The following is a 72,089-nucleotide window of genomic DNA, read 5'->3' on the forward strand; positions in this document are numbered from 1 at the left end:
GGACGTTTTCTGTATGACATCATTTGTATTCTGTGTATATGTAATTCTGTGTGATTAGTTTAGGTATTTAGTAAATAAATAATTAAACCCAATTTTGTATTGCTGATTCAACTTGTTAGCCCAGAGTATACTCTCCTTCCTAAGAATTTAACATTGTTCAATGAGCTGAAAAGGGTCTGAACAGACATATTTGGCGCACCCTGTGGACTCTAAAACTAGGCCGCACGTTTGGGTAATTTCGACATATTGGAGCCCCCGTGCGAGGAATCTAAAATAGGATGACGCTTTCATTTTGATTCAGCCAATATAAAATTGAAAAGCAGATTACATAATATACCAAGTTTATTATATACATTATGGGAATTGTAGACCGGAATTATTGGTGCGTGTGTGCTCTGGAGAATCACCTCCGTGTTGTGCTCTGACGTAGTCAGTGGGTAGCATAAGCTTTACAGTTCTGTATGAGGGCTGATAAAGCTATCTGAGAAATAGCGCGTTTGGCCAAACACTGGGCTATTTCTGCCTCGCGCGTTTCAGACGCGTGTTGGCTAGGTCATTATTAATTTCTCGAGCGAGGACAAAGAGCCAGCCGATTGAAATTTAGGAGAGATTAGCTTGACCAGCGATAAGTATCTCTCTGTCTCTCTCGCGTTTCGATGCGAGTAGACCACGGTGCATTTCGTTGTTTGCCGCGAGTTCCGGTTAAAACATCGTCAAATATCGCCGAAAAGGGTTTGAACATAATACGTTATAAGTAAAACCTTTCCCTTGCCAAGGGAATCCTATGTTGTGCATTTTTCAGGCACAAAGTAGCATTAGCTTGCTCGAGATGCTAAGCTAACAAAAGGGAAAACAGCCATTTTGTTTTGTGCCACATTGTAAATCCTCCGCCTTGCTGAACGGAAGGGTACTTCCGCTTGACTTCAGCATGTGCCAGCAGGGACCTCTGAAGAGTAACCAGTACTTTCCTTCAAGAAGAATTAGTCAAGTGACACTCAAGTCGTTACTCATGATATCCAGACTGATATCGATGTCTTATTCAATTGAACTAATAAGTGAAATTGCCAGATTTACATTCTCAAGTGGATCTTTAAATAATATCCAAATTGATGAGTTTTCTAAATGAGACATTGTAATCTTTTTCCCACATTAACCTAGATGAATAAACCTCTCAGGTTAATTAAAGTTTAAATCCCAAATAGCCTATACAGGTTTGATTTATCATTAAAATTGATCAATCAGTAAAAATTTGGTTTTTGCAAAACCCATTCAGTAATCTAGTGCTGACAGAAGTCCCGCCCCAGCGGGAATCCCATGTGGCTTCGGCCCAAGGAAGAAGTGTACCATAGTGGGGAGTGTTCCCAACATTTGATCTACTGTTTACACTTATGATATCCAATCAATGGAGATTGTATAGATTATCATCTCATTCAATTTAATAAGTTAAATTGTTGAACATACCTTAATGTTCTTGCAATCAAATGAGACACTTTTAAACTTCCCATATTAACCTGGATGAAGCAACCTCTCAGGTTAATTCAAGTTTAATACCCAGATAGCCTACCCAGGTAGGATTAATCATTGGCATTGATTAATTAATTCAATTTGCTTTTGCAAATTCATTCACGTCCAACTTCCACATTACTGGTACAGTACTGATGGTTCATCAACATCTATAAATAGATTAAACTTGTCTTTGCAGCTTCCAATGAATTCCAAACCCAAACATTGAAAAAAGTAGGAACATTTTTCCTCTACATTTTTCTAATAATGTGCAAGCTACCAAAGGAGGTAGTCACCACTCCTCCGCTAATTAGTGAACCTCCACCCATAAAAGGATTGATCTCTGACCTCAGCAGCGATACCAACCCTAATTATGCCATTAGCGAAAAAACAGCCGAAATTGCGAACGCTGTCCAAAATCAACCATCAAACACAGGCTTTGTGACGGTTCTCTCCACTTTAGCACTTATGTATCGCCATCAAAGGTTGGCATCAGTCCAATACCACAGTGCACAGCTGAAGCACGTGCAAGACATGGCTAACATGAGGGCACAGGTGGAGAGAACTGAGCAACTATTGACAAAAGCAGGAAATGAAAACATTCTGCTAGTCGAGGAACTGCATTTGAAATCGGAACTGCATTTGAAATCGGAACAATTAAAAGTAATTGCAAATACTTATGACGATGAACGAGCACAAACTCTCCAACAAAATCATCGTCTGCAGGAACAACTCGATTTAGCCAAAACTAAATGCGAAGTAGTCCACGCCAAACTAGATAAATCTGTCGAGTTATCTACAAACAGGAGCGCACAATTTGATAACATGCAGGCAGTTTTGTTGAACGTTACTCAAGGTAACAATGTTCTACTCCAAATTCTGCAGACCAAAGACGATCAGTTGATGAACACAATGACTAAGTTGGATGACAAATCAGCAGAACTTATTGAAGTTGCTGACCAAATAAATGATGAGACAACTCAGGTGATGAGGATGGAAATATTGATTTCTAAGCAAGCAGAGGAAATCTCATCACTGAATCTCTCGCTCCGTACTCAAGACCTCTATCTGCAAACCATAACAGATAAGTTTGAGACCGAAGGGAGCAGAGGTGACACTCACGTGTCCAAAATCGGTACTCTAAGCGCTCAAGTGGACTCTGCAATGCAGCACAATACCACCCTTAGGTACCATCTGGAGGAAGTCCAGAATGGTCACGCTCTACAGCATGACTATCCATCCAAGCAACCGGAGTCCAGTACTCAAAGGAGTGAAGACGATAGGTTTCAGACATTGCCTCCATCACGTGTCCCTCAGTCTTCTCCTCTTGGCCATTCGGCACTGAGTAATATGGAGCCTCTTGGCCAACAAAGCCAAAGCTTGGCTTCTCCTCTTGGCCTGTCGGCCCCAATTTCTCCACAGGATGAAGCCAATCCTCTCCGCCTGCTTGGCGCGGAATACCTTGACAAACTCGTCAAGAATTTCCCCACCTTTGACCCCGTTCCAGGTCAGCCAAACGATACTGAGACGTTCCTAGCTGACATAGAGGACGCGTTGGGTGACTACCCGAACGCTACGGGTTCTGACAGGGTTTACCTGTTGAAGCGAACGTCGAATAGACACGTGACAAGGTTCATTCGTCTACAACAGCAACACGTGCTAAATGACTACGCTAAACTTGCCACAGCTTTGAAATTAGAATTCAGTGGTTCTGCGACTCGCAAACACGATAGCTCACTGGCTAACACGGTCAAACAAGCTCGGAACGAACACCCACAAGCTTTCTATCATAGGCTTCGTTCAGCTTACTTTGGCCTACTCACGGAAACAGGAATGGAAGAGCTGTTACCATTCAAACAAATGTTTCTGTCGAACATGTATCCCACCTTCATTACCTACTTGGGCCCTGCAGCCCACGTTGGCTTGCCTATCTTACAACTCAGAGAGCTTGCGAGCACAGCTTTTGAGGCATCAAAAGCTCGCAACACTAAGAGCCCTGACCACTCGGTTTTGAAGTTTGACCAGGAGCACTCACTCCAGTTAGAGGGTGCATTATCAGGTATTGGAGCGTCGAGAGATGACGCACAACAACAGTTTCTACCACGAAACCATGATTCCAATAACCGCCGCGGTCGAAATAACTGTAAAGTACGTCGCCTTCAAAACGACTACCGCTACAATCGACCTGTTCGCTACGTTCCTGCACCTAACCCACACAAAGTGTCAGAGCACAAGGGTAACAAAGGGTTGAAGGACGATCAAAACGTAGACCAATGTTCTCCAGAAGTCCCACTATGGGAAGAACTAAAGCGAGAACAATTTGAGAAAAGGGTAACATATAAGTCACAAGGACTAGACGGGATATTACCGGACACCAGGTCCGCAGAAATTAACACCCATAGCAAGGACGTTAAAGATCAAATTTCTCCCGCTCTCATTCAAGACCCTATCCAGGGCCCGCTTGATCAAGAAACAAACCCCAGGGCTTTGTCTATAGACTCTGATACAAAAGTTGCGAAGAAAAAGGTCAAACGCTTCGTTAAAGCCAAGCCCACTCAAAATCGGAAAAGTCAATCTGCTTCCACCTTGAACAGAAATGGCACATCACGTCGTTGCGAACGACCACTCCACTTTGTGGGGAATATGTCCACTAACCACGAATCTAAACGACCATACCTGGAAACAGTCCTGGAGGACTGCTTAACTTGTCATGCGCTAATTGATTCGGGTGCGACAATATCACTTATCTCTCAAACATTGTTTGATGATCTCAAAAGGGCTTTGAAACCAACTAAACGTTGGTTAAAAGTGGAACGATGCGGAACTTCACTTCGAGGGGTCACTCAGACTACCTCGCCTCTCACGTTGAGAGTCATGCTGAAACTACACTTCAAGGACGTATCACCCTGTGTATGTTACCAGCCTCGAAACTGTACCCCTGCTACTTGGAGCAGACTTGATGGATCGTTTACTCCCATTGATGGATTGGAAAACCAACCAGGTATGGTCACAGGCCACAGTGCCTTCTCCACTGACCAAACTGTCTTCCCCTAACGCTAGCTGCAACGCAGTCATTCACGAGGGGTATCTGTCGAAAGCACCCCGTGGGAAAAAGACCTTTAGAAACCTCTTGGTACAGAATCCGATCCAAGGAGATATTACGATATCTCGACACATTCCATCAGCCAATCTGATTGACCATTCTTTTCATGATTTCGAGCCAGCTGTCTCTGTGAATGAGCAACTTCCCTCGTCCTTGCAGTCGTGCAATACGGTAGTTGAGATGAACTTTTCTTGCCCTTCGGACACTTCCGCAAGCACTGCGGCCGTCTCAGCAAGAAAAACATCGATGCGCAGAGTATACTCTGCTTCCGATGATACACCTTCCACTTTGTGGGGGACTGTCAACCCTTACAATGACACTAATGGTGTCAGTCCAGCAACTGACCCGATGACTCCCACTCGTGAAACACTTTGCGATATCACAGACCGATATCCTCGTCTCAGTTTGCAGGTACTGAAGAGGTTGCCACACGCGGACGTGGTGGTAAATGACATGCCTCGACAGCCACTGAGTGCTTTGAAGCACAAACACCAGGAGATTTGGTTGAAAGGTTACAGCCATTCTCATAATAACGCGGTCACTGACAACTCGTACATAGGGTCTGAACTTTTCGTTTGCGCCTCGGACACCAACACCACCCGCTGGTGGGGGGGTCCCGAGACACAAAGGGGGGGAATAGTAGCCCAGACCCATGATGAGCCTCATCGAGGCCGGTGGGGGGGTCGAGACTATGGACAACACCGTACGAGGCCGCCAGAGCATAAATCAAATCTAGTTGTAAACTCCCCTATGAGAACAGTGAGGAGCAGACAGGCCCCTAGACGGGGATTATCTTAGAACACACCTAAGATAGTACTGAGGTGTACCACACTGGTCGTAAAGGAAGTCCAATGGACTTGTCCACCTCCAAAACAAATGGCAACAATAATCATTCCTTGCCATGTGTAGGTTCAACTACAATACAACTAGTAATATGCTCCAATCATGTGTTCCGGTAGATAATATTTCAGAATAAATCGGTAGGACAACTGGACCCCTTGAATACCAGGACCAATACCACAGTCAGTCCAGCAACACTCAGTAAGAGGATTAGTAACCTCACAAGCTAAATTGCTATTGATAATAGCGACATAGGAGTCACTCAGAGTGCAACACGGGGAAGGGAATCTCCATTGCACTCTTCCAATGGTTAACCTGTTAGGGCTAGGGGGCAGTATTGACACGGCTGGATAAAAAACATACCCGATTTAATCTGGTTACCACTCCTACCCAGTAACTAGAATATGCATATACTTATTACATATGGATAGAAAACACCCTAAATTTTCTAAAACTGTTTGAATGGTGTCTGTGAGTATAACAGAACTCAAATGGCAGGTCAAAACCTGAGAGATTCCTTTACAGGAAGTGGCCTGTCTGACCATTTCTTGAACTTCTTTTCCATCTCTATCATTTACTAAGGATCTCTGCTCTAACGTGACACTTCCCACGTCGTCCATAGGCGCTCAGAGCCCGGGAAAAAACAGAATGTCGTCATTCCAGCCCCAGGCTGAAACACATTATCGCCTTTCTCAAGTGGCCGATCAAGGGACTCTGGGCTTAGGCGCGTGACCTGACCGCCCCCGTCTTTGTGATTTTTTCCTCTGTTTGCCGAAAAGGAGATTCCCGGTCGGAATATTATCGCTTTTCTACGAGAAAAATGGCATAGAAATTGATTTTAAACAGAGGTTGACATGCTTCGAAGTACGGTAATGGAATATTTAGAATTTTTTTGTCACGAATTGCGCCATGCGCACGACCCATCTTTACCATTTCGGATAGTGTCTGGAACGCACGAACAAAACGCCGCTATTCGGATATAACGATGGATTATTTTGGACCAAATCAACATTTGTTATTGAAGTAGCAGTCCTGGGAGTGCATTCTGACGAAGACAACAAAAGGTAATCAAACTTTTATAATAGTAAATATGATTATGGTGAGTGCTAAACTTGCCGGGTGTCTAAATAGCTAGCCCGTGATGCCTGGGCTATGTACTTAGAATATTGCAAAATGTGCTTTCACCAAAAAGCTATTTTAAAATCGGACATATCGAGTGCATAGAGGAGTTCTGTATCTATAATTCTTAAAATAATTGTTATGCTTTTTGTGAACGTTTATCGTGAGTAATTTAGTAAAATGTTAGCGAATTCCCCGGAAGTTTGCGGGGGGTATGCTAGTTCTGAACGTCACATGCTAATGTAAAAAGCTGGTTTTTGATATAAATATGAACTTGATTGAACAAAACATGCATGTATTGTATAACATAATGTCCTAGGGTTGTCATCTGATGAAGATCATCAAAGGTTAGTGCTGCATTTAGCTGTCTTCTGGGTTTTTGTGACATTATATGCTAGCTTGAAAAATGGGTGTCTGATTATTTCTGGCTTGGTACTCTGCTGACATAATCTAATGTTTTGCTTTCGTTGTAAAGCCTTTTTGAAATCGGACTGTGTGGTTAGATTAACCTTTTAGGGCAAGGGGGCAGTATTTGCATGGCTGGATAAAAAAAATGTACCCGATTTAATCTGGTTACTAATCCTACCCAGTAACTAGAATATGCATATACTTATTATATATGGATAGAAAACACTCTAAAGTTTCTAAAACTGTTTGAATGGTGTCTGTGAGTATAACAGAACTCATTTGGCAGGCAAAACCCTGAGACATTTTCTGACAGGAAGTGGATACCTGATGTGTTGTATTACCTTTAAACCTATGCCATTGAAAAACACAGGGGCTGAGGAATATTTTGGCCCTTCCTATTGCTTCCACTAGATGTCACCAGCCTTTACAAAGTGTTTTGAGTCTTCTGGAGGGAGATCTGACCGAACAAGAGCCATGGAACGATGATGGCCCATTAGACACCTGGCGCGCGAGTTCATGTTGGGTACCCTCGTTCCAATACGTTATAAAAGAGTATGCATTCGTCCACCTTGAATATTATTCATGTTCTGGTTAAAAAAGGCCCTAATGATTTATGCTATACAACGTTTGACATGTTTGAACGAACGTAAATATTTTTTTTCCCCTCGTTCATGAAGTGAAGTCCGGCGGGCTTAGATCATGTGCTAACAAGACAGAGATTTTTGGACATAAATGATGAGCTTTTTTTGAACAAAACTACATTCGTTATGGACCTGTGATACCTGGAAGTGACATCTGATGAAGAGAATCAAAGGTAATGGATTATTTACATAGTATTTTCGATTTTAGATCTCCCCAACATGACGACTAGTCTGTATCGCAACGCGTATTTTTCTGGGCGCAGTGCTCAGATTATTGCAAAGTGTGATTTCCCAGTAAGGTTATTTTTAAATCTGGCAAGTTGATTGCGTTCAAGAGATGTAAATCTATAATTCTTTAAATGACAATATAATATCTAACCAATGTTTTCTAATTTTAATTATTTAATTTGTGATGCTGACTTGACTGCCGGTTATTGGAGGGAAACGATTTCCTCAACATCAATGCCATAGTAAAACGCTGTTTTTGGATATAAATATGAACTTGATAGAACTAAAAATGCATGCATTGTTTAACATAATGTCCTAGGAGTGTCATCTGATGGAGATTGTAAAAGGTTAGTGCATCATTTTAGCTGGTTTTATGGTTTTGGTGACCCTGTCTTTGAATTGACAAAACATTACACACAACTCTTGTAAATGTACTGTCCTAACATACTCTAAATTTATGCTTTTGCCGTAAAACCTTTTTGAAATTGTAAAACGTGGTTAGATTAAGGAGATGTTTATCTTTCAAAGGGTGTAAAATAGTTGTATGTTTGAAAAATTTGAATTTTGACATTTATTTGATTTCAAATTTGCCGCTCTTGAAATGCACCTGCTGTTGATGGAGTGCACCACGGGTGGGACGCCTGCGTCCCACCTAGCCCATAGAGGTTAACGAGAGTCTTGTCTTTAAATAGCTGTAAAATAGTCATATGTTTGAGAAATTGAAGTAATAGGATTTTTAAGGTTTTGAAAATCGCGCCACAGGCTTCAAGTGGCTGTTACGTAGGTGGGACGAATTCGTCCCGCCTAGCCAGAGAGGTTAACACATGCCACTAATAAATAGAACCCTCCGTTCAGGAGAAAAGTTATTAGAAGTCATGAACCATGATCACACCACGTACGACTGGTCTAATACTTAGAGTACTTCCGTCGTGAGGTTAGCTCCTCCGTGGATAACATAGCTATGAAATAGACTTCATACCTACCGCCACTACAATAGTGGAAGACACCGTGACTTGTAGAAAACTACTACAGACTCCCTTGACACCAATTCTGACTGACCTCCAGGCATTGACCTGAAAATTACCTGACTACGTCAGACTCATTCTGAACAAGTTGTAATCTGCCAGGATACTTGGTTTTCTTCCCTTGACATGCGCGATTGTGTAAGCATAAACGGACATGCACAACGGAACATCCAATTAGGATTTATGCTAGGATCACTTAAGGGTCCAAGCAAAATACCAGCCTTAGTAAAGTTGAACATTTACTTCTAGGCCTTTGACTCTACAGCACTCACCAGTTTTCTAACCAGAAGTCCATAGGTCATCCCTGTAGACTGCCCAAAACTAGTGCCTTACAGCTGTAGACTTATCATATAGTTGTCAACTTAGAATAGTACCCTAAGCGCCACCCCGCAAATTAGGAAAGCCCTAAATATGACATTAGACAATGCCATGATAGGGTCATTTTGCCAAGACCATGGACGTAGATAGAATACAGTCCAATTAGATGATTAAGGTGGCATAACTGTATTTTGTTTTGTTTATGCTTTCATTCATTTTGTTTCATTTTCTTCGGCACATAGAAAGTGATAAAGCCATAAACAACTCCCCCATACAACCATCAGTTAGTGCCACAACGCCGCTCATTTGGGAGGAAATGTAATGATATATTTCATGAGTGTGTGTGCGTTGTTAACCTGTTAGGGCTAGGGGGCAGCATTTGCACGTCTGGATAAAAAAAATGTACCCGATTTAATCTGGTTACTAATCCTACCCAGTAACTAGAATATGCATATACTTATTATATATGGATAGAAAACACTCTAAAGTTTCTAAAACTGTTTGAATGGTGTCTGTGAGTATAACAGAACTCATTTGGCAGGCAAAACCCTGAGACATTTTCTGACAGGAAGTGGATACCTGATGTGTTGTATTGACTTTAAACCTATCCCATTGAAAAACACAGGGGCTGAGGAATATTTTGGCCCTTCCTATTGCTTCCACTAGATGTCACCAGCCTTTACAAAGTGTTTTGAGTCTTCTGGAGGGAGATCTGACCGAACAAGAGCCATGGAACGATGATGGCCCATTAGACACCTGGCGCGCGAGTTCATGTTGGGTACCCTCGTTCCAATACGTTATAAAAGAGTATGCATTCGTCCACCTTGAATATTATTCATGTTCTGGTTAAAAAAGGCCCTAATGATTTATGCTATACAACGTTTGACATGTTTGAACGAACGTAAATATTTTTTTTCCCCTCGTTCATGAAGTGAAGTCCGGCGGGCTTAGATCATGTGCTAACAAGACAGAGATTTTTGGACATAAATGATGAGCTTTTTTGAACAAAACTACATTCGTTATGGACCTGTGATACCTGGAAGTGACATCTGATGAAGAGAATCAAAGGTAATGGATTATTTACATAGTATTTTCGATTTTAGATCTCCCCAACATGACGACTAGTCTGTATCGCAACGCGTATTTTTCTGGGCGCAGTGCTCAGATTATTGCAAAGTGTGATTTCCCAGTAAGGTTATTTTTAAATCTGGCAAGTTGATTGCGTTCAAGAGATGTAAATCTATAATTCTTTAAATGACAATATAATATCTAACCAATGTTTTCTAATTTTAATTATTTAATTTGTGATGCTGACTTGACTGCCGGTTATTGGAGGGAAACGATTTCCTCAACATCAATGCCATAGTAAAACGCTGTTTTTGGATATAAATATGAACTTGATAGAACTAAAAATGCATGCATTGTTTAACATAATGTCCTAGGAGTGTCATCTGATGGAGATTGTAAAAGGTTAGTGCATCATTTTAGCTGGTTTTATGGTTTTGGTGACCCTGTCTTTGAATTGACAAAACATTACACACAACTCTTGTAAATGTACTGTCCTAACATACTCTAAATTTATGCTTTTGCCGTAAAACCTTTTTGAAATTGTAAAACGTGGTTAGATTAAGGAGATGTTTATCTTTCAAAGGGTGTAAAATAGTTGTATGTTTGAAAAATTTGAATTTTGACATTTATTTGATTTCAAATTTGCCGCTCTTGAAATGCACCTGCTGTTGATGGAGTGCACCACGGGTGGGACGCTAGCGTCCCACCTAGCCCATAGAGGTTAACATCTGCCTAAGTTACTGCCCAGATATTCCAGTCTGGACGACCAGACGACGGGTCCGGAACGGCGATCCCAATCCGGACATCCGCTGCCGAGCCATGGAACGGACTTCTTCATTTGCAGAGACCCTACCCGGGTCGACCACCAGAGGGGGGACTGCAATAGCAACCACCAACTGGACGTCTGCTGCCCAGCCTTGGAGCGGACTTCTTCATTTGCAGACACCCTACCCGGGTCGACCGCCAGATGGGGACCACAACGATAATCCACAACCAGGACAACCCACGTTCATTTTTATCTTGGTTTACAACATGCAGGTTAATCGCAAGATTGAACCCAACATGGGGGGACTGTCATGACGTTGGCCTGTGGGTAAGGTTTATGACTCCCCCATAAATACCTTTCTCCCTTCCCCTCTCTTTCTGACCCTACTGAAGGACTGCTGTCCTGGAGGACTGCTGTCCTGTTAAATATAGAGAGTCTGGGAACATCAAACAAATGGGGAAAGGAACCATATTTTGGTAATAAAACCATTTGGAAATATGCTTTGGAACGTAATGAGTATGGATGTCAGTTCGGTTGTCATCATTATGACTGATGACAGGACGAGATAAACTGTACCTGGGAAACTATACACCCTCTAGTTATCAGAGTCACATGGAATTGTTATGCAATTTAACCTCTATGGGACCGGCGGGACGAATTCGTCCCACCTACGTAACAGCCACTGCCATCCTGTGGCGCGATTTTCAAAATCTTCAAAATCATATTACTTCAATTTCTCAAACATATGACTATTTTACAGCCATTTAAAGATAAGACTCTCGTTAATCTAACCACACTGTCCGATTTCAAAAAGGCTTTACAACGAAAGCAAAACATTAGATTATGTCAGCAGAGTACCAAGCCAGAAATAATCAGACACCCATTTTTCAAGCCAGCATATAATGTCACCAAAACCCAGAAGACAGCTAAATGCAGCACTCACCTTTGATGATCTTCATCAGATGACAACCCTAGGACATTATGTTATACAATACATGCATGTTTTGTTCAATCAAGTTCATATTTATATCAAAAACCAGCTTTTTACATTAGCATGTGACGTTCAGAACTAGCATACCCCCCGCAAACTTACGGGGAATTCGCTAACATTTTACTAAATTACTCACGATAAACGTTCACAAAAAGCATAACAATTATTTTAAGAATTATAGATACAGACCTCCTCTATGCACTCGATATGTCCGATTTTAAAATAGCTTTTTGGTGAAAGCACATTTTGCAATATTCTAAGTACATACCCCAGGCATCACGGGCTCGCTATTTAGACACCCGGCAAGTTTAGCACTCACCATAATCATATTTACTATTATAAAAATGTCATTACCTTTTGTTGTCTTCGTCAGAATGCACACCCAGGACGTCTACTTCAATAACAAATGTTGGTTTGGTCCAAAATAATCCATCGTTATATCCGAATAGCGGCGTTTTGTTCGATGCGTTCCAGACACTATCCGAAATAGTAAAGAAGTGTCGCGCTTGGCGCAATTCCTGACAATAAAATTCAAAGTATTCAATTGCCGTACGTCGAAGCATGTCAACCGCTGTTTAAAATCAATTTTTACGTCATTTTTCTCGTAGAAAAGCGATAAAATTCCGACAGGGAATCTCCTTTTCGGCAAACAGAGGAAAAAATCCCAAAGGCGGGGGCGGTCGGGGTCACGCGCATAAGCTAGTGTCTCTTGATCGGCCACTTGAGAAAGGCGATAATGTGTTTCAGCCTGGGGCTGGAATGACGACATTCTCTTTTTTCCCGGGCTCTGAGAGCCTATGGACGACGTGGGAAGTGTCACGTTAGAGCAGAGATCCTTAGTAAATGATAGAGATGGCAAAGAAGTTCCAGAAATGGTCAGACAGGCCACTTCCTGTAAAGGAATCTCTCAGGTTTTGACCTGCCATTTGAGTTCTGTTATACTCACAGACACCATTCAAACAGTTTTAGAAAATTTAGGGTGTTTTCTATCCATATGTAATAAGTATATGCATATTCTAGTTACTGAGTAGGAGTGGTAACCAGATTAAATCGGGTATGTTTTTTATCCAGCCGTGTCAATGCTGCCCCCTAGCCCTAACAGGTTAAATGTTTGATATTGAAATTGTTTGTTAGGAGATTAAATGTAATTTTAGCTTCCAAATTAGATAATTGGGTTTTCATAAGGAAAGTGCCCTGCTTGATCAGTGGCCCACCCCTGTGAAGAGACAGGGGTTATAAGCGATGAAACACATCCTTCCCCCTCTCCACTATATAAGCCTTTGACGAAAAGATAACCACATGTTCCAATACGTGAGGTCTGCAGCCTCTACATTAGAAGGACACACGTCAAGTACAGAACTAAGCCAACCTCGGCGTGAGCTTTGGTGGCGAATGGTATGAACTTTGAGCTTATTCACTACAGAAGTGATACTTCCTAGCCGTTGAGTTAGCAGCGGCCGCTGTAGACGTGGGCTAGGAAAGGACGGACGACGGATCCAGTCTAACAAACAGACGAAGATACCACCACGTATCCAATTTACCACCAGAGACATTCTTCCGAGGACAGGAAGATTTGTTGGCCAACCCGGCCAGCCTCTACGACCAACCTACCGAAGCGCAGCTCAGAGTAAATATTTATTGCATTTTCCTTTTCCAAATGGGCGGTAATTTAGTAATGCATAAGATAGTGTATTTACGATAGCATAGCTGCTGTTTCTTCGTTCCTAAGTCTTCACGCTCTTTCATTCAAGCGCAACCCCCTTTCCTTTGTGTAACCAGCCATCATACAGGTTCCGTCCACCAGGACGTTTTCTGTATGACATCATTTGTATTCTGTGTATATGTAATTCTGTGTGATTAGTTTAGGTATTTAGTAAATAAATAATTAAACCCAATTTTGTATTGCTGATTGTAACTTGTTAGCCAGGGTTCGTGAAGATAGCCAAGAATTTACAACTTTCATTATGAGACTGAAAATAAGATAAGGGTTAATATTGACTGCTATCAATGTAAAATATTACTAAGTATTTTAAGAGTTTATTCGGAAGATAACAGCTCTATAAACGTTCTTCCGTGGTGCCCCGACTTTCTAGTTAATTACATTTACATGATTAGCTTAATCAGGTAATATTAATTACAGAGAAAGGATTTTATAGGTTAGCATGTCATATCACTTAATCCGGCATAGCCAAAGACACGACAGCTAGAATGCCCCAATAGGGTCTTGCTAGCTCGTGCTTGCCTTCCCGCTTGCCTTGCTCCCCTCCTTGCTTGTTCTGCCCGCTAAAACACATTTTTTCCTTACAGGCAGTGGTCTATCTTGGGTTAGTTATAGACATCTTTGGTACCACAGCACAGAAGCATGACCTCGAGGACCAAAGTGCTAATCTGAACAGGTCCTTTTATACCATTTTCAATGTGCCCTACTGTTAATGTTGCGACAGTTCGTTTCTGGTAACAGAACAAAATAGTCAGCACATAGTAACTTCTGATTTAGCTGTACTTTAATTAATGCAAACACGTGTGTGGTATATGTGTGGTTCGTATATATACGGTCTCGCTGTTATACCTCGCAGGGCAAACAGAGAAGAGGGCGTCACATTCTATTGTTCTCTCTTTTATACTCTGACAGAGATAGTTCCCACTCAATGCTGGCCTGTCAGAGGGAGGAGGAGCGTGGTTTAAACTTGTTCCTCCTGTCATCGGCGTGCAGGCTGATCCCAGCATCGTGACGCACTTCCTGTTGCCGGTTGTTGTTCTTCTTGTCTTCAACACAGTTAATTTACCCGTAGTTTATATACTTAATATTGTAGCATAGCTTCCCCAGTATATTATATAAGTTATGCATACAAATAGCCAGTTCAACCCTAACACTACTAATTAGGGTTCGACATGAAATATTGACCAAAACTATCTACCATGTCACAACTAAACATTTGACAAATAATGTGTTGATACCTTGAGAGGTAGCTTTTGTAGTTTCATGAAATACATATAACGTCAAATGACTACATGTTCCATCTATGTATGCAAAGGGAAGAGAAAGGCTTCTTCCTCCCAAAGAAGATGGCGGCTCCCTTAACCATGCTATTAGTTGTAGCTGTAACGATTAGAGCAGTATTATTTAGATCAAGTTTAGCTGATATTATATCAGAAAGGGTTGAGGTGGTATCTCCACTAAATGCCTGGATAAGAGGTAGGCGCTTTATTGATTATCTTTGTAGCGAACTGCTGCTGCTCTGTCTCGCGCTTGCTTGCTCAGCGTTGTCAGTGATGACAGTTCAAGTCGCCGGTCAGCCAGCTTTCTATGCTGACCGGTTGGACAGCACCATACGTGTTAGAGAGTTCTAGCTAGTATTGCTAGGTTGTTTCCACAGAGGAATATAGTTAATATAGTTTATATATATATATATATATATATATATATATATATATATATATATATATTTAGTTACACGGGAAGTCAAAGAATATAATCAATGCAAGGATGGGTACTGCAACAGTGATGCATGCACGTTTGCAATATTTTATACAATTAAATCCCGTATCTATTGGCTTTACCGTCAATCTCATTTAAAGGAGAACCTTATTGAAAGGGAGGTACCCATCAAGCCAAGTCACTCAATCAACTCCTCGAATGAATTGAGCACTAACTGTTTTTGAACTGAACCTCCAAACTTAGTGATGGGTCGTTCGCTAACTAACGGATCATTTTGGTAAACGTCGAACCGATTTGCTTTGGTGAAAAAGCAAGTTATTGGGCTCCTTGATTTGCATACTACTACTATAATTCACTAAAGAGGTTGAATTTGACTAGTGCAGTGTTAGTTGAATTTGTCATAGTTTGATAATTGTGTAGTTTGGAGTAATTATCGAGGTTAGCTAGCCAGCTATTTTCGTCCCCCGCGACGAAAATAGGTTACCTAGCCAGCTACACGTTCAAACAAAGTCAACAACGCAGCCACTGCTAGTTAGCCTACTTCACCAGCCAGCAGTACTGTATCATCTTCGTCATTTTTAGTCAATAAAATTTTTGCAACGTAAGCTTAACTTTCTGAACATTCGAGAAGTGTAGACCACTTGTCATTCCAATCTCCTTTGCATTAGCGTAGCCTCTTCTGTAGCCTGTCAACTATGTGTCTGTCTATCCCTGTTCTCTCCCCTCTGCACAGGCCACACAAACGCTTCACACCGCGTGGCCGCTGCCACTCTAACCTGGTGGTCCCAGCGCGCACGACCCACGTGGAGTTCCAGGTCTCCGGCAGCCTCTGGAACTGCCGGTCTGCGGCCAACAAGGTAGAGTTCATCTCAGCCTATGCTACCCTCCAGCACCTCGACTTCTTGGCACTGACAGAAACATGGATTACCACAGATAACACTGCTACTCCTACTGCTCTCTCCTCGTCTGCCCACGTGTTCTCGCATACCCCGAGAGCATCTGGCCAGCGGGGTGGTGGCACTGGAATCCTCATCTCTCCCAAGTGGACATTCTCTCTTTCTCCCCTGACCCATCTGTCTATCTCCTCATTTGAATTCCATGCTGTCACAGTTACCAGCCCTTTCAAGCTTAACATCCTTATCATTTATCGCCCTCCAGGTTCCCTTGGAGAGTTCATCAATGAGCTTGACGTCTTGATAAGTTCCTTTCCTGAGGATGGCTCACTTCTCACAGTTCTGGGTGACTTTAACCTCCCCACGTCTACCTTTGACTCATTCCTCTCTGCCTCCTTCTTTCCACTCCTCTCCTCTTTTGACCTCACCCTCTCACCTTCCCCCCCTACTCACAAGGCAGGCAATACACTTGACCTCATCATTACTAGATGCTGTTCGTCCACTAATCTCATTGCAACTCCCCTCCAAGTCTCCGACCACTACCTTGTATCCTTTTCCCTCTCGCTCTCATCCAACACTTCTCACTCTGCACCTACTCGGATGGTATTGCGCCATCCCAACCTTCGCTCTCTCTCTCTCCCGCTACTCTCTCCTCTTCCATCCTATCATCTCTTCCCTCTGCTCAAACCTTCTCCAACCTATCCCCTGATTCTGCCTCCTCTACCCTCCTCTCCTCCCTTTCTGCATCCTTTGATTCTCTATGCCCCCTATCCTCCAGGCCGGCTCGGTCCTCCCCTCCTGCTCCGTGGCTCGACGACTCATCGCGAGCTCACAGAACAGGGCTCCGGGCAGCCGAGCGGAAATGGAGGAAAACTCGCCTCCCTGCGGACCTGGCGTCCTTTCACTCCCTCCTCTCTACATTTTCCTCTTCTGTCTCTGCTGCTAAAGCCACTTTCTACCACTCTAAATTCCAAGCATCTGCCTCTAACCCTTGGAAGCTCTTTGCCACCTTCTCCTCCCTCCTGAATCCTCCTCCCCCTCCCCCCACCTCCCTCTCTGCGGATGACTTCGTCAACCATTTTGAAAAGAAGGTTGACGACATCCGATCCTCGTTTGTTAAGTCAAACGACACCGCTGGTCCTGCTCACACTGCCCTACCCTATGCTTTGACCTCTTTCTCCCCTCTCTCTCCAGATGAAATCTCGTGTCTTGTGACGGCCGGCCGCCCAACAACCTGCCCGCTTGACCCTATCCCCTCCTCTCTTCTCCAGACCATTTCCGGAGACCTTCTCCCTTACCTCACCTCGCTCATCAACTCATCCTTGACCGCTGGCTACGTCCCTTCCGTCTTCAAGAGAGCGAGAGTTGCACCCCTTCTGAAAAAACCTACACTCGATCCCTCCGAAGTCAACAACTACAGACCAGTATCCCTTCTTTCTTTTCTCTCCAAAACTCTTGAACGTGCCGTCCTTGGCCAGCTCTACTGCTATCTCTCTCAGAATGACCTTCTTGATCCAAATCAGTCAGGTTTCAAGACTGGTCACTCAACTGAGACTGCTCTTCTCTGTGTCACGGAGGCTCTCCGCACTGCTAAATCTAACTCTCTCTCCTCTGCTCTCATCCTCCTAGACCTATCTGCTGCCTTTGATACGGTGAACCATCAGATCCTCCTCTCCACCCTCTCCGAGTTGGGCATCTCCGGCGCGGCCCACGCTTGGATTGCGTCCTACCTGACAGGTCGCTCCTACCAGGTGGCGTGGCGAGAATCTGTCTCCGCACCACGTGCTCTCACCACTGGTGTCCCCCAGGGCTCAGTTCTAGGCCCTCTCCTATTCTCGCTATACACCAAGTCACTTGGCTCTGTCATATCCTCACATGGTCGCTCCTATCATTGCTATGCAGACGACACACAATTCATCTTCTCCTTTCCCCCTTCTGATAACCAGGTGGTGAATCGCATCTCTGCATGTCTGGCAGACATATCAGTGTGGATGACGGATCACCACCTCAAGCTGAACCTCGGCAAGACGGAGCTGCTCTTCCTCCCGGGGAAGGACTGCCCGTTCCATGATCTCGCCATCACGGTTGACAACTCCATTGTGTCCTCCTCCCAGAGTGCTAAGAACCTTGGCGTGACCCTGGACAACACCCTGTCATTCTCTACTAACATCAAGGAGGTGACCCGATCCTGTAGGTTCATGCTCTACAACATTCGCAGAGTACGACCCTGCCTCACACAGGAAGCGGCGCATGTCCTAATCCAGGCACTTGTCATCTCCCGTCTGGATTACGGCAACTCGCTGTTGGCTGGGCTCCCTGCCTGTGCCATTAAACCCCTACAACTCATCCAGAACGCCGCAGCCCGTCTGGTGTTCAACCTTCCCAAGTTCTGTCACGTCACCCCGCTCCTCCGCTCTCTCCACTGGCTTCCTGTTGAAGCTCGCATCCGCCACAAGACCATGGTGCTTGCCTACGGAGCTGTGAGGGGAACGGCACCTCCGTACCTTCAGGCTCTGATCAGGCCCTACACCCAAACAAGGGTACTGCGTTCATCCACCTCTGGCCTGCTCGCCTCCCTACCTCTGAGGAAGCACAGTTCCCGCTCAGCCCAGTCAAAACTGTTCGCTGCTCTGGCACCCCAATGGTGGAACAAGCTCCCTCACGACGCCAGGACAGCGGAGTCAATCACCACCTTCCGGAGACACCTGAAACCCCACCTCTTTAAGGAATACCTAGGATAGGATAAAGTAATCCTTCTACCCCCCCCCCCCTTAAAATATTTAGATGCACTATTGTAAAGTGGTTGTTCCACTGGATATCATAAGGTGAATCACCACTTTGTAAGTCGCTCTGGATAAGAGCGTCTGCTAAATGACTTAAATGTAATGTAATGAATCCTCACAGCAGAAACAATAAATAGTGGGGAGAGCGCGTCAATCTGGTCCACGCTGATTTTTTTTCAGTGCAGGCCATCTAATAATTTGGCCACGGAAGACATGTATTTGACCGCGCATTTCATGATCTGACGTAATGGCATTTTACCTTTTGGGCTTTACGTTGGAGATTATCAATTGTAATGGTTCTAGGTCGATTTTGAATGGGGAGGTGAGGGAAAGATGGCGGAAGTAGATGCTGAGTTCGAATCAAGCGGCGCTTTGAGCAAAGTTGGTGAAAACGAATGTTTTTTTAATGTACAACAGTATCATAAATGGTCTAAAATTGGAGTGGAGGATATGTTTTTACCGAGGTAAATACAGTTTCAAGTTGGATATTCAACGGATATTCACGCTTTCAAACCACTTGAGCCACAGACTCCAAATAAGTGTCATGATGTTGGAAAAATTGAGCACAACATTGCACAGGTCTTATTTTCACGATTTGGACATTAATTTGCTTTCCAAAGCTAATAAACGTGGAAATTTGAGCAGCATTTCTGAATTAGTTAGGGAGCGTAAACAAAGTACACACTTTTTTTACATTAAAATTTCAATAGCTCTTTGGTCATGTGACCTAGTGACTTCAAACAAGGTTCAGAATATCCACTCACAATGTTTACAAGTGCATTTCGTTTTTAATATTGTCCTATGGGCTTTTTTCTTAACATTTCATTTTTAAAATCAAATTGTGCTCCTCAGTGAGGACTTTTTGTTTGTTTTTTGCACACCCTTTAGGTTGTCCATTTTCATCTCACATGGTTTTACATGAATTTTTCTAAATGTACAATTTCAATAGCTCCTTGGTCATGTGACCTACTGACCTCAAACAAGGTGCAGAATGTCCACTGACTATACCTTCATATCGCACACTCTGATGTTTGTCTACTTTCATCTCATGCTATTAGACTTAAATCTGTAAGCTTTGCAGGCCTTCATTTTACATGGGTGTTAAAAAAAAAATGAAGTCAACAAATGTTCCATCCTTGCAATAACTATCTTTCACATGGACACTGAAAAGATCTGCAAATGGTTGTATGTGGGATGGATCAAGGAGAGGAGAGGTGTTCAAACAGATGTGCTTAAAGGAAGGCCTCATGAAAAACAATGTTTCATATGCTCTTTTTAATCACAGTAATAGGCAGTGATTTGTCAGTCACAGTGAGCTTGATAACGTGAAAGAATTCTTTACATAGCATCACTTTCATATACTGTACATTAAGACAAATCCTTCTACGTTGAGAATTAGAATACAGTTTACATAACCTGATAATGACTTGATATTTGAGTGCATTCACAACATTGGGGCTCTTTTCTTGACACATAGTAGCAGTTTACCAGATAAGAAGTAAAGAAGATCAAAAAGTAGATTGTTGTAAGGGTGTATTACATCCTGTGCTGGCCCCATTGTCATATCCATTCTGGATTCTGAGTGGTAAAATCATAGCTGAAAAATTCCTCTATGTATGTGTATACATTTTCTGCCAAGACAGAACTGCCAAAGGGGGTGTAGTTGCAATCTACTGCAGAGACAGCCTGCAGAGTTCTGTCATGCTATCCAGGTCTGTGCCCAAACAGTTCGAGCTTCTACTTTTAAAAATCCACCTTTCCAGAAATAAGTCTCTCACTGTTGCCGCTTGCTACAGACCCCCCTCAGACCCGCAGCTGCGCCCTGGACACAATATGTGAATTAATTGCCCCCCATTTATCTTCAGAGTTTCTACTGTTAGGTGACCTAAACTGGGATATGCCTAACACCCCGGCCGTCCTACAATCTAAACTTGATGCCCTCAATCTCACCCAAATTATCATGGAACCTACCAGGTACAATCTGTAAACTTGGGCATAGATATCATCCTGACCAACGTGTTCTCTAAATATACCTCTGCTGTCTTCAACCAGGATCTCAGTGATCATTGCCTCATTGCCTGTGTCCGTAATGGGCCCGCAGTCAAACGACCACCCCTCATCACAGTCAAACGCTCTCTAAAACACTTCAGCGAGCAGGCCTTTCTAATCGACCTGGCCCGGGTATCCTGGAAAGATATTGACCTCATTCCGTCAGTAGAGGATGCCTGGTTATTCTTTAAAAGTGCTTTCCTCACCATCTTAAATAAGCATGCCCAATGAAAAACATTTTTGAACCAGGAACAGATATAGCCCTTGGTTCACTCCAGACCTGACTGCCCTTGACCAGCACAAAAACATCCTGTGGCGTACTGCATTAGCATCGAATAGCCCCCGCGATATGCAACTTTTCAGGGAAGTTAGGAACCAATATACACAGGCAGTTAGGAAAGCAAAGGGTTGCTTTTTCAAACAGAAATTTGCATCCTGTAGCACAAACTCCAAAAAGTTCTGGGACACTGTGAAGTCCATGGAGAATAAGAGCACCTCCTCCCAGCTCCCCACTGCACTGAGGCTAGGAAACACTGTCACCACTGATAAATCTATGATTATCGAGAATTTCAATAAGCATTTTTCTACGGCTGGCCTTGCTTTCCACCTGGCTACCCCTACCCTGGTCAACAGCTCTGCACCCCCCACAGCAACTTGCCCAAGCCTCCCCAGCTTCTCCTTCACCCAAATCCAGATAGCTGATGTTCTGAAAGAGCTGCAAAATCTGGACCCGTACAAATCAGCTGAGCTAGACAATCTGGACCCTCTCTTTCTAAAATTATCCGCCGCAATTGTTGCAACCGCCATTACTAGCCTGTTCAACCTCTCTTTCGTATCGTCTGAGATCCCCAAAGATTGGAAACCTGCCGCGGTCATCCCCCTCTTCAAAGGGGGAGACACTCTAGACCCAAATTGTTACAGACCTATATCCATCCTGCCCTGCCTTTCTAAGGTCTACGAAAGCCAACTTAACCAACTGAGGTGCACCCACCGACCATTTCGAATCCCACCGTACCTTCTCCCCTATGCAATCTGGTTTCCAAACAGGTCATGGGTGCACCTCAACCACACTCAAGGGCCTAAACGATATCATAATAACCATCGACAAAAGACAATACTGTGCAGCCGTATCCATTGACCTTGCCAAGGCTTCCGAGTCTGTCAATCACTGCATTCTTATCGGCAGACTAAACAGCCTTGGTTTCACAAATGACTGCCTCGCCTGGTTCACCAACTACTTCTCAGACAGAGTTCAGTGTGTCAAATTGGAGGGCCTGTTGTCCGGACCTCTGCCATTCTCTATTTGGGTGGCACAGGGTTCAATTCTCGGGCCGATTCTTTTCTCTGTATACATCAATGATGTCGCTCTTGCGGCTGGTGATTCTTTGATCCACCTCTACGCAGATGACACCATTCTGTATACTTCTGGCCCTTCTTTGGACACTGTGTTAAGTAACCTCCAGATGAGCTTCAATGCCATTACAACTCTCCTTCCATGGCCTCCAACTGCTCTTAAATGCAAGTAAAACTAAATGCATGCTCTTCAACCGATCGCTGCCCGCATCTGCCCACCCGCCTAGCTTCACTACTCTGGACGCTTCTGACCTATAATATGTGGACAACTACAAATACCTAGGTGTCTGGCTAGATTGTAAACTCTCCTTCCAGAATCATATTAAACATCTCCAATCCAAAATGAAATCTAGAATCGGCTTCCTATTTCGCAACAAAGCATCCTTCACTCATGCTGCCAAACATACCCTGGTAAAACTGACTATCCTACCGATCCTTGACTTTGGCGATGTCATTTACAAAATAGCCTCCAACACTCTACTCAGACTGCGTCCAATTTGCTATCACAGTGCCATCCGTTTCATCACCAAAGCCCCATATTCTACCCACCACTGCGACCTGTATGCTCTCTTTGGCTGGCCCTCGTTTCATGTTCGCCAAACCCACTGGCTCCAGGTCATCTATAAGTCCTTGCTAGGTAAAGCCCCGTCTTATCTCAGCTCACTGGTCACCATAGCAGCACCCACCCGTAGCACGCGCCCCAGCAGGTATGTTTCACTGGTCACCCCCAAAGCCAATTCCTCCATCACTGAAGCTGGAGACTCATATCTCCCTCACTATCTTTATGCATCAGCTATCAGAGCAGCTTACAGATCATTGCACCTGTACGTAGCCCATCTGTAAATAGCCCACCCAACTACCTCATCCCCATATTGTTATTTATTTATATATATAATTTTTTTGCTCCTTTGCACCACAGCATCTCTACTTGCACATTCATCCTCTGCACATCTCTCTCCAGTGTTTATTTGCGAATTTGTAATTATTTCGCCACTACAGCATATTTATTGCCTTACCTCCCTAATATGACTTCATTTGCACACACTGTATATAGACTATTGTATTGTGTTATTGCCTGTACGTTTGTTTATTCCATGTGTAACTCTGTGTTGTTGTTTGTGTCATACTGCTTTGCTTTATCTTGGCCAGGTCGCAGTTATAAATGAGAACTTGTTCTCAACTGGCTTACCTGGTTGAATAAAGGTGAAATAAAAAAATACTGTTTGTGGGAATGTCTTATGTCCGTCCTACATGTAGTGTTGGTACATGGACTATTCCTCAACTGCATATATCATAAATTGCTATTGCAAATAGAAGTATTATGTTAAACAACTGACATTTTCAGATATTATTTTGACAAACACACTTTGGTGCTTACAATACATTCTCTAATGTCATAGATTTGGTGGGCACTGTCATCTGTGATCTGACTTTCTTTAAGCACGTACTGATGAAACTGTCACTTCATTTTTAATTTTTTTTACAAACACTCTACATTTATTCACTCTGTGATAGGGCTGGATCCTATATGCTACTTTTATTATTGTCCTGTAAATGGTTCAGTGCCTATAATTTAGGCTGTGTGTAGAATGGGGCATAAAGGAAATTACCTCTACTAATAAATTACTACTAGTTTATAGTGATAAGGAAAACAGCATACAAATTTGGCTTGTGTATTCATTAGCCTATAACTAATCATAATTCCATTATTTTTAAATCAAAAAGAGAATACTTCAAAATGAGAAGATCCTGCCATGGAAAAGACGCCTGGGCGGACATAAAGTGGAAAGGAGGGGAAATAACTCACACCATGCAGCAGGACACCTTCAGCTGTGGGGTCTGTAATGCAGGTGTAATAGTTATATTTTCAATAATGAATGTTTAGCTGTTATGTGACAATTAGGTCAAAAACTCTATTTTATTTTTTGGTGTAGATGGCCAAGTAAGTTGTACAGAACTTCCCCAACATTCCCTCCCAAATTGATTTGGAACCTTCAAAAACACATGTAGCAACTGCGAAAAGAAATGGCTGAGGATATACTAAAAATGTCTGGTATGTAATGACATTTAATTCAAAGTAAATGTACATTCTTGATTTTTATGTAGTTGTGTGGGACAGCCATATGTTGAGTTTATGCCTATGATTTCAGAGTTCAACAAAGCCAACAACTGCTTCATGTGTGCCACTGATAAAGAACCTGTCTGTGGCCCAAAGACTGACTGGGTTAGTAACTTTATTTAACATGTTTATAATCTTTTGACATCAGTGACGGCATGTAAGACAATTTATGATATAACACAATGGATGGCTAATTCGTCATACTGCATTGATATTTAATAGAATTTATATCGTGTTACGCTTTTTGTTTTAGATGTAATGTTTTGTATGCCAATGGTGGTTCCATGTACTGTAACTAGGAATGAAGACAAAAGAGTTCAACAGAGTAAAGAACACAAACTGGAAGTGCTGTCTTTGTTGTTGAAAATGTACAGTGAGGGAAAAAGTATTTGATCCCCTGCTGATTTTGTATGTTTGCCCACTTACAAAGAAATGATCAGTCTATAATTTTAATGGTAGGTTTGTTTGAACAGTGAGAGACAGAATAACAACAAAACAATCCAGAAAAACGCATGTCAAAAATGTTATAAAATGATTAGCATTTTAATGAGGGAAATAAGTATTTGACCCCTCGGCAAAACATGACTTAGTACTTGGTGGCAAAACCCTTGTTGGCAATCACAGAGGTCAGACGTTTCTTGTAGTTGGCCACCAGGTTTGCACACATCTCAGGAGGGATTTTGTCCCACTCCTCTTTGCAGTTCTTCTCCAAGTCATTAAGGTTTCGAGGCTGACGTTTGGCAACTCGAACCTTCAGCTCCCTCCACAGATTTTCTATGCGATTAAGGTCTGGAGACTGGCTAGGCCAGGACCTTAATGTGCTTCTTCTTGAGCCACTACTTTGTTGCCTTGGCCATGTTTTTTGGGTCATTGTCATGCTGGAATACCTATCCACGACCCATTTTCAATGCACTGGCTGAGGGAAGGAGGTTCTCACCCAAGATTTGATGGTACATGGCCCCGTCCATCGTCCCTTTGATGCGGTGAAGTTGTCCTGTCCCCTTAGCAGAAAAACATCCCCAAACCATAATGTTTCCACCTCCATGTTTGACGGTGGAGATTGTGTTCTTCGGGTCATAGGCAGCATTCCTCCTCCTTCAAACAAGTTGAGTTGAGTTGATGCCAAAGAGCTCCATTTTGGTCTCATCTGACCACAACACTTTCACCCAGTTGTCCTCTGAATCATTCAAATGTGCATTGGCAAACTTCAGACAGGCATGTATATGTGCTTTCTTGAGCAGGGGGACCTTGCGGGCGCTGCAGGATTTCAGTCCTTCACGGCGTAGTGTGTTACCAATTGTTTTCTTGGTGACTATGGTCCCAGCTGGCTTGAGATCATTGACAAAATCCTCCCGTGTAGTTCTGGGCTGATTCCTCACTGTTCTCATGATCATTGCAACTCCACGAGGTGAGATCTTGCATGGAGCCCCAGGCCGAGGGAGATTGACAGTTCTTTTGTGTTTCTTCCATTTGCGAATAATCGCACCAAAGGTTGTCACCTTCTCACCAAGCTGCTTGGCGATGGTCTTGTAGCCCATTCCAGCCTTGTGTAAGTCTACAATCTTGTCCCTGACATCCTTGGAGAGCTCTTTGGTCTTGGCCATGGTGGAGAGTTTGGAATCTGATTGATTGATTGCTTCTGTGGACAGGTGTCTTTTATACAGGTAACAAGCTGAGATTAGGAGCACTCCCTTTAAGAGTGTGCTCCTAATCTCAACTCGTTACCTGTATAAAGACACCTGGGAGCCAGAAATCTTTCTGATTGAGAGGGGGTCAAATACTTATTTCCCTCATTAAAATACAAATCAATTTATAACATTTTTGACATGCGTTTTTCTGGATTCTTTTGTTGTTATTCTGTCTCTCACTGTTCAAATAAACCTACCATTAACATTATAGACTGATCATTTATTTTTCAGTGGGCAAACACAAAATCAGCAGGGGATCAAATACTTTTTTCCCTCACTGTATGCTATACCCCATCCACACTGAAGAGTCTCTGAAATGTACATCAACCAGGGATAAAGAGAAAGTTAACACTGTGAAATGTTTCATACTTATTTGAAGTTAAGTGTCTGTTGACATGTTGGAAAAGATTAAAGGTCTACAATTTCTGTTTAATTTGTCAATATTACATTTTTATTCATTGATTTACTGGCCACCATTACTGTGGTTACATGTTCAGTATATGTATTGACCAGCAAACCCACTGCAGCCTACCTCACTAGCTCACTCTCCATCCCTGCTTTGGACAATTAATAGCATGACTCTCGTACTTTGCCCTTTTCCTTTATGGTTGATATTAACAACGAAAGGAGATATTATGTCTCTCTCCTATTGTTATTATCTGTCTCTTTCCTGTCTTTCTCCCCACTGTTAAATGCTGTGGGGAAAAAACTGGGAAAATAAGTACTTAGAACTACCAATTGTTGTAGATAAAATATTAAAGAAAAGGGTAAACGCAACACTGGACTGAACCCCCTAATTGTCAAACTAATATTAATGTACAACAATATAGAAGATACATGACTAGAGGTTATGCAATATGGGTGTATATCCACTGCATGGGTGTGCAGTGTGTAGGCCTACTGAGTGGACATTCTGAACCCTGTTTGAAGTCACCAGGTCATGACCAAGGAGCTATTAAAATTTTACATTTTGAAAAATGCATGTAAAACCATGTGAGATGAAAATGGACAAACTAAAGGGTGTGCAATATGTAGGCCCACTGAGTGGACATTGTGGACCTTGTTTGAAGTCACATGACCAAGGAGCTATTGAAATTTTACATTTTGAAAAATTAATGTAAAACCATGTGAGATGAAAATGGACAGACTAAAGGGTGTGCAATAGAAGGGTAGTCAGTGGACATTCGGAACCTTGTTTGAAGTCCATTAGGTCACATGACCAAGGAGCTATTGAAATTCTACATTTTGAAAATTATTTTTATATCTTGTGAGATGAAAATGGACAAACTAAAGGGTGTGAAATATAGAAGGGTAGTCAGTGGACATTCTGAACCTTGTTTGAAATCACCAGGTCACATGACCAAGGAGCTATTGAAATTCAAAATTGTGAAAAATTAATGTAAAACCATGTGAGATAACATTTGACAAAATAAAGGGTGTGTAATGTGTAGGCCCACTGAGTGGACATTCTGAACCTTGTTTGAAGTCACCAGGTCACATGACCAAGGAGCTATTGAAATTCTACATTTTGAAAAATTATTTTAAAATCTTGTGTGATGAAAATGGACAAACTAAAGGGTGTGCAATGTGTAGGCCCACTGAGTGGATAATCTGAACCTTGTTTGAAGTCACTAGGTCGCATGACCAAGGAGCTATTGAAATTCAAAATGTTGAAAAATGCATGTAAAACCTTGTGAGATGAAAATGGACAAACTAAAGGGTGTGCAATGTGTGTCTATGCCATCGGGTTAGCTACAACTAGTTTTGAAAGTGTTAGGAGTAATGGTTAAAGCGCTTTTGAAATTTTAAAAATTTGATTTTTAATATTCCAACCGGGAGACGTTGTATCCATTCAAACACTGAAAGAAGAAAATGGAGTCGTCACATGCACACGTGTGCCAGTGCCATTGTTCTCAGAAGTACCACTCTCCAAAACCCCTGCTGTTTTTCGCCCAGAGACTGCAGAGTTATCATTCAACATTCTGGCGCCTTCTGAGAGCCAATGAAAGCCTTAGAAAATGTCACGTTACAGCAGAGATCCTGTATGGTCAGACAGGGCACTTCCCATATAGAATCTTCTCAGGTTTTGGCCTGCCATGTGAGTTCTGTTATACTCACAGACACCATTCAAACAGTTTTAGAAACTTTAGGGTGTTTTCTATCCAAATCTACTAATTATATGCATATTCTAGTTTCTGGGCAGGAGTAATAACCAGATTAAATCGGGTACATTTTTTATCCGGCCGTGAAAATACTGCCCCCTATTCCTAACAGGATATACTACAAGTAATAATGGGTAGTTATTTATGATGCAAGGCGATTTGTAGATCAGTCAGTCGGCAGCCCAGAGACCTTTCACTTTGCTGTTGCATTTTGGGTACGAAACAGTACTTCGTGTGGTAGGGTCCTTTTTTAAATTATTTAAATTTTTTGCCTGATTCAGTTTTTTCCCAAATTTTATTTTCTCCGTTTAGTTTTTCTAGGTTACCGTTTTCAGGTTTTCGCTCTCTAAATCACACTTAAAAAAATTAAAAACAAATGTATAAAACAACCAAATTTGATGTTTAAACCACATCAGGAGACCATAAGACATTTTTGTTGCCCTTGAATTCGACTATGCACCAGAGACCGTTTTTTGCTTAACAATGTGTCTGTAGCTCTCGTGATTCCCTGATAAAATAAAGGTGATTTCAGAGTTTGCAAAACAAATGGCGACTGGATTGAGGCAAATAATCTTGATATCATTCTGCCAGGTTGGTATAGGCTACTTTGTAGTTAACATTTAATTGAGAAGGTTTTTGGGAAAGCCTTTCCATCTACCAGAAGACAGCTGTCATTACATTAGCCTCATTGCTAACGGCTACACCCAGACAAACGCGCTCATACAGAAAATGAACGAATTTCCTACTACGTTCCAATGCATATGAATATTGTTGAATTCTGTTTTTAATATCTGGATTCTGTGATCCCGTCCACATTTTCTGCAACAGTATATTTTTATAGGGCGCTAGTGTGGTGACACTGCTGGTGACACATTATTTATAGACTTTACATACATCAATATTCCTAGGTAAGAAGTTTTAGGTTGTAGTTATTATAGGGGTTATGATGCGTCGACTATTTCTCTCTATACCATTTGTATTTCATATACTTTTGACTATTGGATGTTCTTATAGGCTCTTTAGTATTGCCAGCCTAATCTCGGGAGTTGATAGGCTTGAAGTCATAAACAGCGCTGTGCTTCAAACATTGCTAAGAGCTGCTGGGAAACGCAGTAAAGTGCTGTTTGAATGAATGCTTACGAGCCTGCTGCTGCTTACCACTTCTGAGTCAGACTCCTCTATCAAATATCAAATCATAGACTTAATTATAATAAACAGACAGAAATAGGAGCCTTTGGTCAATAATATGGTCAAATCCGGAATCTATCATTTCGAAAACAAAACGTTTATTCTTTCAGTGAAATACGGAACCGTTCCGTATTTTATTGAACGGGTGGCATCCATAAGTCTAAATAATGCTGTTACATTGTGTAACGGCTGTCTACGGAAGAAGTGGACCAAAATGCGGCGGAGTTAGGGTTCGTCATTTTTAATGTTACGAACACTATGCAATTAACAAAACAACAAAACTGACAGCCAACACAGTCCTGTCAGTTGCAACAACAGTGACAAGCACAATTACCCACACCACACAACGGAAACGTAGGCAACTTATGTGTGACTCCCAATCAACCACAACCCTCTACAGCTGTGCTTGATTGGAAGTCACACGGCCAAAATTAAATGAAACAATAAAACACTTACTCCCTTCTGCCACGTCCTGACCCAACTACACCCTCTACTGGTCAGGACGTGACAGTACCCCCCTCAAGGTGCAGACCCCGGGATGCACCTAAAAAAAGGAAAACACAAAAAAAATCCCCAACAAAAAGGAACACCTAAACAATAAGGAGGGAAGGGAGGGTGGCTGCCGTCACCGACGGCACTGTGCTACACCCTCCCTCCCCAACCCACCTATCCTGGAGGTGGCTCAGGTGCAGGACGTGGACCTCGCTCCACCTTCGGCGTCGCCCACTCTGTTGGCGCCGATCGCTGCGCCGGGCAGACGGGCCACTCGGGCTGACCCTGGCAGACGGACCACTCGGGCTGGGTCGGAAGGCATGCGGGCCACTCGGGCTGGGCCGGAAGGCATGCGGGCCACTCGGGCTGGGCCGGAGGGCAGGAGGACCACTCGGGCTGGGCCGGAGGGCAGGAGGACCACTCGGGCTGGGCCGGAGGGCAGGAGGACCACTCGGGCTGGACCGGAGGGCAGGAGGACCACTCGGGCTGATCCTGACAGGCCGGGCACCCTGGCAGATCAGGGCAGGCGGGCACCTCTGGCAGAACCGGGCAGTCTGGCCACTCTGGCAGAACAGGGCAGTCCGGCCACTCCGGCAGAACAGGGCAGTCCGGCCACTCCGGCAGAACAGGGCAGTCCGGCCACTCTGGCAGAACAGGGCAGTCCGGCCACTCCGGCAGAACAGGGCAGTCCGGCCACTCCGGCAGAACAGGGCAGTCCGGCCACTCCGGCAGAACAGGGCAGTCCGGCCACTCTGGCAGGACCGGAGGGCAGGAGGACCACTCGGGCTGATCCTGACAGGCCGGGCACCCTGGCAGATCAGGGCAGGCGGGCACCTCTGGCAGAACCGGGCAGTCTGGCCACTCCGGCAGAACAGGGCAGTCCGGCCACTCCGGCAGAACAGGGCAGTCCGGCCACTCCGGCAGAACAGGGCAGTCCGGCCACTCCGGCAGAACAGGGCAGTCCGGCCACTCCGGCAGAACAGGGCAGTCCGGCCACTCCGGCAGAACAGGGCAGTCCGGCCACTCCGGCAGAACAGGGCAGTCCGGCCACTCCGGCAGAACAGGGCAGTCCGGCCACTCCGGCAGAACAGGGCAGTCCGGCCACTCCGGCAGAACAGGGCAGTCCGGCCACTCCGGCAGTTCAGGGCAGTCCGGCCACTCCGGCAGTTCAGGGCAGTCCGGCCACTCCGGCAGAACAGGGCAGTCCGGCCACTCCGGCAGTTCAGGGCAGTCCGGCCACTCCGGCAGTTCAGGGCAGTCCGGCCACTCCGGCAGTTCAGGGCAGTCCGGCCACTCCGGCAGTTCAGGGCAGTCTGGCCACTCCGGCAGTTCAGGGCAGTCTGGCCACTCCGGCAGTTCAGGGCAGTCTGGCCACTCCGGCAGTTCAGGGCAGTCTGACCTCTCTGGCGACTGTTGACTGGCGGGCAGCTCTGACGACTGTTGACTGGCGGGCAGCTCTGACGACTGTTGACTGGCGGGCAGCTCTGACGACTGTTGACTGGCGGGCAGCTCTGACGACTGTTGACTGGCGGGCAGCTCTGACGACTGTTGACTGGCGGGCAGCTCCGACTCAGGATTCACCAGGCTGGGGAGACATAACGGAGGCCTGGCTTGAGGAGGTGGCACAGGAGAGACCAGGGTGGAGAGACCCACTGGAGGACCGGTCCGTGGAGGAGACACGGGCTTGACCAGGATAGGGAGATCCACTGGAGGACTGGTCCGTGGAGGAGACACGGGCTTGACCAGGATAGAGAGACCCACTGGAGTACTGGTCCGTGGAGGAGGCACGGGCTTGACCAGGATAGGGAGACCCACTGGAGGACTGGTCTGTGGAGGAGACACGGGTTTGACCAGGATAGGGAGACCCACTGGAGGACTGGTCCGTGGAGGAGACACGGGCTTGACCAGGATAGAGAGACCCACTGGAGTACTGGTCCGTGGAGGAGGCACAGGCTTGACCAGGATAGGAAGACATGCAGGAGGCTTGGTTCTGGGCGTAGGTACAGGATGTGCAGGGCTGGGAAGACATGGAGGAGGCCTGTTTCTGGGCGCAGGCACAGTCTTTACCAGACAACCAGCACGCACCTCAGGACGAGTATGGAGAGCTGCCTCAGGTGACATCATACCCACGACACGCTCATTAGGGCGAATGCCGTACTTTATGCACCACACTAGCAGCTCTCTCATCTCTCTCTCTCCTAATTTTCCCATTAACCCCGTCACAGTCTCTGTCTCATAGCCCTCGCTCACCTCCAATGTCATCCCGACTGGCTCTGGTTCCGACCTCAGCTCCACCGACTGTCCCGTGTGCCCCCCCCAAAAAAATATTGGGGCTGCCTCTCGCTCGTTGCGCTCTCTCTCCTCGTAGTATCGCCTCTCCGCTCTCGCCGCTTCAATCTCCCACTGCGGGAGGCGATAATCCCCAGCCTGAGTCCATGGTCCCTCTCCGTCCAGGATCTGTTCCCATGTCCATTTGTCCATAACGCAGTAGTCCTGCTGCTCCTTCCTCTTCCGCCGCTTGGTCCTGGTTTGGTGGGTAATTCTGTAACGGCTGTCTACGGAAGAAGTGGACCAAAATGCGGCGGAGTTAGGGTTCGTCATTTTTAATGTTACGAACACTATGCAATTAACAAAACAACAAAACTGACAGCCAACACAGTCCTGTCAGGTGCAACAACAGTGACAAGCACAATTACCCACACCACACAACGGAAACGTAGGCAACTTATGTGTGACTCCCAATCAACCACAACCCTCTACAGCTGTGCTTGATTGGAAGTCACACGGCCAAAATTAAATGAAACAATAAAACACTTACTCCCTTCTGCCACGTCCTGACCCAACTACACCCTCTACTGGTCAGGACGTGACACATTGCACAACCTTCAATGTTATGTCATAATTATGTAAAATTCTGGCAAATTAGTTCACAACGAGCCAGGCGGCCCAAACTGTTGCATATACCCTGACTCTGCTTGCAGTGAACGTAAAGAAGTGACACAATTTCCCTAGTTAATATTGCCTGCTAACATGCATTTCTAAATATGCAGGTTTAAAAAAATATATACTTCTGTGTATTGATTTTAAGAAAGGCATTGATGTTTATGGTTAGGTACATTTGTGCAGAGATTGCGCTTTTGTTAAATCACCCGTTTGGCGAAGCTGATGTTGGCTGTGATTCGCTGATAAATTAACAGGCACCGCTGTTTAATGCTAGCGTGCAACTTACCTTGGCTCCTTGCCGCCACAAGGTCCTTTTGACGCTGCACTCGCGTAACAGGTGGTCAGTCTGCCACGCAGTTTCCTTGTGGATTGCAATGTAATCGGCCATAATAGGCGTCCAAAAAGGCCAATTTTACCGATTGTTATGAAAACTTGAAATCGGCCCTAATTAATCGGTCATGCCGATTTAATCGGTCGACCTCTAATTCAGACCCTTTGCTACGAGACTCAAAATTGAGCTCGGGTGCATCCTGTTTCCATTGATCATCCCTGAGATTTTCTAGAACTTGATTGGAGTCCACCTGTGGTAAAATCAATTGATTGGACATGATTTGGAAAGCCACTCACCTGTCTATATAAGATCGTACAGTTGACAATGCATGTCAGAGCAAAATCCAAGCCATGAGATCAAAGGAATTGTCCGTAGAGCTCAGAGACAGGATTGTGTCAAGGCAAAGATCTGGGGAAGGATACCAAACAAATTCTGCAGCATTGAAGGTCCCCAAGAACAGAGTGGCCTCCATCATTCTTAAATGGAAGAAGTTTGGAAACACCAAGGCTCTTCCTAGAGCTGGGCGCCCATCCAAACTGAGCAATCGGAGAAGGGCCTTGGTCAGGGAGGTGACCAAGAAATAGATGGTCACTCTGACAGAGCTCCAGACTTGCTCTGTGGACATGGGAGAACCTTCCAGAAGGACAACCATCTCTGCAGCACTCCACCAATCAGGCCTTTATGGAAGAGTGGCCAGACGGAAGCCACACCTCAGTAAAAGGCACATGACAGTCCACTTGGAATTTGCAAAAAGGCACCTAAAAGACTCTCAGACAATGAGAAACAAGATTCTCTGATCTGATGGAAAAAATATTTTACTCTTTGGCCTGAAGTCCAAGCGTCACATCCGGAGAAAACCTGGCACAATCCTATGGTGGTGGCAGCATCATGCTGTGGGGATGTTTTTCAGCAGCAGGGACTTGGAGAGATCCTTGACGAAAACCTGCTCCAGAGCGCTCAGGACCTGACTGGGGGCGAAGGTTCACCTTTCAAGACGACCCTAAGCACACAGCCAAGACAATGCAGTAGTGGCTTCAGGAAAAGTCTCTGAATGTCCTCGAGTGGCCCAGCCAGAGCCCGAACTGGAACCCGATTGAACATCTCTTGAAAGACCTTAAAATAGCTGTGCAACAATGCTCCCCATCCAACCTGACAAAGCTTGAAAGAATCTGCAGAGAAGAATGGGAGAAAATCCTTAACTACAGGTGTGCCAAGCTTTTAGCATCATTCCCAAGAAGACTTAGAACTTCAATAAAGATCTGCATGTCCAATCAATTGAATTTACCACAGGTGGACCACAGGTGGACTCCAATCAAGTTGTAGAAACATCTCAGGGATGATCAATGGAAACAAGATGCACCGGAGCTCAATTTAAAGTCTCATAGCAAAGGGTCTGAATACTTATGTAAATAAGGTATTTCTGTATTTCATTTTTAATACATGTGCAAAATTTTCTAAAAACCTGTTTTCACTTTGTCATTATGGGGTATTGTGTAGATGGAGGGACAAAAATAATTGTATCCATTATAGAATAAGGCTGTAACGATGTAGACAAAGTCAAGGGATCTGAATGGCTAATTAAACAGCCCATATGATGGTGCAACACTTGTAGACTAACCAAAAGAAAGAACCACCACAGATGAAAGGAGAAACTAGTAGTGATCATACCTGAGTTAGTAGCATATCAATCACCGCTCGCCTTACTCCCTCTAACAGTCAAATTTGAAAGTAACGCAAAGTAATAACTAGTAATATAACTTATTTTCACACGAAGTAATATTTTAAATAGCGCATTACTTTTGTCAAATTTAACGAGTAATATTACTTTTTCAGGTAACTAATCCCAACATTGATTATGAAAGGACCTTCATGCATTGTGTGATCGTTCCCTCCTACAGTGTGAATGCTTCTTCTCTCTGTGTCTCTTCCCCAGCCTCTCCATGCCAGATCTCACCCCCAACACAGGCCTCTTCAGGTACTTCTTCGCCGAGATGTTTGAGTACTTCCGCCTCTTCTTCATCTGTGTCTTTCAGATCAACGTGTTCTTCTACACAATTCCACTCTCCATCAAGCTGAAGTGAGTGCCCTTCATCAGCTCTTTAACTCAGTGTGGAGAGACTAAGGTTGTCATTTTTGTGGTTCAGAAGAGCACAGATCTGTGGGGCAAAATACAGTAACCCTTCAAATATGTTTGCACTGTACCAATAGATGCACGTTAGCACATATGCTAACGAACCATAAATCAGTTTGACTCCAGATTGACTCGTCAAAGACATTACCCTGATGAACCATGTTAAGTTTGGCATTGATATCTTTAAAAAATAAGGAAACTTTTTAGACTATGCAACGCTAATTGGTTTTGACATGGCTGTGTGAGTAAAAAAATGTGATGGTCACATCGTTCGAGCTGCACATACACCTCACTCAAAACGTCCTATTTTTTAGGAAGCTAAAACCATGATTTGGTCAAAATGAACCATAGGACCTAATGACACCAGATGGAATGCAGGCCCATAGTATGTCTTAACTTAGTTTCAGAAAAGCTAAAGGATTGGTCAAAAGATGGCTAAAATATAGACAAATAAAAATCTGATTTTACGTGTCCATTTAAACCACTAAGTCCACTGCACTGAATCCTATTAACTTGAAACTTTAAGATGAACCACACTGAATTTGGTATTGATATCCCAAAAAACAAGGAAACTATTATAGAGCCAATGAACACGCCGATTGGCACCTGTGTTTTTCTGTTGCTCATTTGAAAAATTAGATTTCAGTCTTGGCGGTGTGTTTCCTGACCGGTTCTGTGTTTGGTTAAGGATGTTTGTCCCCCATGAGACACTAGCCAATTTCACTTCCTCATAACCCCAGAATGAATCTAATATAACTGTAATTCATTTTGAAGTTTTTGCAGAGGATGCTTAAGTTGTGCAATTTTACATCTAACTAATGTGTTTGGGGCAGTTTTCTCAAGTTACAAAATGTGCACTGTGTTGTTTTATGTAAATTGTCAGAGCTGTTGAGCACTGTCTGCAATTGGATAGAGAGTGATCACTGCAGCTGTTCACCCCGTGTCAATTACACGTTGTGCTGCATAGATGTTCCGAACTACGTTTTAGACAAGATTTACTTTATGACCAGAATTTATCCTATTTTCCCTAGAATAAGTGTTTGACTCATATCAATACTACATAGGCTGTTTTCAAAGGTAGTCGTTGCTTTTTAAAGGCAGTCGCTCTTTAACAATTCATTATTTTCCTATGTAACGCTAATGCTCAACATCATCTGCAATGATCTTCTAATGAACCATATTTCAGAATCACTCCAGATTTTGTTTTTAGACTTATTACATCAGTCTTGAATTGTTTAACTGCATTCAAATATGGCCACACTGTACCTATAGATGCACATACAGTGCATTCATCAATCTACATACAATACCCCATAATGACAAAGCAAAAACAGGTTTGTATTTTTTTTCCTAATACATAACAATAAACTATCACATTTACGTAAGTATTCAGACCCTTTACTCAATACTTTGTTGAAGCACCTGGCAGTGATTACAGCCTCGTCTTCTTGGGTATGATGCTACAAGCTTGGCACAACTGCAAAGTACAGAGATCCTTGATGAAAACCTGCTCCAGAGCGCACAGGACCTCAGACTGGGGCGAAGGTTCACCTTCCAAGAAGACAACGACCCTAAGCACACAGCCAAGACGACGCAGGAGTGGCTTGGGGACATGTCTCTGAACGTCCTTGAGTGGCCCAGCCAGTGCCCGAACTTGAACCCGATTTTGATCTCTGGAGAGACCTGAAAATAGCTGTGCAGCGACGTTCCCCATCCAACCTGACAGAGCTTGAGGGGATCTTCAGAGAAGAATGGGAGAAACTCCCCAAATACAGGTGTGCCAAGCTTGTAGCATCATACCTGTTAGGGTTGAACTGGCTATTTGTATGCATAACTTATATAATATACCGGGGAAGCTATGCTACAATATTAAGTATATAAACTACGAGTAAATCAACTGTTGAAGACAAGAAGAACTACAACCGGCAACAGGAAGTGCGTCACGACGCTGGGATCAGCCTGCACGCCGACGACAGGAGGAGCAAGTTTAAACCACGCTCCTCCTCCCTCTGACAGGCCAGCATTGAGCGGGAACTATCTCTGTCAGAGTATAAAAGAGAGAACAATAGAATGTGACGCCCTCTTCTCTGTTTTGCCCTGCGAGGTAAAACAGCGAGACCGTATATACGAACAACCCATTTACCACACACGTGTTTGCATTAATTAAAGTACAGCTAAATCAGAAGTTACTATGTGCTGACTATTTTGTTCTGACACCAGAAACGAACTGTCGCAACTTTAACATACCCAAGAAGACCCAAGGCTGTAATCGCTTCCAAATGTGCTTCAACAAAGTAGTGAGTAAAGGGTCTGAATACTTATGTAAATGTGATATTTCAGTTTTTATTTTTAATACATTTGCAAAAACGTCTAAACCTGTTTTTGCTTTGTTATTATAGGGTATTGTGTGTAGATTTTTTGAAGAGAAAAAATATATACATTTTAGAATAAGGCTGTAACTTAACGAAATGGTCTGAAAACTTTCTGAATATACTGTATGCTAATGCTAAAAATACTTAATTTTCCAATGAACCATAACACGGAACCCAAACCGGCTGCGCACGTGCACCATCGTGCATAAATGTATTTTGTCCCCCCACACCAAACGCGATCATGACACGCAGGTTAAAATATCAAAACAAACTCTGAACCAATTATATGAATTTGGGGACAGGTTCGAAAAGCATTAAACATTTATGGCAATTTAGCTAGCTAGCTTGCGCTTGCTAGCTAATTTGTCCTGGGATATAAACATTGAGTTGTTATTTTACCTGAAATGCACAAGGTCCTCTACTCTGCCAATTAATCTACACATAAAACGGTCAACCGAATCGTTTCTAGTCATCTCTCCTCCTTCCAGGCTTTTTCTTCTCTTGACTTTACATTGAAATTGGCAACTTTCATAAATTAGGTGCATTACCGCCACTGACCTCGTTCGTCTTTCAGTCACCCACGTGGGTATAACCAATGAGGAGATGGAACATGGGTACCTGCTTCTATAAACCAATGAGGAGATGGGAGAGGCAGGACTTCCAGTGCGATCTGCGTCACAAATAGAACTGACTTCTATTTTATCCCTTGGCAACGCAGACGCTCGTTGGCACACGCGAGCAGTGTGGGTGCAATAATTGAATAACATGTATGTCTAAATTTATTTTGCAACGCTCGTGCACGCGACACGAGCATTGTAGTCAGCCTGTAAGTCAGATTGACTCAAGATTTGGTATAAAGACTCAATGAATTACCCTCAAATTAATTTGAGAATGATTAGTTGCTGCATTAAGATGGAACCATATCACACCAGGGCTTTAAGAACTGGACTGATGGGTATGGGGCCATGAAATGTGGTATGTAAACCTTATGCGTATGTCCTTAGAAGCTGTGTGAAAATAAAGTCACTGTAACCTTAGATTGCTGCACCAAACTAGGTTGCATTGTAGATGTCATTGGCACCAGTGGCATAGGATTTTAGAGCAATATCTGATGATCAAGTGGACTTTGTCTTGTGCAAATAAATGTTAAATTTAAATTATACAGACAATGTGAAATATCGTGAAAATAACACTGAAAATATTTCACAAATCACAAACGATTAGTTAAATTGACCCCATAATTGGTATATAAACTTAATTCATGAAGTAATTACTTTAAGAATGATTACCTGCTGCATTCAAAGATAACTAACCTACAGCACTAGACTAAACTTCACTTGCATCATCCTTGTGTTGTTGAGAGATCAACATGGTAATGCTTTCAGTTTGTACATAAACGAAGATGGCAAGCACTATCATATAGAAACTTTATCCAACTCATCTTGTCCTTTAGGTCATATGTGAACCCTGTTCATTGCTGATTGCAGCTACAGTTGAAGTCAGAAGTTTACATACACCTTAGCCAAATACATTTATACTCAGTTTTTCACAATTCCTGACATTTTAATCCAAAAATTCCCTGTCTTAGGTCAGTTAGGATCACCACTTTATTTTAAGAATGTGAAATGTCAGAATGTTTTGGTTTTCCCATGATGTCAAGCAAAGAGGCGCTGAGTTTGAAGGTTGGCTTTGAAATACATCCACAGGTTCACCTCCAATTGAGTCAAATTATGTCAATTAGCCTATCAGAAGCTTCTGAAGCTATGACATAATTTTCTGGAATTTTCCAAGCTGTTTAAAGGCACAGTCAACTTAGTGTATGTAAACTTCCGACTTCAACTGTATATTTGCTATTGATGTTCCTAGCAGGTTTCCATTAGCAGGTAATTCAATTAAAATAAATTAAAAGCTGATAATTGTAGCCGGCCAAATTGTCCGCGGCTGCCGATCATTCACCCTGATTTTGCACTTCAGCACCATTCTCTCACTCCTTACATGTATCGGCCTGCTGCTGAGGAGAGCGAGAGGGCAAGAGAGGAGTCTTGACCTAGGCTAGTGTTGATTGCTAAGATAGAGGCATTTTTCATTAAAGTAAAACGAAGGTTGGACAGTGCCTATAGTGAAAAGCCTACAAGGCAGGGTTCCAGACTACGACCATTTAGTCGTATTTTGTGACCATTTTTACTTGGCTGTGCAAGTAAAAAAAATGTATTGGTCACATTGATATTCGTCACCAAACCCACTGGCTCCAGGTCATCTATATGTATTTGCTAGGTAAAGCCCTGCCTTATCTCAGCTCACTGGTCACCATAGCAGCACCCACCCGTAGCACGCGCTCCTTCAGATATATCTCACTGGTCACCCCCAAAGCCAATTCCTCCTTTGGCCGCCTTTCCTTCCAGTTCTCTGCTGCCAATGACTGGAACGAACTGCAAAAATCACTGAAGCTGGAGACTCATAACTCCCTCACTAGCTTTAAGCACCAGCTGTCAGAGCAGCTCACAGATCACTGCACCTGTACATAGCCTATCTGTAAATAGCCCATCCAACTACCTCATCCCAATACTGTATTTATTTATTTATCTTGCTCCTTTGCACCCCAGTATCTCTACTTGCACGTTCATCTTCTGCACATCTATTCACTCCAGCATTTAATTGGTATATTGTAATTACTTCGCCACCATGGCCTATTTATTGCCTTACCTCCCTTCTTACCTCATTTGCACACACTGTATATAGACTTTTTCTACTGTATTGACTGTATGTTTGTTTATTCCATGTGTAACTCTGTGTTGTATGTGTCGAACTGCTTTGCTTTATCTTGGCCAGGTCGCTGTTGTAAATGAGAACTTGTTCTCAACTGGCCTACCTGGTTAAATAAAGGTGAAATAAAAAAATAATTGATGCGAGTTGCACGCACATTCATTCACCTCACTCAAAACGTCCTATTTTTCGGAGGCTAAAACCATGATTTGGTCAAACAGTAAAGAACCTTTTAATTTATCAACTAAATTTTGAGCTCAATAGCAACTATTTTGCAAAGAAGAAATTTGATATGGCTTTGAGATACGGAGCGTGTGAAATGCGAATTGGCCATTGCGAGTGTATAGACCTCATTGGTCAACTCCTGTTTTTTGGGAAATTAAATGTACCGTTGGATTAATACATGGCTACTAGCAGTGGGTATAATCTTTAGAATTAGTGATCTAGCTAATGTGTTTTGAGTTTCCATTTACTTAGGTGGTGAATTATCCCCAACTAAATTAGCCTAAGATATTAGAGCACATAAAGATGCTGGCAAATTAATTTCAATTGAACAAATTCTGCAGCTCTGTTTTAACAGTAAAATATAGCACAATTGTCTATCCAAAATGCATGACAGTTACTGGATTAGGTTGCATGTTAACATATTTAGAATCACAACATGAAATAATTACGAAACAATTTATTTATTCAATACCATCTCAGTAGTCTAGTATACTTTATTAAAAAGCACTGTGAAAGACGTTATAAGATTATTTAAAATCATGTTATATTGTGTGATGCCATGTTAGAAAATTGGGGTGCGACCAAATCGTTGGCTTGTGCTACCAACTGAAACGCTTAATGGCACCAGTGCCACCAGGGGGAAATGTTAGTCTGGAGCCCTGACTACAAGGGGAATGTTCTCCGTATGGACAAGTTTTAATATTGTAGTGGACAAAGATAAAAAGAACGTTGGCATGGCCAAATGCAGGCTACTGTGCAACTCGCTATTCAGATAGGATGCAATTTTGGAACTTATATTTATTCATTTTTTTGTATTTAGAATCATTTGTTTTTATTATTATTTTATCATTTTTATTATAGGCCTATTAATTTATCTAAACCAGTTCTTTAAATATGAAAAACTTTTGTTTCATTCTGCTGATATTGTTGTTGGCTAAATGAAGTTTCATCAGTTAAAAAAAAAAAAATGTATTGTGTGCTCCATATTTAGTTTAACAAATGACAGGTTAATAGGCTAAGGTAGGCACTAGCCTTTATTGGTAATTGCTGCAATATATCCTGTACAAAACTTTTGTGAAGGTTTAAACCAGTTTGGAAGTGTTTTTCGTTTCATTCTGTTGAGCCAATTTATTCGGCCAAATGAAGTTCCAGCTGTAATGTTGTGTTTACTGCAATATAATATCCTGTTCGTATTTTCCCTATAAACAATAGCTTGACTAATTTTTGGAAATACCCTAATACAATTTAGAAAATGTTGTGAATGTTTGCTATTTGCCTATTATACTTCAGGCCTATAATATGAGGGCAGTTGCACCGGTGCTCCAACTGACCCCAACAGTTTAATTTTAGGTGAGGAAGAATGTTTTAAGCCTACCAGAGTTACTCCTATAATCTTAGAATATAATGCTTATCTTTATAAAAATATTTGGATAGAAAATGTACTAGTTAGCTTCCTTCTGGTCGCCTATATCTGTAGGCTACTGCATCTGCTATATCTGACAAGGATAAAGAAATGCATGTCAGTGTCATAGCATGCTGCCGACATATCTCTCTCTCTCTCTCTCTCTCTCTCTCTCTCTCTCTCTCTCTCTCTCTCTCTCTCTCTCTCTCTCTCTCTCTCTCTCTCTCTCTCTCTCTCTCTCTCTCTCTCTCTCTCTCTCTCTCTCTCTCTCTCTCTCTCTCTCTCTCTCTCTCTCTCTCTCTCTCTCTCTCTCTCTCTCTCTCTCTCTCTCTCTCTCTCTCTCTCTCTCTCTTCTCTCTCTCTCTCTCTCTCTCTCTCTCTCTCTCTCTCTCTCTCTCTCTCTCTCTCTCTCTCTCTCTCTCTCTCTCTCTCTCTCTCTCTCTCTCTCTCTCTCTCTCTCTCGCTCTCTCGCTCTCTCGCTCTCTCGCTCTCTCGCTCTGGCTAGGCCTAAGCTTTTATATGTATTGTTTTAATATTCATATCATACAGTGGACGCCTAAGCCTATAGGCCTATGCATGCAATGCCCTGATGCATTTAGTGCTCAAATCTACGACAGCTGAACCGTGAGGTGGACAATTATTGTTTTAGGAAAGTAAAAACCAATAAAACAATAGGCTAAAAAGTTTTGCATTTGCGACACATCGAAACATAAGGAATAGTGTTTTTGTAGTTTGTTATAGGCTGTTTTTAAGGACACATTAATGTGGCTCATCTGGCCAATATCCCTCGTTTATTGATGCGCTGGCTGCGTGGGTGGAAGTCCTAATGGTTTACGCACCCTATTCATATGGATGAGCTGTACATTTCTCAAATGTCCGATAATTAAAAATCTTCCCAGTCACTTGTGCGGTGCCAAATTTCCGGAAACCCTTGTTCCTGGGTATTATGTACTATTAAACAGACGATTTCATTCAAAGTGACTTACAAAGTGATTGTTTTCATTTGGGTGGCCCCTGTGGGAATTGAACCCACTTCTCTGGTGTTACAACTGTCATGCTCTACTGAGCCACACAGGACCACATGTGTGTATATAATGTATCCCATCTAAAAGTGGCATCTATAAGTCCGGTAAATTATTTAATCCTAAAAGGCTGCTGTATAGTAACACTGCTGTCCTCTGTCCCAGGGAGCACCCAGTCTTTCTGATCTTCATGCAGATCGCCATCATCAAGTCCTCCCCCACCGTGGGCGACATCGCCCTCTATATGGCCTTCCTGCCGGCCTGGAACCACCTATATAGATGTGAGTGGTTCTTTCCCATGAGCCATGGATTGTGTTCGATATGGTACACCGTAGCAAACTGTTTTGCAACAGAAGATGAGCACAAGCATTTCTTATTGGACAAGTTAAGATAGTACCTCCCCGTTTCAAGGCTCCCATTTCGCGCTTACTGAACTCTGTCCTAAAGCTATTTCTGTTGAAGAGGCAGGAATACTCTTCGCCCCTGTCGAATTCAGTTTGTCTTCATCCCTCAAAAGTCGTACAAAGTTGAGCTACATTAATATTCCATGTCATCTATTGTGTAGATCCCGCTGTACTGTATGTGTGAGGATAGTGTTTCCCAAACCTTTGCTCTATTCATTAGCTATCTATTCCACTGCTTGCAAACCTCTTTGAACTAGTCAAGGGCTTGTAAATAAATCCAATAGGTGGAACAGCTGGGGTGGTGGGTACTCAATGAGAGAGTTTGGAAACATGTTTTATGAGTTGCTCAACAGATGGCATTGGACATGGACAAAGCTCGACTAAGACAATTATTTTAGGAGAACTAACCGTCAGAGGGTGTGCTCCTTAACATCATCCCTAATACTGTAGTCCAGTAATCATCAACCCTGCTGCAGGTGACCCGCAGTACAGCAGGTTTTGTCCCAGCCAAAGGAATGTACTTTTTTTGTCTTAGCACTAACACCCCTAATTCCACAATTCAAAGGCTTAATGATGAGTTGAATCAATTGTGTTAGTGATAAGGCAACAAACAAAAAATGTGAACACCATTGGGTCTCTAGGACCAGGATCGAGAAACAATGGTCCTTTGTCGCTCAGTTGGTAGAGCATGGCACTTGTAACACCAGTTTAGTGGGTTTGATTCCCGGGATCACCCATATGTAAAATGTATGCAGGCATCAATGTAAGTCGCTTTGGATGAAATCGTCTGCTAAATGGCATATATTACTGATTTAGGGTTTGTTTTCAGACCAGGTCAAGGGCTAGTATAATTATCTTTCTTTACAAAGAGAAGCAGGAAGAGGGGATGACTCCGCTCTGTCAAAGTCAACAATAGAAACTGATTTCTGATGCACCACAGGCACCTGACACAAAGCTCAATAACAAGAAAAGCCAGGATGGTATTTCAGAAAGCATAATCTAATGAGTCATCCAGTTTAATGATCATCTATTTAGTCATAGCCAACATAAATTGGGACTATAGCCAGCTAGGGTAGAGAGTGGTCAGTGAGTCAGTAATGTTTTAACGTTTGAAGTTTGCCTTTTTATGAACTGGAGTTCATACAGAGTCCTTTCAATTATTCATTTATTTATTTGATAGGGAGAGGTACAATAAAGACATTAACACATTGTATAATCACGAGTGAAATTCATTGCACCGTCATGATTGTGCTTGCACTAATTGCAGAATATTTACTAGAGCGAGTTAGCTGGCTAAGTGTTGAGGTTGTAGAACCGGAATGGTGATGCCCATCTACAGTGGGCTCCGGTCAGAGAGCGGAGACAGAAGCAAAGAGGCAGTTGGAGTCTTTATTTAGATGAAGATGGTTGTAAAATGGAATGGATTGTTTAAATGTCTAGATTCATAGAATGATGAACAGTTGATGTTGCCAGTCTTGAACAGTTGGACAGATGCATGTATGAATTATGATTTTTAATGGCTGCCTGAATTAGCCATTAGTGGCCGGAATCCCACACAAACAAAACAGAGGTGAGGAAGTCCTCTTCTATGCAATAAAGGATATTGGAACTCGCATTCAATTACTCATACTAGTAGTTGTGAGTTGTTGGCTTGCTCAACTCCTCAACTTTGTTTGGGTGATGGACCCGGATTGAAAGGAGGCGCTCTCAATGGCTGCCCTTATAGATACCGGGCCATAGAGAGATATAGAAGGCACACCTGCCACGAATGCCGTCTCCCCAACTCCACATCACCAATCAGCGAATTCTGTACACTAATATTAGGGGAAACTTCTACAAGAAAAAGCTTTGGTTTTAGGCTCATTAAGAATGTTATGACTGTACATTATATAGTTTTATATTGACTTTATTTTCCTTGTGTTCCAGTCCTGAGGAATATCTTCCAGGTGTCGGTTGTGTTGTTGGCGTGCTCCGCGCTGTTCCCCGTCCTCTGGCACCTCTGGATCTACGCGGGTAGTGCCAACTCCAACTTCTACTATTCCATCACGCTGCTCTTCAACGTGGCACAGGTGAGTGGGCTGGAATGGGCTGCATAGCTGGGTAGGCTAGCATTGGTACAGGCATCTTCAGTGTGAAATCAGCTGGATTAGAGTACAGTACCTTTAACTATTGAAATTATAATTTTCACAGATGGATTTCTGTCAATATTGCTTTGTTTCTTCTCAGATCTTGCTGGTGTCGGACTACTTCTACGCGTACCTGCGGCGAGAGCATCACCTAACCCACGGCCTGTACCTGAAGAGGAAAGACGGCAGCGAGGCCACTCTGGTTCTCAAGTAGTAGACGACACATACTCATACACACACACACAGGCAGGGATGGGACCGCTGCATGACTGAAAGTGACTCTGAACATTACCCCACACTTCGAGTTCTTATTTCTGAGGTCTTTTAAACAAACATCCCAACTAACCCCCTGCTCCCACATAGACCAGCAGTGTTTTTGAAGGTCCCACTGGAGTAAACCTGAAGAAATTAAGGAAGGAGCAGACATGGAGGTTAAGTGGCTGGGGTGAAAGATGTGCTACCTTTTGTCTGTTCTGTCGCTCCAATGAGTAGGCGAGATGTATATTTTGGCATGTAGGTGATTGGGTTGCTGGTCTGGGTTCTTCAGCTTTTTTTGGTCCTACCTTTTTCCTGTATTTACTTTCTTATGCTTTTAGGACTCACTGTCACTCACATTGAAAACAAGCGGATGAATTGCGCAGATGTGAGCCTTTTGGGTACTTGGGCGCATACGTAAACCAGACAGATCTGCTCTTTTACCAGCAGAGGGCGTCAGTTGAATAGGAAAACTACAGTGGTTTGTCAGTCTGTCTATCAGCCAATGTGTTCATTTGGGCACGCAACTGAAAACTTTAAAAAACATTTTGTATTAAAAAAAATGGTATTCAGTATTTTCCAAGTAGTCCACCTCTGTTTCAGGACGTTGTCTTCTGTTTGGTGCCTAATGAACACAACCCTTTATGTTTTGCTTTACTAATACACTAAACACTGTGTCCAACTATAACTGTCTGTACAACTTGTTGGTAAGTTGCTACTCTTCTCTCAATGAATATCGAATCGGTATCTGATGACTCCTGCATTGTCACTATTTGCAATAGCATAGGCAAAAGATATTGGGGATAAGACACCCATTTACTGGAGTGTGTCTTCTGAGAAAAATGGAATCTGAATGGTACTCTGTACTTAGTGACAATGAGATATCATCTGGAATCCACCGAACTCTCGTGATGCACTCTGCTTGGTGAATGTGTTCCGTGTCAACTCAAATGTTCATGTATGCCATTTTTTTATACAAATTATGGATATATGTGTAGGTATATAGTATTTATTTATTGCCAGCCCTGATTTTTGTTCTAAAATTTTTGCTTCAATCATTTGGTAAATGGATGAGTACTTAAGTTGTTAGGTATGTTTATGCATTTTTTACATAAGACCAGGGTGATTTTGAAACGGATAATGTTTTATTTGCTGAATGAGTGGCTATGAATGATGATGGCTACATTACAGGTTGTAATTTTTTGGGGTGTACAGATATAGTGCCTTCAGAAAGTATTCACATCCTTTGACTTTTTCCAAATTGTGTTGTGCTACAGCCTGAATTTAAGAGTAATTAATTGTAGATTTGTTTTGTCACTGGCCTACACATAATACCCCATAATGTTAGTGAAATTATGTTTTTAATTTTTTTTACTAATTAATTAAAAATGAAAAGCTGAAATGTATTGAATCAATAAGTATTCAACCCCTTTGTTATGGCAAGCCTAAATAAGTTCAGGAGTAAAAATGTGCTTAACAAGTCACATAAGTTGCATGGACTCACTGTGTGTGCAATAATAGTGTTTAACTTCATTTTTGAATGACTACCTCATCTCTGCACCCCACGCATACAATTATCTGTAAGGTCTCTCAGTTGAGCAGTGAATTTTAAACACCGATTCCACCACAAAGACCAAGGATGTTTTCCAATGCCCTGCAAAGGAGGGCACCTATTGGTAGATGGGTAAATAAATAAAAAAGCAGACATTGAATATGTAGCATGGTGAAGTTATTAATTACACTTTGGATGATATATAAATACACCCAGTCACTTCAAAGATACAGGCATCCTTCCGAACTCAGTTGCCGGAGAGGAAGGAAACTGCTCAGGGTTTTTACCATGGGCCCACTGGTGACTTTAAAACAGTTACAGAGTTTAATGGCTGTGATGGGAGAACTGAGGATGGATTAACAACATTGTAGTTACTCCACAATGCTAACCTAATTGACAGAGTGAAAAAGGACGCCTGTACAGAATAACAAAATATACCAAAACATGCATCCTGTTTGCAACAAGGCACTAAAGTAAAACTGCAAAAAATGTGGCAAAGCAATTCACTTTCTGTTCTGAATACAAAGTGTTATGTTTGGGACAAATCCAATACAACACATTACTGAGTACCACTCTTCATATTTTCAAGCACAGTAGAGGCTGCATCATGTTATGGGTATGTTTGTTATCATTAAGGACTGGGGAGTTTTTCAGGATAAAAAAAGAAACGGAATGGAGCTAAGCACAGGCAAAAGCCTAGAGGAAATCCTAGTTCAGTCTGCTTTCCACTAGATACTGGGAGATTAATTCACCTTTCAGCAGGGAAATAACCTAAAACACAAGGCCAAATCTACACTGGAGTTGCTTACCAAGAAGACATGAATGTTCCTGAGTGGCCAAGCTACAGTTTTGATTTTAATCTACTTGAAAATCTATAGCAAGTACTTAAAAATGGTTGTCTAGCAATGATCAACATCCACTTTGACAGAGCTTGGAAGAATTTAGATTAATGGACAAATTTTGCACAATCCAGGTGTGGAAAGTCATTAGAGACTTACCCAGAAAGACTCACATCTGTAATCGCTGCCAAAGGTGTTTCTACAAAGTATTCACTCGGGTGTGAATACTTCTGTAAATAAGTTATTTCTGTATTTCATTTTCAATAAATTTGCTAACATTTCTAAAAACACGTTTTCACTTTATCATTATTTGATATTGTGTGTAGATGGGTGAGAATTTCTTTCCATTTTGAATTCAGGCTGTAACGCAACAAAATGTGGAATAAGTCAAGGGGTATGAATATCTTCTGAAGGCACTATATGTGCAGCACACTGGAAGCCTATTCCGGTCCTGGAATAGCCTATTGGATCACCCATTTTAATCCATAGAAGCAGGTGGTGTGGACAATTTATTTTAACCTTGTCACTTCAGCTGATCAACTAAGAGCAGACCTTGTGGCCAATCATTAGCCCCTGTAGACCCTCCCTTTTGGAATTGTATTTTGTTTAAAATCTGTTTGTACATCTATGTCTGCCTTTGGGTCATCACATGATTTTACAAGCTAAAAAACAACTTCTCATTTAGAAAACAGCCTATGTGGCATCGATATGATTCGGAAACATTTATTCTACTGTCAAAATGTACTACAAAATGTAAATAGGATCATTTTGGTCATAACGTCAGTCTTTTCCAAAACAGAATTTTGTACCCGAGTATGTCATTAAGGTTGGGTTTATTTCAATCCTGCTCACACCTGGCAGCACACAAGTAATCATAAATGCAGAGTGCAACTGCATGAGATCTGATCATAATGTAGCCCCTTAGACTCTGATCTTCGGTCAGTGTTGCATTTTCCACACTAATGGTCAAGGTTAGGATTGGGGGAGCGGAAGCTTTTCCCTGATCTGTATAGGGGCAACTTCACCCCGCACTTTCTAACCACATTGACTGAACTTATTGACCCCAGCCGGTCAAACAGACAAGACCACGTATGACCTCTTTCTCTACTGAAAAAATATCTGCCTAGTGCCTGCATCCCGACCCACTGGGCTAAATCAATTTCATCATCCTGGAGAGTTAAAGGCTCTTTGACAGATGCAGTCTTTTATTGAATTGAAACTAATATGTAAAAGTGAGGTAACATTGTAATAACATTACCATTGTATGAGGTAGCAACAAACTTAAGAAAAATATTTTTAGTAATGCTGTAATACTAATACTATAATTACCATGGTTAAACAAATAAAGGCAAATTACTTTTAAGTGAATATTGTGCAATTCTAGTACAATACTATATTACATCTTTCATTTAGCAGATGCTGTTGTCCAGTCCGACAAACAGTAAGGCCTAGCTTGATATACTAAAACTACTCCATGCCTATGTAATGATCCTCATCATTGTGAAGAGAACTTAACATAGGTCAGTTATATTGTTATAGCAGAGATAAATGAAAAAAGTCAGCCAAAAAATATATATAATTGTAATGTGATTTATAAATCAATTTAAAAATCAGTGTCATGACTTAAGAACCAGTGGCGATGCGCAGTTTCGCGGGGCTGCCTGCAAAGTCCGAGCAAGCCCCCCGCCCAACAAAGTTGACAAGCCACTGACAGAGTTGACAGATACTCAATACTTACTTTTGCCTCTACATCTAAAAGTTGAATACAAAAAAAATGTAAACTACAGCACATTATTAAATTGACAATTCCAAACAAAAACAACCATTCTATAAGATCTTTCGGCACTCTGACAGAGTTGACGTTAGACAGAAATCTGATGGAGTTTGTTTTTTACAGAGTTAACAAACATTTATTTTGTACATGGTATACACAGTAGCAATTTGGTTTTTCTTCAGTTGCTTTGTGACTCTAAAGCCTAATTAAATGTAACATGTTTGAAACAAAATGTATATTCTATCAGGCAGATGGAGTTGATAGTTTATGGTTATGACTATGACTATGGTAATTCCAATATTGTTTGTTTAAATCTATCAAAAGTAGAACTTTACAGATCATGAGTGGTCTTGTTGCACTACATGTAATGAGGACATGAATAAGGGGACAAATCTGAAAGAGTTTACCAAAATCTCCGGACATTTTTTAGGAATCAGTTTTGAATGAAAAATTGAAAGTCACAGAGGGCTATTGCAAGAAACTACATAAGATAATTTTTCTGTTCATATCCATTATTACCAGTTTATTTTTATTTTTAAACACTTTTTTGGAGAGTTTGAAATTGGCATCCTTTGCTCTGGACAAGAGCATTTCCAGGCATATTGAAAGTATTCCAAAAACAAATATCTCCCCTTATAAAATTCTCCTAAATGTACATTTTAAGCTGAAATAATGCAAACAAATCTAATTTATGAATCTATTCTAAAGTTTCCCTAACGGACAAGAATTGCCTCAAACTTTCAAGAATCCCTGAGCTAATTTCCTGCTATTCTACACGTTTTGCCATGAGGCTGAGAGAAAATGTTGTAGTTTTAAAGCTAATTTCCTGTAACTGTAAACATTTCTTTCATGGCTTATGACGTGTTTAAGTTTAACATAAAAACAGACGAATAACAATGAATTACATAACTCATGCTTATCCATTCTTATAGTTGTAGTGTTGTTACATATTCCCTCTTTAATTGAATTCTGGGTTTATAATCATACTTCATAGGACTTGTTTAAACCAGATTTAATAGGCTTTTCTGTGTCAAGTTGGTACCTCATTCTTCTAATACAAAGATTAGAGGACTTTTAATGTAGGATACTTTTACAAGTACTGAATCCATTCTTTAATGTTTTCTTCATACATTGTATTCAGTATGTAAACATGCGATTTATTTAAGCAATAAGGCCCGAGGGGGTGTGGTATATGGCCAGTATATCACGGCTAAGGGCTGTTCTTAGGCACGACGCAACGCCTGGACACAGCCCTTAGCTGTGGTATATTGGCCATATATCATAAACCCCTGAGGTGCCTTATTACTATTATGAACTATTTACTAACGTAATTAGAACAGTAAAATTAAGTGTTGATTGTGAGCCAATCAGCACTCAGGGCTCGAACTACCCAGTTTATAATTAGTATAAGATTATAAAAAAAGATAAAAATACTTGGTGGAAAATAAGGTTCATCTGGCCATAGCCTACAGGAAAGAAGCCCTTTACATTTGAGTACATTCATGATTTCTTTCTCTCCAGAGAATGATTGAAGCTCACATTAACCTAAAACCTACTGTATAATGTACTGTATCAAATTGGAGATGTTAATTTAATTGTTAAATTGAAGGAAACTTGCAGTCCCCCTTTACTCTGTGTGAGACAAGTGAAAAAAATACCTTTTCCATTTGAAAATGAGTTACCAACACAAGTTACAAACCCACTATAACAGTGTCAGATTTTAAATACTTTTGTCAGTTACTACCAACCATATAATATGGTTTGGGAAGCATAAAAGTGTCTGTATGGCTTTAATCTGTGAACCAAAGTCTAGGGGGGGAAAAAATGGGTCAAAGGCTTTGTTTTCATGCTAGTGTCATAAAACTTGTTCACCAAAGAGTTACAGAAAATAACCACCTAAATGTGTCAACCATTCGGTGTTACATTTTCAGTATTTTACGAAGACCTCAATTAAGAGCAAACCAAGCCCCTGAAAGTGGGTTGATCTTTACAACAGTGTGGCAGTCTCACTGCAGAATAGACTTTAGATGAGCAGTTGCTGCTCTTTAAATGTCCAAAGTCCACTGGTACTATTTTATTTAATTTTTTACAGCATGAGCATGTGTGGTCAATTATAAACTTTTAGTACTCCTTGGTCTTTTTGACTCTTGATTTCAGATCAAGGAACGTGTACCAATATAATTATTCAAGCAACTAAAGTACAGTGAATCAAAGAAAGACTTATTTCTTCATGGAAGTCTGAGCGATATGCTGTATTGTAGTGGGTTTCCATAGAGCGATAGACCAAGTGCAAAAGAAAGAACAGACATCCACTTGCTCCAACTAACTTTATTTTCATTCAAGTTATATTTCATGCAAGTTCTAGTTGAAGTTATTTTGTGTGGCTGTCTCTCAATCAAATCCAGTGGTCTGCTGCTAGAAGTTTGACATTATAGCTATTTCAATGGACGCAACAAGTCTTACATTATGTAATCGTATTTTCCACCATGACAACCAGACTCCCCTGCCCATTTCAAAGAGACTTTTTCTTTGCGTTGTTGTCTTTTGGGCTTGTAAAGTGCTCTATTGTTTGGATATAGTGCTGTCTTTTTATTTTTTTGTCCTAGAGCTCATTAGTTCCTGGAAAGGGTAGAATGGAATGCTTTTGTATAGTACTTCAAAAAGTTGGAGCCTCACTCAGACATCCACTCAGGCATTCAAATCAGACTGACAAAAAAAGAAATGTAGGCTACTAAATAGCAAATGTTTATCAATGCATTTATTGCACATAGACTATGCTGAGACCTAGATAACATGGCACTCTTCCAATTTCCTCTGCCAGCTTTGATAAAAGTAGATGTGGAAGGAATGTGAATAGACTTCTCTGGGGTCAGCATTCGCTGGAGTCAATGCCAGTTAAATCATAATCTCAAGGCTATTTGTGACCCAGACTGGATTCCTTACTGGAACACCACTGGTAGTATAACGCAAATGTGTGTCAGCAGGTCCCCGATTCAAAACCTCAATAGAGTCAATGTAACTGTTTATGGGCTTTTGGACACAGGAATGACAGGTTTACAGTGTATCCAATGATCACCACTGCTAAGTATAGCGGGAAAACATAACTGGAATGTTCTGTCATAGTAACGGATAGATAGGGTGCATTGCTAAAACTTTATAACTCATGAATAAGCCATTACAGATGGTTATAAATGTTCTACATGCTAATGAATTGTAATTCTTACAATGTATTTGTTAATGCTTAAATGTTACAATACCTAGTAATTAAAACAGCTTAGTTTTCTGATACGTATAAATGTTTATGCATGTTTAAATGTTAAAACATGTTTATAAATAATGAAATACTTATTTATTAATATTTTTTTATTGTTTTTCATGAAAGTTATTATAAAGTGTTACTGGTGCATTTGAGGTAACTGCTGCCAAACTCAAGTAGGTAAGAGATTGTTTAGGACAGGCAAGGCAAGTAATTAGGACAGCTAAAGCAAGGTTCAAAGCAGCAACCTGCCAACTCACAATGACTTGACAATGTGGGAAGGCAATGTGGGTGACAATTTGGGATGGCGTGTTCTTTTTTACTTTGACAGTAAAAGTCATGCTACAATATAACTCATAGTCTGACTGGTAGTTGAATTATTTTGCATTTTTGAAACAGTTTTTCCTGTAATCTATAGCCATAATCATTATGCCTAATTCAATGTCAGAAATATGGCATACCTCTTTACCTGGTCAATTGTAATTTAAACCAATTATTTTTATGCATATCTAAGCATACCTTTTAGGCTGTCTGTATCCCCCTGACTGGTGTTTTTCTATTTTTAAGAAACCAAATATGCTTCTCTGCTAAAATCTGAGTAAAAGATTGGAAGTAATGTCTTATTCAGTATATTTAGTAATTGATACCTAGTTATTAGGTTGGGAGATTGGGGAACCTATCTAACTGGCTAGCTAAAGCCAACTTCATAAAATTACTAGGTGGCTAGTATGACAGAGAAATAACAAAACATTGTTGTCACGGTTGTCGTATGATGAAGGAGCGGACCAAAGTGCAGCGTGTGTATCGTTCCACATTTTATTTATTTAAATGTGAAACTATGCAAGACATACAAATAAACTAATAAACAAAACAACAAACCGTGACGAAGAGGTGCAACATACACTAACTCAAAATACAATCTCCCACAAACCCAGGTGGGAAAAACAACTACTTAAGTATGATCTCCAATTAGAGACAACGATGACCAGCTGCCTCTAATCATCCCCCCCAAAAAAACATACAAATACAGAAACAAGAACATGACAACATAGAAAAACTAAACTAGACACAACCCCGTCACGCCCTGACCTACTCTACCATAGAAAATAAAACCTTCTATGGCCAGGACGTGACAGTACCCCCCCCAAAGGTGCGGACTCCGAACGCAAACCTGAAAACATTTTTTTAAAAGGGAGGGTTAGGGTGGGTGTCTAATGTCGGTGGCGGCTCTGGTGCAGGACGAAGAACATTCTCATCCCGCGAATCCTCCTGTATCGGAGGCGGTTCTGGTTCGGGACGAAGAACCCTCTCATCCTGCTTATCCGCCAGCATAGGAGGCGGCTCGGGTGCAGGACGACGAACCCTCTCCTCCTGCGAATCCAGCATCATAGGAGGCGGCTCCGGTTCGGGGCATAGCCCCTGCTTCTCCATACGCTTTTGTGTCACCGGACTGTGGATCGTCGCCGAAGGCTCTGAACTGGGATCCCCCGCTGGAGGTTCCGGACTGCAGACCGCCGCTGGAGACTCCAGACTGCAGACCGCCGCTGGAGGCTCCGGCCTGCGGACCGCCGCTGGAGGCTCCGGACTGCGGACCGCCGCTGGAGGCTCCGGACTGCGGACCGCCGCTGGAGGCTCCGGACTGCGGACCGCCGCTGGAGGCTCCGGACTGCGGACCGTCGCTGGAGGCTCCGGACTGCGGGCCCTCTCAGGAGGCTACGGACCCTCTCAGGAGGCTCCGGACTGCGGACCCTCTTAAGAGGCTCCGGACTGCGGGCCCTCTCAGGAGGCTCCGGACTGCGGGCCCTCTCAGGAGGCTCCGGACTGCGGGCCCTCTCAGGAGGCTCCGGACTGCGGGCCCTCTCAGGAGGCTCCGGACTGCGGGCCCTCTCAGGAGGCTCCGGACTGCGGGCCCTCTCAGGAGGTTCCGGACTGCGGGCCCTCTCAGGAGGTTCCGGACTGCGGGCCGCCTCAGGAGGTTCCGGACTGCGGGCCGCCTCAAGTGGTTCCGGACTATAAAACGTCGCCCGGAAGCTCTGGACTGGGAACTGTCGCCGGAAGCTCTGGACTGGGAACTGTCGCCGGAAGCTCTGGACCGGGCATGCGCACTGGAGGCCTGATGCATGGGGCTGGCACAGGTGGCGCCAGACTGGTAACACGCACCTCAGGGCGAGTGCGGGGAGCAGGGACAGGACACACCGGACTGGGCAGTCACACTGGAGGCCTGATGCATGGGGCTGGCACAGGTGGCGCCAGACTGGTAACACGCACCTCAGGGCGAGTGCGGGGAGCAGGAACAGGATATACTGGACCGTGGAGGTGCACTGGAGGTCTGGAGCGTAGCCCTGGCATAACACGTCCTGGCTGAATGCTCACTTTAGCCCGGCAAGTGTGGGTACTGGCACAGGACGCACTGGGCTGTGGAGACGCACTGGAGATATGGTGCGCATCACTGCATAACACAGTGCCTGTCTGGTTACGCGCTCCTTAAAGCGAGTGCGTGGAGGAGACACAGGACGTACCAGACTGGGGAGGCGCACTGAAGGCCAGATGCGTGAAACTGGTGCATATGACACCGAACTGGTGTCACGCTCCGCAGCACGCCCGCTCTGCAGCGCTCTCAATGCCAACACCTCTCTCCGGAATCTTGCCTCGAGTTCCTCACTTGTCTCCCTGACTGGCTCTGGTTCACCCCTCGGCTCTCCACGGTAAGCACGAGGAGTTGGCTCAGGTCCCAAACCTGACTCCACCAAACTCCCCGTGAGCTGCCTCTCGGGCTTCCGTTGTTGGTATAGTGCCTCGTAATATCGCCGCTCTGCTCTCGCTGCCTCAATATCCTCCCTCGGACGGCGATACTCCCCGGCCTGACTCCAGGGTCCTTTCCCGTCCAATATTTCTTCCCAGGTCCATTCCTGTTGACCACGCTGCTTGGTCCTCTGGTGGTGGGAGATTCTGTCACGGTTGTCGTATGATGAAGGAGCGGACCAAAGCGCAGTGTGTGTATCGTTCCACATTTTATTTATTTAACTGTGAAACTATGCAAGACATACAAATATACTAATAAACAAAACAACAAACCGTGACGAAGAGGTGCAACATACACTAACTCAAAATACAATCTCCCACAAACCCAGGTGGGAAAAACAACTACTTAAGTATGATCTCCAATTTGAGACATGGTTGTCTCAAATTGGAGATCATACTTAAGTAGCTGTCTCTAATTGGAGATCATCCCAAAAAAACAACAACATAGAAAATCTAAACTAGACACAACCCCGTCACGCCCTGACCTAATCTACCATAGAAAATAAAAGCTTCTATGGTCAGGACGTGACAATTGTTTTATTTATTCATCAAGAAGGAATCAATAGGCTACATAGCTTAAATGAAGTTTAGTAATTAATGAAATTATTGAAGAAGTAAAAAACTGGATAAATCTGAGCGGGCATGTGCCTTTGTGCCCCCTATGGTTATGATGCCACTGTGACATGCATACTCTTTTAGAGTTTTCATCCCAAAACAAATTGTTTCAATGGCTAAAGAATTGAACAGTGCACCAGCAGTACTTGCTTCTGTGATTCTTGAAATGCTAAGCTTGTTGGAGTATTTTTTGAATCCACAATTCTACTTTTGTTACATTGTTTGCCAGCTCAGCTGGTTCGCTAGCTCTGTCTTATTGACCAACCAATGTTGCTAACGCTAACTAGCTAGCAAGTTAATATAACTTGTTTTTTCAAAATGTATGTTAGCTAGCTAAGTTAGCCATGTTATGAATACAATCATCATCTGCTGTCGACATCAGGATACGATTTGAGAGCACTAGTTTTCTCCAAAAGTGGTTAGTAACTTTTGCTGCATGCTCATTGACAGTGGGCAGTGCATTGAGCCATCCAGTGGCTTCCCACACTACAACCTTAATCCTACCAGGTTACTGTGAAGCAATTGTAATGACAGTCCACCACAACATACCAGAGAGTCTCCTGATTATCAAGGGGTAGTCTGTGTTTAATTTCATTGGGTATTAAAAACACAATTTGAGATCATTGTGAAGATATTTGGCCAGTGGTTTGTATGGGGAAATGTATAGAAGGCCATTCCTGCTACCCCAAAAAATGGTGTCTTGAAATGTAAAATTAGTATCTCGAAATTACGAGATAGGAGAACATAGATATACTGTATGTTTCTTATTTGTAGCATTATGTGTGCGATTTCCATCTATCCACGTTGCAGAAATCAGCATAATTATTCACAATTCATTCAGGATTATCCATAATCATGGTATCATTCACATTAAAGTGTTTAGAAACATTTTAGATTCTTATTTACAATAAAAGTGACTCCAAAATGACACAATACATTATTTACCATTCATTTCTATTGGGCACAAAATAATCTGAAACTAGACCAAAGCAAACAGCAAATGCATCCAACAAAACTGTACTCACAAGCTTAATGTAGTCATTGTGTGCTATGAATATGGGATCAAATTCTTAACTTTTTACTACTTTAATAAATATATAAGTGAATTTATCCTAATACTTTTGGTCCCCTAAAATGGGAGGACTATATACAAAAAGTGCTGTCATTTCTAAATGGTTCGATATAGATTAAAATACCCTCAAATTAAAGCTGACAGTCTGCACTTTAACCTCATAGTCATTGTTTGATTTTAAGCCGAAAGAAGAAAAAATGGTTCACTGTCCCAATAATTACAGGGGGCATTGTATTTGGCAACTTCAGTTGTGAATGATATAAACCTTAGAATGTCTTAGAAATCAAATGATTTGATGATTTGAAAAAGTTGCAAAAAAAGCATATGCTTTGATCCTTGCCACAGGCTGCACATGCTGTTCTCTCATCAAGTTGATAATATTCTTACCCATCAGACTATTCTCAATTTAGTCTTGTCTTTACTAATGTGAAATTAGTTTAGATTTAGAATGGACCATTATCAAATGGGCAGGAAGAGGGGGCAGGGGAAAAAATGTCATCCATATGCACTTGAATAACGAATGGAGCCTGTGCTTTTCACGGTTCGTTTTTCAATCATGCTGGGTAGGCTACTCCAGTTTTACAGCAGAGCAATGTGCTTAATTTTAGCAGCTGAGAAATTAATATAGTAGTGGCAAACATCAAAACGCTGCTTTCATACGGGATTATATATAGAAATGTCTGGGCTCATAAGAACACTTATTTCACTCCACGCACAACAAATTGCATTTAATAGATCTGATATGGTTTTAGAATGCTTAGCTGGCCAACCAGTGTCAAAGTCATTACATGGAGGGACGAGTGTCTGCTGTTTCTCTCCTCCCTTGTACTTAATTGATCAATAAAGGTCAGTAATTAGTTAGAAAATCCCCTCACCTGGTTGTCTAGGTCTTAATTGGACACAAATTGAAAGGAAATTACAAAAACCAGAAGACACAGTCCTACATGGAATGAGACTGACACCTGTGATTTATGGTATTAAGAATAAACAATCATTCGGGTGAGAGGACCAGACTTGAATGCAACCACTTTAAAACCTCTTTGGGCTAGGGGGCAGTATTTAAACGTCCGGATGATAAGCATGCCCAAAGTAAACTGCCTGTTACTCAGGCCCAGAAGCTAGGATATGCATATGCATGGTAGTATTGGATAGAAAACACTCTAAAGTTTCTAAAACTGTTAAAAATGTCTGAGTATAACAGAACTGAAATGGCAGGTGAAACCCCAAGGACAAACCATCCCCCCCCCAAAAAAAAAATCATCCTACCACTGATTTCAATGGCTGGCACTTTTATAATAGGGCAAAATCGTGCCCAATTGCAGTTTCTAGGGCTTCCACTAGATGTCAACAGTCAATAGAAATTGTTAATGTTTTTCTTTTGAAAAATGAAGAAGTAGTCCTATTCTTTCCATGTGTCACTCAGATGGACTCAAGTCTTTTGGTGCGTGTGAACTGGAGCGTGTTCCTCGTTATTTTTCTCTGGTATTGGATACAGTTTATTCTGTCTTAAATGTTATCGATTATTTACATTTTAGCCTACCTGAGGTTGGATTAGAAACATTGTTTGAAATGTTTGGACCAAGTTTACAGGTAACTTATTAGATACTTTGTAGTCATGTTGGGCCAGTTGAAACTGGTGTATTTCTGAATCAAACGCGCCAAATAAATGGACATTTTGGGGATATAAAGAAGGAATTTATCGAACAAAAGGACCATTCATTGTGTCACTGAGACATTTGGGATTGCAAAAAGATGAAGATCTTCAAAGGTAAGGCATTTATTATATCGCTATTTCTGACTTTCGTGTCGCACCTGCCTGGTTGAAAAATGGTTTATGTTTTTGTATGGGGGGCGCTGTCCTCAGATAATCACATGGTGTGCTTTCGCCGTAAAACCTTTTTGAAATCTGACACAGCGGCTGGATTAACAAGAAGTTAACATTTATTTTGATGTATTACACTTGTATTTATATAGGGTGACCATACGTCCTCTTTTTGGACCTAAAAAAATGCGTCCGGCCAGGATTTCTAAATCGCCCAAAATGTCCAGGATTCGGCTTTTGCTTTCTACAGTCACCATTCATTGTGTGCGTTTTGGGGTTTTGCATTGCTTTGACCTTTCTCTTCTCACACGCCACCATTGGTGGGTCATGTAGGCCTACGCAAACATTGGTCAAACTGCATCTCAATCATTACCCTCACCATGGCAACAGCCAAGAGACAGCAGCAGCTTACTTGTCAACAGTGGCACATGGCTCCAGAACAGCGTAAAAATGCCCAAACGCAAATGTAAATTCAGACGATTTACAGAGAAAATTCCCGTGTTTTCGTCTTGGTCGGGATCCATGTGAAGCAGAATGCATGACCTGCAAAGCTGGCACGTACGTGTCAGTGTCAAATAAAGGTGCTAGCAACCTAGAAGCCCACATAAGCTCCGCAAAACACAAAATTGCAGCTAAAGGAGAGAGTTCGTCAGGTAAATTAACTGACTATTTTGTGAGAGCCGGTAAAACAGAAGATGCTGTTACTGCTGCGGAGCGAGTTTTTGCATTCCACAACACGAAGCATCACAATAGCTACAGATCAATGGACTGCACGTCTGCCTTGTTAAAAAAGGCTTTCCCTGATTCCGAGACTGCGCGAAAAGTTTCAAGCGCTCGTACTAAGACCGAAGCATTGTTAACGCTGTGATAGCACCACATTCTGTCGACATAGCTCAGAAAGCACTAGAAGACATACCTTACTGTGGTGTTTCTACTGATGGGAGCAATCACGGTGCTGTGAAAATATTCCCTCTGCTTATTCTGTATTTTGATTGGAAGAATGGTGGTGTACAAAGTAAATTAGTCGAAGTTAAAAACACTCCAAATGAGACAGCTGATACGATGGCGCAATACATCAAAGAAACACGGGAAAATAACGGGATTTTTTTCCAAATGTATTGCATTTACAGTAGGGTGACCATACGTCCTCTTTTTTCCGGACATGTCCTCTTTCTTGAAAACTAAAATATGGTCACCCTAATTTATATGAATGTTAAATATTTATATTTCTGTAGTTTGAATTTGGCGCTCTGCAATTTCACCGGATGTTGTCAAATCTATCCCTCGATTAGAGCATTCAGGGATCCCTAAGAGGTTTTAACTAGTTGCCTTGAACACAGCTCTCTAGCTACTTAACAAGCACCAGCTGCTACTAACTGCCAATCAGCCTCCACTCCTGTTTGCAACACTTTAACCTCTATGGGCTAGGTGGGACGCTTGCGTCCCACCTACGTAACAGCCACTGCCAGCCTGTGGCGCGATTTTCAAAACCTTAAAAATCCTATTACTTCAATTTCTCAAACATATGACTATTTTACAGCCATTTAAAGACAAGACTCTCGTTAATCTAACCACACTGTCCAATTTCAAAAAGGCTTTACAACGAAAGCAAAACATTAGATTATGTCAGCAGAGTACCAAGCCAGAAATAATCAGACACCCATTTTTCAAGCCAGCATATAATGTCACCAAAACCCAGAAGACAGCTAAATGCAGCACTCACCTTTGATGATCTTCATCAGATGACAACCCTAGGACATTATGTTATACAATACATGCATGTTTTGTTCAATCAAGTTCATATTTATATCAAAAACCAGCTTTTTACATTAGCATGTGACGTTCAGAACTAGCATACCCCCCGCAAACTTCCGGGGAATTCGCTAACATTTTACTAAATTACTCACGATAAACGTTCACAAAAAGCATAACAATTATTTTAAGAATTATAGATACAGACCTCCTCTATGCACTCGATATGTCCGATTTTAAAATAGCTTTTTGGTGAAAGCACATTTTGCAATATTCTAAGTACATAGCCCAGGCATCACGGGCTCGCTATTTAGACACCCGGCAAGTTTAGCACTCACCATAATCATATTTACTATTATAAAAGTTTGATTACCTTTTGTTGTCTTCGTCAGAATGCACACCCAGGACTGCTACTTCAATAACAAATGTTGGTTTGGTCCAAAATAATCCATCGTTATATCCGAATAGCGGCGTTTTGTTCGATGCGTTCCAGACACTATCCGAAATAGTAAAGAAGTGTCACGCGCATGGCGCAATTCGTGACAATAAAATTCTAAATATTCCATTACCGTACTTCGAAGCATGTCAACCGCTGTTTAAAATCAATTTTTACGTCATTTTTCTCGTAGAAAAGCGATAATATTCCGACAGGGAATCTCCTTTTCGGCAAACAGAGGAAAAAATCCCAAAGGCGGGGGCGGTCGGGGTCACTCGCATAAGCCCAGTGTCCCTTGATCGGCCACTTGAAAAAGGCGATAATGTGTTTCAGCCTGGGGCTGGAATGACGACATTCTGTTTTTTCCCGGGCTCTGAGCGCCTATGGACGACGTGGGAAGTGTCACGTTAGAGCAGAGATCCTTAGTAAATGATAGAGATGGAAAAGAAGTTCAAGAAATGGTCAGACAGGCCACTTCCTGTAAAGGAATCTCTCAGGTTTTGACCTGCCATTTGAGTTCTGTTATACTCACAGACACCATTCAAACAGTTTTAGAAAATGTAGGGTGTTTTCTATCCATATGTAATAAGTATATGCATATTCTAGTTACTGGGTAGGAGTGGTAACCAGATTAAATCGGGTATGTTTTTTATCCAGCCGTGTCAATACTGCCCCCTAGCCCTAACAGGTTTTAAATAGTTTCCTTGAACACAACTCCTCAACAAGCATCAGCTGCAACTCATTGCTTATCAGCCTGCTCACCTGTCCTCATTCTCCTTAATCACCACTGCCACCATACTTAAACCTGACCAAACTAACGTTCCTCGTTTTTTGTTCTGCAGTGCATGTCGCGGTGCACGACACTGTGCAATACTAGCCTTATCATAGTTTACATCCTTCCTCCACCTGCTTTCTACACTGAACAAAAATATAAATGCAGCATGTAAAGTGCTGGTCCCATGTTTCATGAGCTGAAATAAATGATCACAGAAATGTTCCATATGTACAAAATTATTTCACTCAAATTTGGTGTGTGAATTTGTTTACATCCCTGTTAGTGAGCATTTGATCCTTTGTCAATATAATCCATCCACCTGATAGGTGTGGCATATCAAGAAGCTGATTAAACAGCATGATCATTACACAGGTGCACCTTGTGCTGGGGACAATAAAAGGCCACTCTAAAATGTGCCGTTTTGTCATGCAACACAATGCCACAGATGTTTTGAGGGAGCGTGCAATTGGCATACCAGAGCTGTTTTTAGACAACTGTATGTCAATTTCTCTACCATAAGCTGCCTTCAACCTTGTTTTAGAGAATTTGGCAGTATGTCAACCGGCCTCACAACCTCAGATCATAGCTGTGTTCGAATACTCATACTAACCGTACTATTTGTGATGTAAATTGAGAATGTAGTATGCTTATTGGTCATAGTATGGATATAGTATGCCAAAAGTTCCCGGATGTTGTACTACATACAGTACATTAGCCAAACAATGAAGTGTACAAGCAGTGGACACTATTTCTGTGCTTTTAGGGCCCATAATACAATTCTTCAGAAAAATGGGCGTGGCTTCACAACGTTTTCAGATTTGAAGATGGCGGAAAATATGCAGCCAAAGTCCGATGAGAGCGGATACAAATTCATTGCTTTAACTAATTATGGCAAATGTTAAGAAAATGTTGCGCAACGTAATAAAGTAATGACTTTAAGTTAGTTTAGTTACACGTTATGCTTTCCTTATGAACCGCATAGCATATAATTACTGCAATTGCTTGCATTTTATCAGTATTTTAGCTAGCTACCTAACGTTAGTTGGCTACTAATACATTGAACTTGCCAGTATTTTAACTATATGCTATCTAACTAACTACCCAACGTCTATTGACTTGATTATTCACAGCCTTCTTAGTTTAGCTAAGTGGTATAGTTGTTGTGCGTTTGTAACAGGGTTATATTGGTGATTCCCCTTGCCACTTTATTCTTAAGCCAATGGGTTTTTGCTTTTGTTTTTGTCTTGCCTTCACCTACTCAACATGGCATCTTATTGGCTGGTTTGCGTAGCTTGTTTACGAGGGAGGATGTTTCAGTTAGAATCGTCCCAGTGAACAAGCACAAAACCAGCGATAAGTTGTTGGTTGCAAAGCACTGCATGTCAAAAGTGATTTTTTTATACTCCCAAGGGATGATTTAAATGTACAATTTATATCATAAGATGTAGTGTTTTTTTGTGCATATTTGTTGTGCATGTTGTTGTAGAGAATTCCAGCTAATACTAGCTAGCAACTGACTGTGGTGGGGGGGGGTTCGTATATTTTGTACAGTCCAGAGTTGGATGGTGAGCCGTGCATTGCATGACGTACAATTTTGTGCTGTTTCTATCAGGTACATTGTTCAAAATATTATATTGTAATTGTTGTATTATTATGGTAACTAGAATCGACCCAGTGAACAAGCACCAAACCAGCATGCGTGCATTGCATGACGTGCAATCTTGTGCTGTTTCTTTCAGAATAAATCTCCATGACTGGTGCTACAAGTTGGAGTTCGTGTCGATGATTGATTGTACACAACGCAAGAAGAGTACTGTTACAGTGGTGCCGTGACCGTTCTTCTAGATCGGATCGTCCTTCGCTGGATTTTCATCTCAGAACTTCGCGGTGGTTGCCGTTGGAGTATCAGATAAAACGTTGCTGGTGCAGTTTATGGCGATATCGCATTTCGCCACAGGAGGGCACTACTGCAACGTTTTATTTTCGAAATTGATGATTTTTCTGTTTGAGACTTTCTATATTGATTGGAACTTTCTCTTCACGGATAAACGCTAACTTTTGTTTTACTTGTTTATTTGCAATTCTAATGTATATCTGATGTAACTAGGGTGAGTTAAGTGTACTAGATATGTTAGATTTTGACGTGAGGTTTAAAAACATATATATATATATATTGCTATTTGCATTTTGATTTTAGTGTGTTGATTTCCCATTATTAAAATGGAAGGTGTTGGGAGAGGTAGGGGTTTCCTGACATTTAATCTGTCACCATCTGTTGGTAGGGGTTCAGCCAAAATTCAAGTTGCTTCTATACCTAAACTGGGGAGTTTTGATGATAGTTTACCCATGGAAACGCCCAAGGATGTGAATGAAAGAGGTTTGCCAAATACAGGGAGTGGGGAGGTCTCCATGGATTTCATAGTACAGCAGATTGTCCATTCCATTGGGGAGAACATTGCCTCCTGTTTGGAGTCAAAGGCAATTGTTGGACATGTTGGGGACAATGTTATGGGGAATGCATGCAGCTCTAGGGGTATGGATGTGTCAGGCCTGAACCTGGTATTGAAGTCTGATATCAGGGAGCCGGTGTACTTTCGGGGGGATGGCTCTGAAAAGTGCACAATGCATGAGTGGGAGGATATGGTCACGGTTTACATGCGTAAGAGGGGCGTATCTGTGATGGACCAAGCAGATGAGGTTATGGGTAGGCTTATGGGAAGGGCCCGCGATGTTGTTAAAGTGGGCATACGCAGCAATCCCTCTGTTGATGTATCTAAAGGCCCAAGTCCCATCTTTGACATACTGAAATAACATTTTAGTGACACTGCTTTTTCAAGCATGCCCCTCGCTGACTTTTATGCCACATTACCTCTGACTGATGAACAACCATTTGACTATTGGCTCAGATTAAACAGGGCTATGGAGGTTGCTGAAGATTGTCTAAAGAAACAGAAAAAAAGTGTTGAAGTCCTCTCTCTCGTGAGCTCACAGTCATGTTCATCAGACATTGCCCTAACGCTGAACTGTTGCTTATCTTTAAGTGCAAGCCATTACAGCAGTGGGCCGCTGCAGATGTTCATGAGAGGTTGGATGAATACAGGAGGGAGCGGAGGTACTCTCACTTATCTAAGGTGATCCCCAGCCATCGCAACAATGAAGCAGGAAGTTGGTGCTGTCATGCCACTCACCATGCCTGCTGTGAGGCCCCACATAGAAGTACCTAATGCGTTGCCTTTCCCAGCCCAGACTATTCAGGGCTCAGCTGAACCGATGGAACGTATCCTTGCAATGCTGGAGCAGAGGCCACAACAGTCTGACCGTCAGTTCCATAAAGGGAATAGGAGCAAATTGAAGTCTAATGGGCCATGTGAAGTGTGCAGGGAGGCTGGACATGATACTTACTTTCACTGCAGGGCCAATCACCTCTGCTTTCTTTGTCATGTAGCTGGCCACGCACACTCTCAGTGCCCCAAGGCCGTAGCTCTGAGCACAGCTGGTGGAGTCCCTACAGTAATCACTGCTCAGCTCCCGGAAAACTAGTAGGCCTGCATGTAGAAGGGGAGAGTGTTGGGCCTTTTGTAAAGTCCCTATCAGTGAGAGCTGTTGATTTGGAGTGTGTATATAAAAGTGTTTGTGACGAAATGGAGACTGAGAAGAGTATCATAATGCAGAACACACAGAGACTTTCCCCATATGATGATTTATTCTATGCCAAGGTGTTAATAGGAGGAGAAGTGGAAGTGAGAGCTGTGCTTGACAGTGGGTCCATGGCTTGTACCTTGAGCTCTAGGGTCTTACCTGAACTGTTGCATGCAGGAGTGTTGAAAAGTCCATCATTGAGTCCTACAGAGGTAGACTTGGTGGGTTGAAAACAAGTCCTTTGGGAGTATTTGAGCTGGAGATGAAGGTGTACGGCTGTAGAGTTGCCGTGCCTACACTGGTGGTTGAGGGCCAGAGTGATGACCTCATCTTGGGCAGCAATCTCCTAAAGCACTTAATTCGCCACCTGAAGACTAATGGGAGATCGCTGGAAGAGGGTTTATACTCCTGTGTGTGACAGGGGTGAGGAGAGCAAGCTAATCAACATGATGGCTAATGTGGAGAGATGGAGAGACAGTGAAGTACCTGACAAAGTTGGAACTGTGAGACTTAAATGGGCTGTGACTCTAGAGCCTATGCAGGAGCACTTAGTTTGGGGCATACTACGAAACACTCAGAATCTATCAGCGGGCAGTGCTGTTCTTATTGAGCCCAGCAGTTCAAGGTCAACACCAAGGTCAATCCTGGTAGGGAGGAAAGTATCTCTATTGCGGGGGGATGGGTGGCTCTCTGTTAAAGTGATAAACCCTTCTCAGAAGACAGTGACATTGAGACGAAACACCACTCTAGACAATGTCTTTCCTTGCATGGCTCTAGAGGACTTTCTGTTCATGTGTGAATGATGATTAATCAGCAGCTTTACAGCAGCAAGTGCAGAGCTGATATACTCACTGACTGCCAAGATGACTTTATTTATTTTACCATTATTTAACTAGGCAAGTCAGTTAACTTCTTTGGGATAGGTGGCAGTATTTTCACGGCCGGATAAAAAACATACCCGATTTAATCTGGTTACTACTCCTGCCCAGAAACTAGAATATGCATATAGTTAGTAGATTTGGATAGAAAACACTCTGAAGTTTCTAAAACTGTTTGAATGGTGTATGTGAGTATAACAAAACTCATATGGCAGGCCAAAACCTGAGAAGATTCCATACAGGAAGTGCCCTGTCTGACAATTTGTTTTCCTTCTGTTGCATCTCTATCGAAAATACAGCATCTGTGCTGTAACGTGACATTTTCTAAGGCTTCCATTGGCTCTCAGAAGGCGCCAGAAAGTGGAATGAGGTGTCTGCTGTCTCTGGGCGAAGAACAGCAGGAGTATTTGTTAGTGGTCAGACTGGGAACAGTGACACTGGAGATGCGCGTTCATGAGAATTCTCTATTTTTTTCTTTCAACCTTTGAATGAATTCACCGTTGCCCGGTTGGAATATTTTCGCTATTTTACGAGAAAAATAGCATAAAAATTGATTTTAAACAGCGTTTGACATGCTTCTAAGTACGGTAATGGAATATTTAGATTTTTTTTGTCACGAAATGCGCTCGCACGTCACCCTTCGGATAGTGACCTGAACGCACGAACAAAACGGAGGTATTTGGATGTAACTATGGATTATTTGGAACGAAAACAACATTTGTTGTTGAAGTAGAAGTCCTGGGAGTGCATTCTGACGAAGAACAGCAAAGGTAATCCAATTTTTCTAATAGTAATTCTGAGTTTAGTGAGCCCCAAACTTGGTGGGTGTCAAAATAGCTAGCCGTGATGGCCGAGCTATGTACTCAGAATATTGCAAAATGTGCTTTCGCGAAAAGCTATTTTAAAATCTGACACCTCGATTGCATAAAGGAGTTCTGTATCTATAATTCTTAAAATAATGTATGTATTTTGTCAACTTTTATCATGAGTAATTTAGTAAATTCACCGGAAGTTTCGGTGGGTATGCTAGTTCTGAACATCACATGCTAATGTGAAAAGCTGGTTTTTTATATAAATATGAACTTTATTGAACAAAACATGCATGTATTGTATAACATAATGTCCTAGGAGTGTCATCTGATGAAGATCATCAAAGGTTAGTGCTGCATTTAGCTGTGGTTTGGGTTTATGTGACATATATGCTTGCTTTGAAAATGGCTGTGTGATTATTTGTCTATGTTGTCACGGCTCCTCCTCTGCAGTGCAGGGGTGGTTCCCCCTGCAGGCAGAGGAGGGTCGTTAGTGATTGCAGCTGGTGTGATTGGAGCCACCTGGGCTCAGGGTATTTAACAAACTGCTCCACTAACCTCTCTCTCTTCTGGCTCGCTTCGCTTGCTCTCTCTCTCCCTGCTCCTCCAGGTATGATCCAGTTTTGTTTATTCCTTTGTTGGTTTATTTAGTTTCCACTCAGTCATGTTTACACACACATATTCACGCATCCATGCACCCTACATACATACACCTTACATTATGACATTTCCACACTTCATTCTTTTTCCTTTGTTTAGAGTTAATAGTTTTGCTTTATAATAAATAACTTTTTGAATTGGCCTATACCAGTTGTTGATGTCCTCTCATTTTTGCCACAGGCTATGAGCCGGTCTGTGACAATGTACTCTCCTAACATAATGTAAAGCCTTTTTGAAATCTGACAATGTGGTTAGATTAACGAGTCTTATCTTTAAAATGGTGTAAATTAATTGATTGTTTGAGAATTGAATTGTGGTAATTCAGTTGGTTTTGTATTTCGCGCCGTGCGATGCTGTTGGCTAGGGGTTCCGCAGGCGGAACGTCTGTCCTCAACAGGTTAAGAACAAATTCTTATTTTCAATGACAGCCTAGGAACAGTGGGCTAACTTTTTAGTGACGGAGCAGTATTCGGAAATTCAGATGAATGACGTGCCAAAATTAAACTGCCTGCTACTTGGGCCCAGAAGGTAGGATATGCATATTATTAGTAGATTTGGATAGAAAACACTGAAGTTTCTAAAACTGTTTGAACGATGTCTGAGTATAACAGAACTCATATGGCAGGCAAAAACCTGAAATTCCAACCAGGATGTGTGGAAATCTGAGGTTTGTAGTTTTTCAAGTGATTCCCTATCCAGTATACAGTGACTTAGGGTTCATTTTGCACTTCCTAAGGCTTTCACTAGATGTCAAGTCTTTAGAACGTTGTTTCATGCTTCTACTGTGAATAGGGAGAGAATAAGAGCTCCTGGAAGTAGATGAGTGAGAAAATGACATGAGCTCAGTGGCACGTGCTCCTGTGAGTTAGCTGTGTTCCTTTTCTTTTTTGAAGACAAAGGAATCGTCCGGTTGGAATATTATGGAAGATTTATAATAAAAACATCCTAAAGATGGATTCTGTACATCGTCTGTAATATAACTTTATTGACTTTTCGTCTGAACTTAACTGCGCGAGCACAGTGCATGTGGAGTACTCTACCGAACGCGCAAACAAAAAGGAGGTATTTGGACATATATGGACTTTATTGAAACAAATGAACATTTATTGGGGAACTGGGATTCCTGGGAGTGCATTCCGATGAAGATCATCAAAGGTAAGTGAATATTTATAATGTTATTTCTGAGTCTTGTTGACTCCACAAAATGGCGGGTTTGGTTTCGTCTCTGAGCGTTGTACTCAGATTATTGCAGTGTGCTTTCTCCGTGAAGTTTTTTTAAAAATCTGACACAGCGGTTGCATTGAGGAGAAGTGTATCTATAATTCTTTGAATAACAGTTAAATATTTTATCAACGTTGATGAGTATTTCTGTAAATTGATGTGCTCATTCACCGGTAGTTTTGGGAGGCAAAACATTTCTGAACATTACACGCCAACGTAAAAATGGGGTTTTGGATGTAAATATGAACTTTATCGAGCAAAACATACATGTATTATGTAACATGAAGTCCTATGAGTGCCATCTGATAAAGATCATCAAAGGTTAGTGATTAATTTTAGCTGTATTTCTGGTTTTTGTGACACCTCTCCTTGCTTGGAAAATGGCTGTGGTTTTTCTTGTCTCGGCGCTGTCCGAACATAATCTAATGCTATGCTTTCGCCATAAAGCCTTTTTGAAATCGGACAATGTGGTTGGATTAACGAGAAGTTCATATTTAAAATGGTGTAAAATAGTTGTATGTTTGAGATTTGAATTATGAGATTTTTGTTTTGAATTTGGCACCCTGCTATTTCACTGGCTGTTGAATAGTGTCCCGCGGGTGGGACACTAGCGTCCCACATTTCCCAGAGAGGTTAACTGCCTTGTTCAGGGGCAGAACGACAGATTTGTACCTTGTCAGCTTGGGGATTCAAACTTGCAACCTTGCGGTTACTAGTCCAACACTAACCACTAGGCTACCCTGCCGCCGACTTGACTCAAACTGATGACGGTTCCAGCCAACTTCACGATACTGACGGCCCTGACAGTTCAAGCAGTCCAGGGGTCTTGCATGACTTAGGTGTGACTGATATTGACATCAACTCCTGTCAAGTGTCTCCTGCTGTTAACCTCTATGGGGCTTGCGTCCCTCCTACTCAACAGCAAGTGTAATCCCGTGGCGCGATATTCAAATACCTCAAATGCAAAAACTTCAATTTTTCTAACATATGAGTATTTTACACCATTTTAAAGACAAGACTCTCGTTAATCTAACCACACTGTCCGATTTCAAAAAGGCTTTACAACGAAAGCAAAACATTAGATTATGTCAGCAGAGTACCCAGCCAGAAATAATCAGACACCCATTTTTCAAGCTAGCATATAATGTCACATAAACCCAAACCACAGCTAAATGCAGCACTAACCAAAAGCCAGCTTTTTACATTAGCATGTGACTAGCATTCCCACCGAACACTGCCGGTGAATTTACTAAATTACTCACGATAAACGTTCACAAAAAGCATAACAATTATTTTAAGAATTATAGATACAGAACTCCTTTATGCACTCGCTATGTCCGATTTTAAAATAGCTTTTCGGTGAAAGCACATTTTGCAATATTCTCAGTAGATAGCCCGGCATCACAGGGCTAGCTATTTAGACACCCAGCAAGTTTAGCACTCACCAAAGTCAGATTTACTATAAGAAAAATGTTATTACCTTTGCTGTTCTTCATCAGAATGCACTCCCAGGACTTCTACTTCAATAACAAATGTTGGTTTGGTCCCAAATAATCCATAGTTATATCCAAACAGCGGCGTTTTGTTTGTGCGTTCAAGACACTATCCGAAAGGGTAAATAAGGGTGACGAGCATGGCGCATTTCGTGACAAAAAAATTCTAAATATTCCATTACCGTACTTCGAAGCATGTCGGAAGTATGCTAGTATGATAGTTCTGAACGTCACATGCTAATGTAAAAAGCTGTTTTTTGATATAAATATGAACTTGATTGAACAAAACATGCATGTATTGTATAACATAATATCCTAGGTGTGTCATCTGATGAAGATCAAAGGTTAGTGCTGCATTTAGCTGTCTTATGGGTTTTTGTGACATTATATGCTAGCTTGAAAAATGGGTGTCTGATTATTTCTGGCTGGGTACTCTGCTGACATAATCTAATGTTTTGCTTTCGCTGTAAAGCCTTTTTGAAATCGGACAGTGTGGTTAGATTAACGAGAGTCTTGTCTTTAAAATGCTGTAAAATAGTCATAT

General features: G+C 42.3%; 1 protein-coding gene across 1 annotated transcript; it reads left to right on the forward strand.

The window, feature by feature from the left end:
- Positions 1-15,076: 15,076 nt before the first annotated feature.
- pigu (phosphatidylinositol glycan anchor biosynthesis, class U) lies at positions 15,077-47,467 on the forward strand. Its single transcript, XM_045692116.1, has 6 exons — positions 15,077-15,206; positions 24,678-24,751; positions 35,349-35,527; positions 43,531-43,646; positions 45,696-45,838; positions 45,996-47,467. The coding sequence occupies exons 1-6, from the start codon at positions 15,077-15,079 to the stop codon at positions 46,107-46,109; spliced, it is 756 nt and encodes a 251-aa protein (XP_045548072.1). The 3' UTR covers positions 46,110-47,467.
- Positions 47,468-72,089: the final 24,622 nt, after the last annotated feature.

Source organism: Salmo salar, chromosome ssa12 (genome assembly GCF_905237065.1).
Source record: "Salmo salar chromosome ssa12, Ssal_v3.1, whole genome shotgun sequence".
Lineage (NCBI taxonomy): Eukaryota > Metazoa > Chordata > Actinopteri > Salmoniformes > Salmonidae > Salmo > Salmo salar.

Bases quoted from the DNA above. Each gene is read 5' to 3' on its own strand.
- pigu (XM_045692116.1), top strand. From the start codon at position 15,077: ATGGCGGCTCCCTTAACCATGCTATTAGTTGTAGCTGTAACGATTAGA. The intron at 24,752-35,348 runs GTTAGTAACTTT...TCCCTCCTACAG, and splicing joins GTGGCCCAAAGACTGACTGG to TGTGAATGCTTCTTCTCTCT. The intron at 45,839-45,995 runs GTGAGTGGGCTG...GTTTCTTCTCAG, and splicing joins TGCTCTTCAACGTGGCACAG to ATCTTGCTGGTGTCGGACTA.